We start from the raw sequence: 72089 nt of genomic DNA, 5'->3' as shown, positions 1-72089 counted from the left end.
GCACGGTGGAGAAGGAGTGTCTCGCCATCCGGTGGGCGGTCGGCGCCCTTCGCTACTACCTGTTGGGGCGCGCATTCACCCTCTACTCCGCCCACGCCCCCCTCCAGTGGAATGAAGGCCGCATGAAGGACGGCAACGCGAGGATCACCCGGTGGTACCTCGCGTTGCAGCCCTTTAACTTTCGGGTCGTGCACAGGCCTGGGGCACAAATGGCCGTGGCAGACTTCCTCTCCCGCTCCGGGGGGGGGGAGTGAGTCGGCGGTCGGATGTGACCCCGGCCTGTGTCGGGCGGTGGGGGCGTGTGGGGGGACGTGCGACGTCTGGCCTGCAGGGGGAGTATGGACAGGTTGGGAGCGCACGGGATTGGCCGGGGGGATTGAACCTGGTGGTGAGCAGGTGTCTGCACTCAGGTCAATCAGGGAGGGTGTACTTATGTGCCTGCTTTCTGTTATAGTGAAGGGAGACCAAACCGAGCGAACGGACCACGGAGGTCCGGAGAGAGTGACAATTACCGAGATCCACCGCGAGACGGCTCTAAATGGACCCTTTTTGTTGCATCTTAAATATTTTTGTTCCGTTTTGATAACAAATAAACCGATCTCCTGCGGAGAGAACGACAACTCTGCCTGCGCTCATTGCCCGAACCTGCTACACTCACCTTCCATCCATACCAACCGCTATCACTCCCAAGCTCTCTGAGACAAGGGTGTAGAGTAACCAGGGCTTCAGCTGCCTTGCCAACTTCCCTGTCATTGTGGCATGGCTTGAATCTGTGCATGGTTTCAGCCATATTTTCCAAGATGTTTGGCTTCTGTGATCTAGTCAATTTCAATGTCCTTCCAGAAGTGTCAAACAAAGAATTGCCTTCTTCAAGAACATGCTCTACCTCATAGGAAAAAGTTGGCACAGGGAAAGAATCGGGCCAGTTCTTTTGACATTGAGTCAAAGGAACATGTGGGAGTATGTCTGTATCAGAACTTGCAGTTGAGGAATTATCACTTTCTGATCTCATTACTTTCAGCGTGCCCTTCTCTGGCAATTCCTCTATGTCCACGAGTACACTAAGCTGGCCTTCGAAATCTGGGTCCACATACTGTAGGCTGAAGTCACTGTCCAGTCTTGGCTTAAACTTCTCTTGCATTATGATCTTCAGCTCTTCTACTGAATTTGGTTGTGCATTTCGAGTGAGTTTCATGGCCACATCTGTGTCCACATAAACTTGAAGCAGAAATTTCTGGGGGGCAGCCATCTCCTTTGCTGTTTTAAACAACTTTGAAAAGGTCAATGAAATATGAGTACAGACCTACACAAAGAATATGCGCCATAGTAGTTGGTATCCTAATAATATATGCTAACAATGGGAATTGTAAGAAACAATTGTAATGTTGTGAGAAACTTTCAGTGTGGCAATATACAATGGAGCAAAAAAGTATTTAGTCAGCCACCAATTGTGCAAGTTCTCCCACTTAAAAAGATGAGAGGCCTGTAATTTTCATCATAGGTATACCTCAGCTATGAGAGACAAAATGAAAAAAAAAAAATCTAGAAAATCACATTGTCTGATTTTTAAAGAATTTATTTGCAAATTATGGTGGAAAATACGTATTTGGTCAATAACAAAAGGTCATCTCAATACTTTGTTACATGCCCTTTGTTGGCAATGACAGAGTTCAAACGTTTTCTGTAAGTCTTTACAAGGTTTTCACACACTGCTGCTGGTATTTTGGCCCATTCCTCCATGCAGATCTCCTCTAGAGCAGTGATGTTTTTGGGCCTTCGCTGGGCAACAGACTTTCAACTCCCTCCAAAGATTTTCTATGGGGTTGAGATCTGGAGACTGGCTAGGCCACTCCAGGACCTTGAAATGCTTCTTACGAAGCCACTCCTTTGTTGCCCGGACGGTGTGTTTGGGGTCATTGTCATGCTGAAAGACCCAGCCACATTTCATCTTCAGTGCCCTTGCTGATGGAAGGAGGTTTTCACTCAAAATCTCACGATACATGGCCCCATTCATTCTTTCCGTCACACGGATCAGACGTCCTGGTCCCTTGGCAGAAAAACAGCCCCAAAGCATGATGTTTACAGCCCCATGCTTCACTGTAGGTATGGTGTTCTTTGGATGCAACTCAGCATTCTTTCTCCTCGAAACACGACGAGTTGAGTTTTTACCAAAAAGTTATATTTTGGTTTCATCTGACCATATGACATTCTCCCAATCCTGTTCTGGATCATCCAAATGCTCTCTAGCAAACTTCAAACGGGCCCGGACATGCACTGGCTTTAGCAGGGGGACACGTCTGGCACTGCAGGATTTGAGTCCCTGGCGGCGTAGTGTGTTAGTGATGGTAGCCTTTGTTACTTTGGTCCCAGCTCTCTGGAGGTCATTCACTAGGTCCCCCCGTGTGGTTCTGGGATTTTTGTTCACCGTTCTTGTGATCATTTTGACCCCACAGGGTGAGATCTTGCGTGGAGCCCCGGATCGAGGGAGATTATCAGTGGTCTTGTATGTATTCCATTTCCTAATAATTGCTCCCACAGTTGATTTCTTCACACCAAGCTGCTTACCTATTACAGATTCAGACTTCCCAGCCTGGTGCAGGTCTACAATTGTGTTTCTGGTGTCCTTTGACAGCTCTTTGGTCTTGGCCATAGTGGAGTTTGGAGTGTGACTGTTTGAGGTTGTGGACAGGTGTCTTTTATACTGATAAGGAGTTCAAACAGGTGCCATTAATACAGGTAACGAGTGGAGGACAGAGGAGCCGCTTAATGAAGAAGTTACAGGTCTGTGACAGCCAGAAATCTTGCTGGTTTGTAGGTGACCAAATACTTATTTTCCACCATACTTTGCAAATAAATTCTTAAAAAATCAGACAATGTGATTTTCTGGATTTTTTTTTTGATTTTGTCTCTCATAGCTGAGGTTTACCTATGATGAAAATTACAGGCCTCTCTCATCTTTTTAAGTGGGAGAACTTGCACAATTGGTGGCTGACTAAATACTTTTTTGCCCCACTGTATCTATCATCTTCGCAGGATATGTATATATATATTGTGGCATCCCGCCGCTGAACCTCGGACCGGGCGGGTCCGAGGAAACGCAGTAGACGGGGTATACCGTCGCAACCCTCCAGCCGGCGACAGAGAGCACCACGTCTCTCCCCACAATCAGCGTGATAGGGGACACCTGGCCGGAGGGAGGGAAAGGACCAGGAGCCGGCATAAGAGGAGCACGAGACCGGGCAAACAGGGCAAGTGACACGGAGGGAGCACGCACCAGGGCGAAGCGACACGGAGGGATTCAGCACCGCGCCAGGCAAGTGACACGGAGGGAGTACGCGCTAGACCGGGAGAAGGGCGAAGTGACACGGAGGGATTCCGCACCACGCGGGCGATCTACAGGCTCACGGAGACCCTAGCACGAGGATGCAGACTATTATTCTTGTGAAATAAACGCAGACTGCGGCTTAACCCTTGCTTTCTGTGTGATTCCTGCCGGGTACCTGACACTCGGGGAAACGGGTTGCCACATATGGTGGAGAATGCAGGCAACTCGACCGCGCTACGGGCCAGTGTTGTGAGGGAACCCCCTTTTGCCAGCATGCAGAACCCGGATGGGACCGCGGCAACTTCCGCCCAGCAGCAGCAGCGGGAGACTACGGAGAGCCTGGCCCTGCTCTGCGAGGCCGTACTACGGCTCGTTCAGACCGTCGTCCACGCCGCCCCGACCAGCCGGCTCACCAAGCTGGGACCCTACGACGACGTGGAGGCGTACCTCGAGGCATTCGAGTGGACCGCCCAGAGGGAACGCTGGCCAGAGGAGCAGTGGGGCCATATTGTGGCCCCGTTCCTCACCGGGCCCACCCAGCAGGTGTGCCGGGACCTACCGGCGGAGACCGCCCGGCAGTACCCGGCCCTCAAACAGGCGATCCTGGCCTACTACGGCCACTTTTTTGTGAGTGAACGCCAACCAGCAGCGGCGACGCGAGGCAACGCGATCCCTTGGGGAACCCCAGACCAGACCCTGATGCAGCCGGAGACGACGCAGCCGGAGACGACGCAGCCGGAGACGACACAGCCAGAGACGACGCCGCCAGAGACGACACCGCCAGAGACGACGTGGCCCGAGACGAGGCCGCGGGAGACGAGGCCGCGGGAGACGGGGCCGCCAAACGGGCCACGCCGGCAGCAGACGCAGCCATGCATGCTAGCGACCTGCTGGGCACAGGGGAAATCAGGAAGCCCGACCATACCGGCGCGGGTAATGAACCGGGACACGCAGGCCCTCGTGGATACCGGCAGCGTGGTCACTCTCCTCCGCCCCGACTTGGCGGGCGGGAAGGAGGGGGCACCCATAGAGGTGGCCTGCGTACACGGGGACACCCGGACGTTCGAGACCTGCCACGTCGTCGTCCGGACCCCGCACGGGGTATTCACGACGCGGGCAGGGATCGGACCCCACCTCCCGGTGCCGCTGCTAATCGGGAGGGACTGCCCGATCTTCCACCGGCTACGGGACCCGGCGCGTGAACTCCGGAGCCGGAGAGAACCACCCCGCAGAAGGGTGAGGGGAGCTCGACAGGCCTACGGGGCCACCACGAGTGTGCCTATCAAGCCCAGAGCCGGTGGAGGGGGGAGAGGGGTCATCCTGGTCACCGACCACGCCCCCCTGAAGTGTATGGCCGGAGCCAAGGACACCAACGCACGAGTGACGCGGTGGTCCCTGGCCCTCCGAAACTTCAGGTATTATCTCCTAGGGAGGGAGGTCATCCTGGTCACCGACCACACCCCCCGAAGTGGATGGCCGGAGCCAAGAACGCCAACGCCGACGCCCTGTCACGCCGGGATGCCTGCCTGAGCGGGTTCACCGACGACCAGAGGCCTGAGTAAGCGGTGGAGGAGTGTGGCATCCCGCCGCTGAACCTCGGACCGGGCGGGTCCGAGGATACGCAGTAGACGGGGTATACCGTCGCAACCCTCCAGCCGGCGACAGAGAGCACCACGTCTCTCCCCACAATCAGCGTGATAGGGGACACCTGGCTGGAGGGAGGGAAAGGACCAGGAGCCGGCATAAGAGGAGCACGAGACCAGGCGAACAGGGCAAGTGACGCGGAGGGAGAACGCACCAGGGCGAAGCGACACGGAGGGATTCAGCACCGCGCCGGGCAAGTGACACGGAGGGAGTACGCATCAGGGCGAAGCGACACGGAGGGATTCCGCACCGCGCCGGGCAAGTGACACGGAGGGAGTACGCGCTAGACCGGGAGAAGGGCGAAGCGACACGGAGGGATTCCGCACCACGCCGGCGATCTAGAGGCTCACGGAGACCCTAGCACGAGGATACAGACTATTATTCTTGTGAAATAAACGCCGACTGCGGCTTAACCCTTGCTTTCTGTGTGATTCCTGCCGGGTACCTGACACTCTGGGAAACGGGTTGCCACAATATATATATATATATATATATATATATATATATATATATCTCATCCTCAGAAGATGAGTAGCCTACCACTATCACCACAAAACCTTTTAATTAACTTCTATTAAACTATATTGCATGTTTATATCATCTCTACCATATAGCAACAGTAATACCAGTACACTTGTAATGGAAAACGAGTAATCTCACCATGCTCACCTGTTTGCTGTAGTACCAGCCAACTGTACCATGTTTGTTATGTGAAGTCATTAGTGATGCCATTTTTTGTAAATAACAATCCCACTCGAATAGATATTGCTTCAGCAATACCAGTTATGAGAAATCTCACCTGTTCACTGTTGTCTCAGCCATGTATTTACTGTATAACAATCATTGTTATGTAGAACTAATCAGTGATCTAAAAAAATGTTCAATAAAAGGATGACTGGAAAACAGATGTTGCTTCCTGAATTTGTGTTGTCCTATGCAGTCATGTTGTACTCTGTGATGTCAAGGTCACTTTACACAGTAGTTATTTTGTCTTATTGTATTAATTAGGTACTAAGACGAATGAGCCAAGTGCCAGAATTAATAACCTGGATGACACAACATGCAGGCCTAGAGCCTGTGTGTCTAAACCAGGGGTTCTCAAAGTTTTGACAGCTGAGGGCCAATTTAGGAACCCAGAATTTGACTGAGGGCCGCCAAAGGAAAAAAAATAGGCGGGAAATGCCAGTTTTGAAAAAAGACACTGCACCATGGACCTCTGGGAGTGAGGTCAAGTGAGGTCTAAATCACGAAACTGAGTTTCATCTTCAAAGTAATGTACAGTCGGATTAAAAGTAACAAATGTAACAGGATTTAATTGAAAGCTAGAGTGAGTCGACTTTTCTCTTTATATTTATTTATTTTTGTTGAAATTGATATCGATATAATAAAAAAAATCGTTTTTTAACTTTTTTTTTTTACTTACGTATGTCATTGCGGACCGCCAGGAATGTTTCTGCGGGCCGCCATTGGCCTGCGGGCCGCACTTTGAGAACCAATGGTCTAAACACATACAGTCTACAAAATATCCACAATATTTACAAATATGATTATGGACCTGTGAGGCAGACAACAGATGAAGAGTAAGTAATTTTAATTTTTCCTACTAAATAAAACCAAAGCAATATTATACTATTAATATTATGTGATTTGAATCAATTTACCATTAAAAGAAAAACAGAAGAAAACTATTAGGCCGCGAGCTACAGGGCCTTACCGTGTACCCCCACCTCCCAATGAGGCCAACTATTTTTTTATGTTGAGCATGGTCAGACCATTCAAAAATAGTTGGTTTCGTTGCGAGGTGGGGGGTGCATAGTAAGGCCCAGTATAGGCCCAGCCTATAAGAGGTTATTGTTGAAAACAGTTTAACAGAAAGTTCTGCTCTTTGTCCCTTCAGTTTCAGGCATCTTGCCTATCACAGCTTTGTAAGCTGGTGTTGGGGATATTTAGGACATAGTTGTCGGGTCGTCATCCCGTCATGTGTGGTGCAGCGGATACGGCAGCAGTTCCCATCTGGTGACTACGTAGGCTTCAGACCACCTCTTGAATGAAGCGGGAGATGTGACGGGCAACCAGCTCAGCCTTTGGAGTGTGTGTGTACTCTGCTGAAAGGTCTGGAGCAGGGGTGCCCAACCTTTTTTGACCCAAAATCTACTTTTCAAGTAGCCAACCTCCCGAGATCTACCAGTCTAGTGTCAACATTGCAAACCCACACACATCGTTCCCAGCCTGCAGTAACTAACCTCACAACACTTTTTCTTGTTGTCACACAACCACTAGACATCACATCACAAACCATCCCTCTCTCAAACACACACACAGACAAATTCCTCTCACAGTTGCCAGTTTGGATAGTGTGCTGTAGCTCTCTCTCTCTCTCTCTCTCTATCTCTCTCTCGACACACACATGTCAATCTGCATGATGAGCAATAGCCATAACTGACCTTAATATGAACAGTATATGACAAAACAGAAAAATAACCAGATACAAAACAGGTAGATCTCTTGAGTTAGAAAAAAGGAAATCACTTCCTACCTTAATGGGAGACCTGGCATTGGGAGGAGGAGGCTAACTTCTCGTAGTCAGGAGTGTAGGAGCTGGTTGCAAGGCGTAGGCAGGCTGCAAGATGGTCATCTGTCATTGTTGATCTGTTCTTGGACATGATGATTTTCATGTGCGAGAAAGCAGACTCGCAAAAATAAGTTGATCCAAAAAGAGCTGTCAGGTTCAAGGCACATCTTCTGAGATTGGGATACTTCTCCTCCACCAGTAGTTTCCAGAACACTGCATGCTGTCCTGGTTGAGCGGATGTTGATCTGGCTTTGATCTCAATGTCATTTTGCAATTTCAGAATCTCATCCTCAAGAGCGGAGCTTTCAAAGTCGAAAAGTGATTTGACTTTGGCGGCAATGTCACCAACATCAATACTTGCAGAGAATGGATAACACAAATAGCTGGCTACAGGCTCCATGGATGCAAAGTCAGTAAAACGCCTCTCAAACTCTGACGAGATACTCTGAACACGCTCCTCATAACGTGCACGGTCAAGCTGTGTCACACCTTTACCCTGACGTTGTAGTTCTGCTTGCATGTGAGGGAAGTTGCGCAGGTTACCACGCTGCAGCCTGCTTGACATCAGCTGTAGCTTGCTTTTAAACGTGTTTACTGAACTCATCATGTTGATTACATCTTTACCCTTACCCTGCAGCTCTAAATTCAATTCATTGAGCTCGCAAGTGAGATCAGTGAGGAAAGATAAATCTAAAAGCCACTGGTGGTCCTCTAGCTTTGTATGGTAATCCACATGTGTTGAAAGCTTCAGGAAGTCCTTGATTTCAGGCAACAGCTCTGTGAATCTGGCCAAAAATGTTCCTCTACTTAACCACCTAACATCCATGTGGAGCAGCAGGTCTGTGTGCTCAGCACCATTCTCCTCCAAGTGAGCACGGAAAAGCCTTCTCTGCAGACTCCTGGCCCGAACTGAACACACAATTTTCATTGCAATATCCATCACTTCTTTCATATTTGAAATCTTTCCACACAACGCTTGCTGGTGAATTATACAGTGATAATTCAGGATATCTGGGAAAGATTCACTTTCTTTGCCGAGTGCAATGAGCCCACTGGTGCGGCCCATCATAGCAGGCGCCCCATCAGTTGTGATGGAGATCAGCTTGAAGAGCGTCAGTTTTTTCTCGTTAACGAATCCCATGAAAGCATTAAAGATATCCTCACCTCTGGTGTGTCCTTTTAATGGCAAAATGGTGAGTAGCTCTTCCTTGGTGCTCATGTCTTCAAAAACCATCCTGATGAAAACACACAATTGTTCCACATCCACCATATCAGTCGACTCGTCAAATTGGAGGGAAAAGCACTCACACAAGTCAATGTCCTTCCTTAGCTGCTCCGCTACATCCACCGCCATTCCCTCACATCGCCTTGTGGTAGTATTGCGGGAGAGTTGCACTTCTTTAATGGCCTTCACGATCTCTGCTTTATTTTTAAAGTCTTCAAAAAGGCTATCCGCTGCTTTGAGAAAGGCTTCCTTCACAATATCGCCGTCTTTGAATGGCTTCTTGTGTTTAGCAAGGACGTGACTGACGCGATAGGAAGCAACAGTTGCGGCCTTATTAGCCTGGGTCTTTGGTTTGGTGAAGATTGACTGCCGTGCTGCAAGCTATGCTTTCAAATCCGGCACTTTTGTGGCACGTAAAGGCGTTTCTGCAGGGAAATCCCTCTCGTACCTCCCGTGTACTGTTTTAAAATGCCGCTCCAGATTCCCTTTCTTTGCCAACGCCACCGTTGCATTGCAGATCAAACAAACAGGCTTTGAATGAGAATAAACAAAAAAATAATCTTCCTCCCACTCAGGGTGAAAATGGTAGGTTTTAGCTCGTTTCCCCTCGGCCATGTCAACGTTTGGGAGTGCGTAACTACTGCTGACAGCTTTCAACTGCTGTTGACAGCGCATGTCATGCGGGAACATAGGACCCTTTTTTTTCTTTTTTAAGTCCTATGTTCCCCGTTTTTCCCAAAAAGGGTCCTATGTTCCCCTGTATTGATACATACCTGGGAGCATAATACCCTTTTTCTGAAAAAGGGTCCTATGTTCCCGCAATCTATCAATCTTTAAAAAATATTTAAACTTTGACGCAACATTCGCGTGATGACAGCCAATCAGCGTTCAACAGCATGGCCACTGAGTGACATGTGTAACGTAACAGCCAATCAGCGTTCAACCGGCCAACTCAGTGCAGTGCAGTCCGAGGTGAACTGCAGCATGGAGGAGGAAGTGGTTGTTGCCGTTTGCGACTCCCGGAGCTCTATACATAACATAATATAATATAATTGTATATCACGGCCAAAAGCTCGGTGCGCCTCCGGATGGCCGTAGAGCGGGGAGCTCTCGTTTTTTTTTCTGCACCCCTCGCGGTCGACTTGGGATCTGTCGGCGGTCTACTGGTAGACCGCGATCGACTGGTTGGGCACTCCTGGTGTAGAAAGTCAATTGCGCTGGATGCAAGATAGAGCCCTGTATATCTTGCAACAAGCGAGAGGGATTTTTAAAACTACCAATGATTAAAGCAGAAGTAAGCAATATATTTGTCTCGGTTCACATAAGCACTTTCATTGGGTTTTATAAAATCAATTTGTCGTCAAGTTGAATGAAAGTAAATTTATTTTGAGAAATTAAAGAGTTGTTAAAAAGTGTTGCTGTTTTTATCTTTGGTACTTAATTAACACCACATAGGATATTAATTTAGTGGAAGAAATTTACATTTAAAAAAAAGAGTACGAACACCATTGAAACACTTTTTACAGTGTGTGTGTGTGTGTGTTCATTAAAGGCAACTCTCGTAGTTGTGCGGTGTAAGGGGCGCGAGAGTTGCATAACCGCTTAACCTTGGTTCCCATCTCGTCCTTCCCGCGCTGCTCGCCACATTATTTTCTGGTCCTAGTCTTTATATGCCCTGGATTACACATATGTTGTTATTTAAATGATCATTTTTCATGTCAAGAGTTTGACCGTTTATTGTGCAATTGTTCAGTTAAAGGCTGTAGAGAAAACACAATGAGAAAGACTACACGTCTCGTATGTGACGTCAAGCTCCCTGCAAGTGGCGTGGACAAGACCAACAATCTCCTCATCGGCATAAGTGAAACTCTCAACATGCCCAGACTTATAATGTTTTTCACCTCGTTCGATGCTGTTATCCTCCCCTTGGAAAAAAACTCGTCGAATTGGAGCAGAGAGATCGCCATGTGTGTACCAGATTGGCGGTGACGTATATCATTCACGTCGAGAGCAGCAAGGGGATGTAGTTCACAAAGCGACCTCACACAAAACCAACATTATCAAACTTCTTCATGAAAATGTTTCGTTTTCTTTGCGTGAAAAATTATCACTTAAATCCACAAACAACATATGTGTAGGGGGACCAGAAACTAATAACTCTCTCCATTGAAACCCATTCATATTTCTCGATCTCATAGGTCCCATGGGCTCTACCGGAAGGGGTGTGACTTCGCCACTCAATTGACAAAGGTTAACTCACTTGAAGGCGAGTGTCTGATGAAGTTTAAAACTATTGGATCCGCCCAGTGCCACTCTGGATCTGCCATAACCAATCGCTAACGTTTGGCCGGGAATCACGTTGCGCGCAGGCTGTACACAAACCAAACACCGTGCGTGAAGATGTCCATCAACGAGAGCTGACTTTAACGTCATTGTTCTCAGCCACTCCCTCTGTTCGCTGATTGGACGCAGAAAATCTAGACAGAGAAAACCCACTAACATACTGCAGACCCAGACGTAGTACTGAAGGGAGTACTGATTCAAATTGAGCGGAAGTACTTAGGCGGGGGGAGCCAGGCTAGCCGAATACCAAAGAGTAACTAAGAGTATTTAGTATCCCTCACACTACCAAATATGCCCGTCTTATTTGAAGCTTTTTCCCGGCATGGTCCGCGCATTTACACTGACCGAAGTATTATACCGTCTTGATTTCGTATCTCAATGTCGGTGAAAGACGATGCGAACTACGAGAAAGTAGCAGAGGAACTTTCCTTACGAGGCCTTCGTTGGGATAAAACTGGTCAGCAAAATAAAGTATATGTTGGCGTTTGTTCACTTGTAAATAATGAATCGTGTCTGTAGCCTACACTCAGATGTAGTCTACTCATTCTTGCATGGGAGTAGCTTGAATAATAATAGAAAAAAAACATTCAGTGTAGGCAAAGTATTCTAAAGAGGTCTTCGTGCGTAGTCCCACCTGCTCCAATAAACCAAGGAAGCCATCTCACCTTGACGAATATACCCCTCGGTTTCACACAGGCAAGAAAGTGAAATTGTAACATCTGCTATGCAGCAACTGTACCTGCTTGGTGGTGGAAAAATGACTACAGACTCAGAAATAAAATAAACAAACATAATTTAGTCTTTTTAGTTTAACCCTTACTTCTTCTCCAAACTTCTCGAATGCAAGCCCGCCCATTTCAAATAACTATTTGCTGTTTTACATTTATCCGTTTCATTATGTGACATGTCATTACCTTCCTGTCCTGCGAGGGCGCTGTGACCCGGCCCGTCGTCGGTATCCAGTGACGTACGGCCATGACGTCATCCGCAGCTCAGTAAACAGGACATAGTTGATCCGGTCTCAGGGTAAGAAGCAGAGAGATAACCAAAGGTACGAATAAACGCATAATATTCCTTTCTTTACTCAACACGTAACATTTGATTAACTTGTGTACTGTTTGTTTTGCATTTCTCTTTCACGCTGATTAATAATCAATCACTCGTATTCATTTGACTGTTGCCTTTGCCTGGAGAATACATTGGTTTTATTTTCTTTCACATTCAGATTACTTTATAGATCATGGGGAGAAATCGTTTCTGTTGTAACTTAACTGTTCAAGATAAAACTAAATATATGCAAGTAAATATATATAAATATAAAACAAACCTGAACGACAAGGCCATACAATTTTGAAAGATTTGAATTTATTTTTTGAAATTATGTAAAATGCACAATATATGTGCATATCTATACGTGTACATTTACATCAACGATGTGCATATATATTAAATAAACATAACTATAAAGTTCCTCATCAAAGTGTTGCTGTGAGAATTCCTTAAAAAGCAGGCTTAGGACTTTAAGGAATTCTGATATAGTATTTCTGAAAAACCAGACAGATTTTATGTCCTGTGGCTTTCTGCATTGGAAAATCTAGATGAATTCCTAGCAGAATGTGCAGAATCTTGTACTGTGCTTGCTTTTGCAATACTAGTACTGAGCCGGTTCGTAACGGTCAAATGGTTGCAGCTTAGAGCTGCTCATCCAAACCACCCAGGAACACACGCTAGTGCACAGTGTATTGAATCAACGGTTGTCGAGATAACATACATATGTTGAGAGACTCCTCTTATTATATTTAGAGTAATATAACAGTTGTATATCCAGCATCCAAGTACAGTTACTAAGTGAACTACAGACAGTATGTGTGGGCCCTTGGCTCCTGTAGTTGAAAACATTCTGGAGTCTGTCCCAGAGCCCGGACTGCTGCTGCACAGTACGCCGCTGCTTGTTTGTTTTGTTCAAAGTTTGTTAATATTGAACATGCCATGTGTCGAAATAGGTTGACCCTGCCCTTACTTGGGTCTCCAGTAATACACTTGCCAAGTATAAAGTTAAACGGTTCTTGAAATATTCATAGTACACTTGTTTATAAGTTGATATCTGTAAAAACAATACAATGACAATGCTTTTATTAATATGAAAATTCTTTGTTACATGTTCTAAAAAGTAAACACTGATTCAAATAAAAAGAGGAAATAACAATAACATTTAATTCACTGCGTGAATGTGTGCATGCACAAATTATTAACTGAAACCCTGGACACTGTTAATGGCATTGAAGCAAGATAAAATCCCCTGTGTCTAACTAAATAAAGTCTTTATCCAACATGTATCTCCACTATTGTTAATATACTTTCAGGAAAGCTTTGTCCTCTCGGACCCAGACAAGTGAAGGCCCCTGACATACTGCCTCCATCCTCTTCCCTTGACCCTCTCTCTGGCTCTGTGATGCCTTCTGTCTGCTGTACCTGTCAATCACAGTACACCTACCACCACCTGCTCGCATTTTTGCTCACCTTCTTCAGGTACGACCATTTGCTCCCATACCAGGTCTGTAAACAGTAAGTACTCAGTCGAGGAAGGAGGGCTTGTCTGTTATGTCAAGTGACAAAATATAGGCTATAACTGTTGCTGCAACTCCACTAGAGCAGTGTTATTCATAGAAACTCTAAGAGGTCTAGTTAGAGAACGGTTTGGATCATCTTAATGTCTACCATTTGTTATGATTCAGTGCCAATATATACTGAAGTAGCCTAGTAGTTCAATCAATTTCTCTATGCAGTCAACAGCTGAATGAAATCAAATGAGGAAAGTACAATTCAAATTATATTTCAACAATAATAATCGTGATGCTTTCACATTGAACAGGAGGCATTATAAATAATAATTAATCTAATAATGAATAAAGGTTATAAAAAACAAATGAATGCATAACAGCGTTTTTGAAAAGTGCATCTTAAAATTAAGAGCTTAATTTTAGATTTTTTATTTTTTTTCTAGTTTTACTTTTTCATATTTTTCTCACTACATCTTCAACAATAGGGTCTTATTTGTATCCGCAATCTTTCTATTCACATTTTTTACTACTTTCTTTCTCCCTTATATCCCAATTCCCCATTTTCTCTGGTTCAGTTAGAGAAGGTTGCTTTAGCTTGTCCTGCCAGGATCTAAAATCTGGTATCGGGGCCGATCTCAGACATATGTATAGGTGGCCATTGGTGATGCTGGAACACTATTGGGTTGTTCATAGTGTTGAACGCTGCCTCACAGCTGTATGTGGGGCAGACTATGTGGAGTCAACATGTACAATGTCCACGGTCTTGGTACATATGACATATACTGGTTTTGAACTACCCGTGTGAAGAATGAACTTACCATTGTGGATTAAAAGCTATTTTCGAATTCAACTTTTCTCAATTTTGAGGGAGCCATGTTAAATCACTGTCCTCTGACAGATCATGCATCGGAATGCACAGTTTTGATTGGCTGAGTAAGAGCACGTGAGATGACTTACAACGCATGCAATTGGTCTGGGATAATCCTGTTATACCAGTGCCGTAATGGCTAGAAAAGCTGCTCCAGTTAAACTATAATTATCCATTAAAGGTCTGGATCCAGATAAAACGGCATCTGAACCTGGGCATCTATTAGTGATCTCTGCACTATAGGGCAGGTTTAATAAGGCCTGTGACTGTTCAGGAGAGACAGAGTGTGGATCTCAGCAGCTTACTGATTAGTTTAAACAGCCACCGTCAGTTAATATTTAACCGGTGCAGGAAACTTTGATCCCTGCAGACACATTTATCTGCAAGTCATTTTGTTCAAACAATTTGGCTTTAACAAAAGCCAATGTCCCCATTTAACCCAGGATATTCCCTCCCTATCCCCTTCCTTTTTTCAGGTGTTGACATGAACAACTATATCAGGTTATTGTATGAGTTGTTGTATGCTGTTTGGTTACTGAGCCAATGTGTGTCATACCTGATGGACAACAATTTTGGATTCTGGTGACTGGAGGGCGTTCAGATCAATTTCTTACAAAATAGTTTCATACTAGCCTGCCACCTGTTAATCTTACGGTTTCATCTTAACATTCCAAAACGTTTGCCTAACTTTGAAACTACACTCCCACCCCACACCCCTCCCCCATTCCTCCCGTTATCTTTTGAGAACATAACGTTAACTTGCGAACCTACCGTTAAATCAGTCAACTACACAAACATCTGTTTATAATGTTACATGGCAGGCCTCGACATTAACGGTTGCCCGCTTGCCCGGGGCAACAAAAAGTAATATTTGGGCAAGTTGAGATTGATTTCTGGTTGCCCAAATGGGCAAGTGGATTTTGGGTGGATGTTAATATAAAGGCTATTTATTCAAGTGTTTTTAGAAACTGCAGAACAACCTTTTTTTCCGCAAAATCACACAAAATAGAAGTATTTGCAATTGATCAGCGCGCTGTCTTCTCTTCTCTCGGACAGCGAGTTAACAGACACGCATCGCTTCAGCGCGAATATAGCCCCGCCTTCTGTCACTCACTCGCAGTGCGGTCTCTGGCAGTGATTCGACGGTGTTAGCTAAAGGTTAACCAACAAAGCTAGCATCTCAAGTGCAGCACCTCCGCGGGTAAGTGCTTTTGAAACCTATTTTTTATGTGGGCCAAGCCTAAAGCAGACCCATAGGACCCTGATAGACCATTAAGAACCTGACCGGCCATTAAGACACTGACGCAGACCATGAAGAACCGGATAGACCATTAAGACCGTGATAAAGACCCTAAAGGCCCTGGCAAAGACCATTAAGACCAATTGAATATGGTTGACAACGCTGGAATAGCCTCAGCATTGATTTGGTAATGGGTGAACAATCTTTCATGACCGTGCATCAAAAGGCTGAGGAGTTATGAATCTTTAAAGTTTCCAATTGATCGCTTTAGTGCCCCCTATCGTCCTATTTTGATGAACTTTAGCCTGGTTAACCTTGACTTATGATGCTTTAAGTACACCAAGTTTGGTGATGATTGACTCAGGTTAACTCCGCCTTTAGTCACCTAACATTGATTGGGCTAATTTGGACATCCAGGCGCCATTTTGTTACAGGTTCTGGGTTTCCTAGGAATATTTGCTCAACATGAGGAGAGACAAATCTCTACAGGATTTCATGACTGTAGAAGAAAAAGGTCAGAAAACATGTCCGTCCAAAGTCTGCTTTTTCAGTTTATTGATATAGCTCCCCCTATCGCCCGATCTGGGTACAATTTGGAGAGGTTGCATTTTCGGTTAATTGTTTTACCGCTCCCTATTTCCCGATACGGATACAATTTGGAGGGGTTCATCTTGACCCATGTGCCTTTGACTACACCATGTTTGATGGTGATTGGTTTAAGTTAACCTTGCCTTTTGGCATTCAGTTGATTTTGGACGATTTTGAGCCTCTGGTGGCCATGTTGTTTTGTCAATCAACTTTGAGCAGTTGGAACTTTGCACTAAGTTGGTCCTGCTCAAATCAAATATTCCGTCTATGAACTGTGGTGATTTTAGTCACAGGCCATGCCCATTTCGATGCCACACTCTAATTGAAAATATGTGGAATTTATCTTGTTCAGAATTTGATTCTGAACAACTTTTGTATTGGACTCAAGATCAAAGGAATCCATTTTGATGTTGATATAAGCACGTTTTAAACCACACCCTTTTTAGAAGTCAATGGCTCCTGAGTGGTCCATAGATAATATGTGCTAAAGGATTTTGGTCTAAGTGAAATAACCTAGTATCCTTTGGGAATTTAGTGTTTTTAACAAAGTTCAAGATAGTCAGAAATCTATCCAAATAAAGTCATAGGTTCTTGTTCCAAGTTTGCCATTTTTGGACTATTGCTATAGCGCAACCTTTGGGCCAATCAGTGTAATATTTGTTCTCTGTTACTCTTGAGTCAGCCTCTACACCTGTGGAAAGTTAATCAAGAGTGTCCGAGTGGTTTAGGCTGTGTAAGTCAAACGTGGCAGAATAATAATAATAATAATAATAATAATAATAATAACAATTACAATAGGTAGCCTCACACTTCATGCTTTGCCCCTCATAACTTTGAGCATGTTTGATGTAACTTTAAAGTTTTACCGTACACATAACAGTGTTTCCCAATTCCCACATAACTAGATTATACTTCTTCTGGTAGCTGATGTGGGGGTGGAAAGTTTTTTTTTGTTAGAAATATATTGTATATTCACCCTCTGAGTAACAGAACTGTTCACCCGATTACCGGCATCATCTCTCAGCTCTACAATGAAATAAGATTTTACCCATTTTAAATAGTAAAAAATATGGTCAATGTAAGGGAAGTAGTACATTATGATAAAATAGATAGATGTTGAAATAACACATCAATAAATTATGTTTCCACTGGAAAGGGCTTGAGGTTTTTTGAAAATGACAATAAAACCAAAGACTTGGCATAGGTTAACCCCTTTCAGTCATTGGTTTAAGGCACAGACTCCGTGCCATATCCTCCCATAAGCACTCACTCACTCACTCACTCACTCACTCACTTCGTACCTTTGTGCTTCTTTAAAGCGCGATTTAAAAAAAATATTTTAGAAACTTTTTTTTTCATATTTTTGGTAATTCTCTTTACATCCCAAGAAGTATTCAATAGCTCTGACAAAAAAAAAGAAGTGGTATCTTTGGCTGTAATAAACAACTCCAATCATTTCAATCGGCCTGAATGAAATGTTCAAATGGTCTGCCTGTTTGTTAACCTACCGTTACCTGAAAAACTGCCTGTACTTAATCCGTGCACTTGATTTGCGCCTGACCGGAGTCTACCAAGATGGCAGACCTATTGCTAGCAAGCTGTTCATGTGTTTTGGGGGATTGGAGGATAGGTAGGAGGATAGGAGGGTAGTCTGAAAGGACGGGTGGGATTTTTTCAGTTGGATACTTTCAAAATCTAGCTTAGTCTGGCTGGTTTATGAATTTTGTGAATGTTGTTGTGAATGAAATAAAGCACATTTTCCCAACGATTAAGATAAAACATATACACCTGTTGGTTGCTACTGCAAAAGTTGAAATAATCGTATTTCCTTCATCAAATGAATCGATATTGTTGTGCTGTAATTAGTGATACACAGTGTTGCGCCTGAACGCGTTCATTGAACGACAGTGGTGGGTAGAGTACTGAAAATCAATTACTTCCTTCGAAATCTACTTGAGTAAAAGTAAATATTCCAATTTGAAAACCTACTTGAGTAAGAGTAATAAAGTACTTTGTTATAAAGTTACTCAAATTACAAATTACTTTACATTTTTGTATTGGAGTGCTTGGTGGATCAGTGAAAAAGACATAATGTGTGAGAGTGAGTGAGAGAAAGAGATGCACTCTTAAAACATTTCTTCACAAGTTGCTTCATTGTGTGTATTGTTCATTAAACATACATACAACAATACATACAACAAAAAATGTAATTTAATTTCAAACAAATGTACACTAAAAACGTGAATTAATTTCAGCTCTGTGCATATGACAAAAGGCACGAGTTTTGTAGGAGCACAACCAATGAAACAATAACCAGGCTGGCATGGTAAGCTGATTAGCCAATCAGATTTGTCTTCACGCGATTGCGATCCAGCCCACGCATAGCAAGCACGCACACTCACAGCCAGACACAACACCGACAAACAAATTCTAGAGTGGTCTGCAGAATACAGAGCCTGTGTAACATAGTATATTTAGAATTATATAAACTCTACGTGGACCGTAACCCGCACCCCCTGCTGAGAATATCTTCCTGCGCGTCTGCATCCATGGCGTTTCTAGTCCTCAGTCCCAAGTAAATTCCTCGGCTATGGAATCGCAACAATGTTGCAACCTAGGGAGGGCGCGTCGCTTACGTGTACGCTTGTATTACAGTCAACGAAGATAATGTGTTTATCAAAATACTCATTTTAACGAAGGCACAATGGAAAATATAATTGAGTAAAGATTAGAATTCTAAATCAAATATTTACTCGAGTAAGAGTAAAATTACAGACTTAAAAAAGGAACGTGAAAAGTACTCGTTGCCCGAAAAAAGTATCTTTTTACTAATTTGCGTTACTTGTAACAAGTTACTACCCACCACTGTTGAACTATAGGTCATGAGCTCGTTCATATTTTGGGCGAACGTGAACTGAATGTACTGTATTACTGCCTGATGAATGTTACTGTGAACTCATTCATTCTGGTGTCTGTGAACGACACAGGGACCGCCTTCCATTCCGACATACCCCTACTCCGACATTGACGTCTAATTGTCGGAGTGGTGGCACATCCATTGTTTTCAAACGTCCCACCACTCCGATCATTTCTGTTTCCATTGTCGGAGTGGCGTTATTTTATTTTTTTCAAACGTCATTCCAACCGCCATTCCAACATGTCATTAATATAAATTTCATTTCTATAATCGTTGTTCTTTCAATAATTAATGTGATTATTTCTTAGTTTCATGCACTTTAGTGTCCTACACTGACATTCGTCATTGGGGATAGTCGCCGACCCTCATTTGCTGTGGATCTGTGGCCCATGACATGAGGCCCTTCTCCAGTCTCTCCCAAAATCCCCACTGACCCAATTCACTCTGGCCTTTACGATTCTGTTCCTAAATGTTGGGACTGATGGACACTGAAGTCTGGGGGTTATTTGAACGAACAAAGTGGTTTATCAGTTTCACCTGACCGGCTGTTTTGATCATCTCTGAGGTTGGGGGTTATGTTTAACAGTCTATGTTTAACAGATTTGCCTTCTATGGGCAAAAGCTGTTGGTTTATTTTTTTAGCCTTTTAGTGAGATCAGAGAGTGTTGAGAAGGACAGTAATAAAATATATTTGGTAAGATGGATATAAGAAGAGAGACCCGCAGTGAATTCAACCCGGTCCACTTGACATCGGGTAGGTGCATGACAGTGATAGGCCTACGGTAAAACTTCAATAGCCAAGGCTTTTATTTGTTTCAATTACTGAACTTTCGAACAAAACTCTTGCTCAGCAAAGATGGGAAATACTATAACATTTATTATTTAAACCAGTATAAATATTCCTACCGTACGTAGGCCTATACACATTACCAGTCTATCGAATAACGCCTACACACACACACACACACACACACTCACACACACACACACACACACACACGGTAGCGGTAATCGGAAGAGTCTGAAGAATTCCCGGTGGGCCGTTAACGTTTCGGGGCTGTCAGGCTGATTACTGCGAGATAATAATATTGCGTTTATAATAGTTACTTGCAGCGCCGTCCAGCAGCCTGAGCTATGCGCATGCAACCTCTCACTCACTCAACAGACGCGACACTCACAAACTGTCAACGTCGCAACCAAGTCGATTTTGTCTAGAGGGGAGTAACTGACCGGCCCCTCCTGAAGTGTTACAGCCCAGGTGGGCCTTAAACTGTGATTGGTCAGAAACACGTAACAGCTAATGACAACATTGAACTCTTGTGCAGGCTCGAACAGAGTGACACACAAACACACCCACACTTTTAAGGAGTTTTTCACCCGCACCGTATCCTTGCTTGCCCCAACAAGTTTGTGCGGCGTGCTTGTTGTTTTGTTTCCGGTGTAGCTAGATCCGGTATGGTGTTGTAGTTTTTCTAACCTGACTAGTTGTTGCTAGACAGCAGGTGAAAAAACTATGTTTGCCAAGCCAAAAGAGCGTTAATCACGCGATAAAAAATCTGTTAATAACGCGTTAAACTGACAGCACTAGTTTATTTTTATTGCTCCCCTTCGAGAATTTGTGTGGAAAGGAGTGGCTATATTCTCACCTTTCTCCTTTGTAAAGCGCATTGTATTGCCTTTTGGCCGATATAAAGTTAACCCAGGTTAGCCCATTCCTTGATTCGTTCTGCCGCGTCACTCCAAACAATTCATTTTGTTCCACTGTTCTTCCAATCCACTCCAATAGTGGTCCTGCATTGAGTTTAAATCCAACTCTAACAAATAAATTGTCCAGTTTTAAGTTTCATAGAATATTTAAACATTCCCAGTCTTTGAAACCTTTCATACCGGGCATGTTAAATAAGTGCACCCCTCGCCACTTGTAAAATGCAGTCGTTAATTGATGGAAAATTATTATTGCACCTTAAGGATTACTGTCCTGTTTTTCTTATAATAATTCCTCATTAAAAAAGGCCATTCAAGCAGCAAGTTTTTCCTCATGTTTTTGAGAATATACTGTAAGGGTGAAAGATGCCTGCAGCTGCTACAAGTGTGGACTGAATGGACGGCAATAAAGCGTTAAAGCAACAATGGGGAAAGGCTGTCCCCTCAATGCTAATGTAAACCCTGTTTGGATAAGAATTCAAAATTGGATATGAAGATGAAATCTGATGCATAGTTTCAGTGTTAAAACTGATAAAACAATTGCTGTCTGTGGTTCTATATGGGCTGTGTCAATAATTTTGAAAAATAATAGTTTGCAGCAAAATTTTGAAAAAGACAACTATGAACTAGTTCATTTTTGGAACTGTGATCTTAGTTAAAAATGTGGAATTATTAACTATGAACTGAACTAGTTTAATCAAATCAATCAAATTTGTGAACTGAACTTTGAACTGGTTCATGTAGAAAGTGAACTTTCCCAACACTGGTGATACATCATTTTCATTGGGGATTATGATAAAAGAGGAAATCAGAGTGGAACTTTAGTTTCCAGGTTTAAAGGAATCGTAAATGACTGACCAAATGACCCACCAGGTTAAACAGCAAACTAACTGCTATTGCCTTGTTCCACAGCTATGTTCTCCTGCATGCATCCAGGAAGACCTTTAGCAACGTTAAGGTTAGCATCTCGGCTCAGTGGACTCCCTCCGTCCAGAACGACAGCCTCCCAGCCTTCTCACCCAGCCAGGTACCCCACACCTCTTCACCCTGAGAACTCTCACAGGAACACCTAGTTAATTTACTATTGAGTTATTTAGCGATGGTTGATTATGACGATAAATCGTTAGAGTAGATCCCTGCGATGACTTCATGTTGTCGTTTCTTTTCTCATGGGAGGTGTGGGAGGAGCATCGGTTGTTTGCTGATGAAGAGGAAGCCACGCTCTTTCTGGGAGCTCTGGACACCATCTTTCTCTTCTCCTATGCCATCGTGAGTAACCAGCTCCTAATATCTCTTTATTAATGTCAGAAGTATTTGGTATTGTTTACTTCATTGGTATCATCTTATTATCACACATTGATGTCAAAAATATTTCCTTGTGCCATCAGTATTATGTGGCTTTTATACTTTATGAAGCAACATTGTTCGAATAGCGGGGTCATTATACGCCCATTTGGGATCGGTGTGTCATCACTCTGGCATCCTTGGGCGGTCACTGTTTTACATGAGATAAATATGTAGGTTCTAAATCCGTTTTTTTCTTTTGATTGTAACTCAATTCAAAAACTCTTAGATTTGTCAGGAAAGTAAGCACAGCACAGTAATGTTTCAGATCCATTGTGCATATGACACCCTCTTTGCTTTTATATTGATTGCTGATTGAAGACGTATGAGCTTAGCTCGTGACTTGATGGCGCTTATGTGAGAGAGGGGTCTAGATGAAGACCTTTATCTCATGAGTCTAAAGTTAATGTAGCTTACGAAACCTCTGGAGGTTGTTCTAAACATGGTTGTCAACACCTCTCATACATTCCTGTCTGTTAAGGCCAAGAAGACGTGTCTTTGCTTTGTGATTTCACAAGATTTGATTGAATTTGAAGCAAGACTCTAAATGCTAAGACAACTAGTCATAATGGGCTCCGTATGACATCATGTGCATTTGTCATTCCTATTTGTTAGAGGGTCTGGACACTAGTGCTGCACGATTAATCGAATCGCAATCGCAATATCAGCCTTTGCGATTGTATAACTGCAGAAGGCTGCGATTTAATAAATAAAAAAAGAAAAAAAAAAATAATAATAATAATAATAATAATAATTTGTATTTTCTTACAGAACCCGTAAAGTGACATGGGGAAAAAAATGTAAACGTTTCTCGTGAGCACAAGAAAGTATCTGGTGCGCACAAGAAAGTATCTCGTTACTTTTAAAATGTAGTGTTTGCTAGTTACTCATTACTTCTCAAAAAAAAGTAATCCCTTACTTAACTTAGTTACCCTCTATGGAAAGTAACTTTTTACGTTACTCGTTACTTTTACGTTACTTTTATGGTGCTCGACTTTGGGCAGAATCCCATCTCATTTCCTAAATGTGTATTGGCCTACATAAAGTTCTACTATGGAGGACGTAACAGGTATTTCTTTTGTGCCCTTTATCATAAAAAATACCATAAAGAAGAAAACAACAATACAAACAATAATACCAAATAGCATAGCCTCGATGCATCTTATGGGCATGTAGGTGAACACAAAACACATTAATGCATAACTCTTACAACTCTTACATAACTCTGAAATTGATGCAAAGCTATAGTGCACATTGTATCAAATCAAGGCTAGGACAACATGATGAAAACCTCAAAATGGCTCATATGTCTCAAAACAAAACATGCCTCATCTAAATCGAACAGAAAAAGAGTAACTTCAAAATGGCTCAATGTTGATGGCTTTTGTAAATAAAATAAAATGTCTAAACAGCTTGGAGGCAAAGACATTTTAGCCAAAATAAAATCAAGCACAACTGAAAGCTCGACTAGCCTCAGAATTAACAGGCTATGTTCACTGAATATGCTGGCCCTTCTTCACAGTTTGATGGCAGATAGAAAAGAGGATATTAGGCATAGGCTAGAGCTATGTGTATAGCATAGTTGGCAGGTAACCTATTCCACATCAGCACAGAATGTGTGATTATACCTCATCAGGAGCAGTCTTTCAAAACGTTTATCTGAAAGTCTGTTTCTTCTGGGGGTTAGCACAAGACCTCCCAGGCTGAACAGCCTTTCCACAAGTGCACTGGATGGTGAGGCAGTGTTGTATTACATGAACACAGCTTTCACTCGGGCGAAACTGTGACTTCTAACTCTGAGCCTGATCTCATGTATTCAAGTACCTCTGAGTCTGCACTGAAGGGCATTGCGTCTTCCTCCTCCTCATCAAAAGAAAAAAAGTATTTCTCATTGACGTTGCTGTGCTCTCGGGTTTTCTTCTCAGCCTGCTCTGCAGCGTGGGGTATAGTGTGAGTGCGACACTCAGCAATGAGCAGCACACGCGCTGCTTCTTTCCTCGCCGCTCCCCCTAGCCATCAAGCTTTAAATTGCCTTGACGGCAACGTCAAGGCAACCAATAAAGCTTCCCTGCTCTCCAACACTGGTGCAAAACAAGTTACCGTTGGTTGCTCCGCCGCGCTTGCCATGATTACTGACAGCTCTCTGCAGGCTATTGCTAATACCAGCCTCAGTGTGGAATGAGCTCCCGCGACTATTGCGCAAGCGCGTAGCTGAGGCAGTGTCGCTGTCAAATCTGTCCCTGTGAAAAGTAAAGTTGTGCCCAACTGAAAAAGGAACTACGTTTCATTACCATATTTTCAGTAGTAACGCGTTACACTACTTTATACCCGAAAAAAGTAGTTATGTTACTGTAACGCGTTACACACAACACTGCTCGTAACGCGTTACACACAACACTGCTCGCGAGCATGATACTTTCTCGTGCGCACAAGATACTTTCTCGTGCGCATGAGAAATGTCATGTGTCTCATGTGTGCATGAGAAAGTATCTCGTGAACACGAGAAAGTATTGCACGTACATCACTGGCAGTGTGTGTGTGTGACGCCAGCGAGTGAGTGGACGAGCGAGGACAGTGAGCGATAGCGTGCGTGTCAGTTTAGTGAAGTAATGAACGAGTCCGGTTGTGTGTAAGAATACATTACCCAGCCTGTCAAGAATCGGTGGCCGCTTCATTCCAACCATATTCCGACCTATAAGCAGACCCACTGCCGGTCAAAGTAAAGGGTGTTGCCCCCGAGAGAGCATCGGCCCTGGAGGGAACGTCTCCCCTGTGCTCCTCTGTCTGGGAGCCGACAGCAGGAAAGGTGTTACACCATAACTAACCATATCTTCGTTGAAGGCAAGAGAAGTATACGTGCTCCAATAGTGCGAGATAAAATAAAGCACATTCATTTGAATGATTTTAGCTTGTGTGTGCCCGTGCCCGCGATAAATCACACCCAAGCTAAAATCATTCAAATTAATGTGCTTTATTTTTATCTCGCACTATTGGAGCACGTATACTCTCTTGCGCTCCGCCTCCAACTACGAGATGGTTAGTTACACATTTCCTGCTGTCGGCTCCCAGACCGAGGAGCACAGGGCCGACGCTCTCTCGGGGGCAACACCCTTCACTTTCACCGGCAGTGGGTCTGCTTATAGGTCGGAATATGGTCGGAATGAAGCTGCCACCGATTCTTGAAAGGCTGGGTTCTTTATTCCAAGTGCGTAAGTTTGGCCTCAGCTTTGGTAGGGACACTTCACAGACGTACCCAAAATCCCTAGACTGCATCATGCTGAATAATAAATACTTTATTAAAATAAAATCTAGATTCACATTTAAAGTAGCCTACTGCAAAAAAATCAGGTGAGTAGAAGTTAGGAACTTCTGAAGTGAATAACGTGGAGGCAGGTCAGAAGTGGGTGTGTGCTCCAGAGGTTCACGTAAATATTTAATCGGTGCTCGTCACGCGAGGTATACGAACCGAGGGGCTGCTCGCCGCGCGCTCCCCCCCCAAATCGGTGTGTCTTCACGGCAGTGGCCGCCAAGTTTGGCAAGAGTTTGCCAAAAAATATTATGTTAAATGCATTATGTAAAATATATTTCCGTTATATTAAATAATACATCTAAATATTGTTAGGGACAATCCTTTCTTTCCCAAAGTTGTTCGGGACATGTAGGCTACCTCCGTTCCTATGCAAAATAACGCCCTTGCTTTATTCTTACACACAACCGGACTCGTTTATTACTTCACTAAACTGACACACACGCTCGCTCGTCCACTCACTTGCTGACGTCACACACACACACACACACACACACACACACACACACACACACACACACACACACACACACACACATACTGCCAGTGATATGCGTACGATACTTTCTCGTGCTCACAAGATACTTTCTCCTGCGCACAACATATTTTCTCCTGTGCACAAGATACTTTCTCGTGCGCACCAGATACTTTCTCATGTGCACCAGATACTTTCTCGTGCGCACCAGATACTTTCTCGTGAGCACCAGATACTTTCTCGTGCTCACGAGAAACGTACATTTTTTGTGTCCCGTATTTTCTTATTCATTCTATTTATTTTATTTTATTGTACTATTGAGAAAACCTAACAAGTTTGCACTGCAAAAATGCCTTTATTTTGAAAAATATATATATTTTTATTTATTTAACTTTGTAAAATATTGTTATTTTGAAAACAGTACTGTACACATTTTTTAGTTTTTGTATTTGTAATGCTAGTTTAGGTTTGTATGTTTGAGTTGAGAAATAAACATTTTAAAATTATCAGTAATCTGTGTGCATTTTCCTTGATAACCAAGCAAGTAGACTCATGACACCATTTGTTTATTATATCGCAATCGCAATATTGTCCACAATAATCGCAATATGACTTTTTCACCAAATCGTGCCGCACTACTGGACACTCCAGACAGGCTCATACTGTAAACCTCGAATCAACACAGCCTTTCACTTTCTAATTGTAATAATGAGAAGTCTCACTCATTTCATGATGTGAGTGGAAAAACTGCAAAAAGGCCATTTCACTTATCTAACAGCGGGCGACCGTACAACACTGCAGTCTTTCATACCTAGCCCTTGTGTGGCTAGCTCTGTGATAACTGTTCACCTATAGCATACAGCAGTGATGTGCGGTGGGTTCAGTGGCTGGGTAGGCACTGAATAAACAAACATTTGTGGCATGAAACTAATTTAATAGCTTTTTCTCCACCTGAACCAATCAACCTTTCTAAACTACAATTACAATTAGGGCATTTAGCAGACGCCTTTATCCAAAGCGACTTACATCGGTTAATACACACATTGTCACACCGACGGCAGAGTCAACCATGCAAGGCGACAGCCAGCTTGTCAGGAGCAGTTAGGGTTAAGTGTCTTGCTCAGGGACACATCAACACTCAGCTAGGAGGAGCTGGGGATCGAACTAGCAATCTTTCGGTTACAAGACAACTGCTCTGACTCCTGAGCTAAGCCGACCCCAAACTAGAGGAATTGGCAGACTGGAAACAAAGATTTATACTTAATTGTACTGCTACAAAGCTAGAAGAGATGCAACAAATCCCATTGAGTGAATTATTCAAAGGGACCTGATGACAATGACAAGTCTATGGAGGCATTTTCTAGTAAAGGATTTTCAGTCACCAGTTAATTTTGATTTTGGTTAACAACAAACAAGAACACACAAGGTTAAAGTAGACGGGTACTCGTCAAGCTAACCACAATCTCTGAATTCATCAGCTATTGATTTACCTCAAAGATAAAGGATATCTGGGAAAAGATGTTCCCATGTGCCGGTCATTGTTTTTTTTGTTGGCGTGTGTTTAAGGCCCAGATAACATTTTGGCTAATTTCTATAAATATATTTCTAAATTGCTAAAAAGTCTTATGTCATCAGACGATAACATATGGATTTTTAGATTGTAGACCTGCATGCAGCCAATGTTAAACGTGATTGGTTGATATTAATCTGACAACAAAAAACAGAAACCATAGGGACTCCGATATCTTCTCTTGTTAACAGATTAATTCATATGCAGATATAAGAGAGATTGCACAAACCATGAACTATTACAAAAAACATGGAAACAAAAATATTTTTGTAAATACACATCGTATGATGCATCACATTGAAGCTGGTTATATAATGAACTAGGGCAAAAGTAAAGCTTTCGCCCCTGAAAAGCCATGCATTGTTGTTGAGCGACTTAAGTAGGTTTGTTTGCTGTCGATTAGTGGCTGGCGTATGGCTGGTATGTGAATTCGTCCTACGTTCGACAAGTCTTACAATAATGCCCGCCAGGAATGTACCAAAGACTTGAAAACTGATGGCAGCATGGCTCTGATGTGGTGCTGTAAATATATCAGAGTCCGAGAGGTTTCAGCATCTCGGTATAATACCACATTTCCATTGCAACATCGCTAATTATAACGCTCATACACACGGTACTCTTTAAGTATATTTTTATGTTATAATTCACAATTCTCCAAGCACCTTGTGTTGCCAGATATGAAAATAATTGGCACATAAACACAGTGTTCACTACCTTAAACCCTTGTCCTTTCCAAAAAAATGTATGGGTTCCAAACAATTAATTTATATATACGTATAAATAAGTGTAGCACTGGTCGCAATAAATAAGGTGCACTCTTTGCTTGTGTTCCTTCAGTGCCCTGAACCTGGCAACCCGGTCTGCTTCTAGTCTTGGGAGGAGAGGAGATAACTATCTCCAATGTTTTGAATTTGGACTGCAGTTCCTATTTGAAAATATCTGTGCCGATGTTGCAAATTGTTTCTTTAACCCATTTGTACCTGCTGCTGTGCGGCGCAACATTGTATCTAGTAGATACAATGATGCTCCGCGCAGCCGGTACAAATGGGTCAAGACCGGATTGCGCATCAATGCGTGTTTACCATTAAAGGTAAACACGCACAGATGCGTGATCCGGTCTGAATGGGTTAAACATTCTGTGTCAAACGCTTGATAATGTGACATAGTTGTGTTGTTGTTCTTCACTGCCTCCTGTACTCTCATTTCCCAGTGCTCTCATTTTCCACTTGTCCCCACATCACCTGGTCAGGTTCCTTTGTTACAGGCATTATTTATGTCCTGGTGATCTCTTTGTGATATCTAGAAACCCCTATTTTACCACCACTGTGAAATCAAGCTTTTTGAAAGAGTTTCCACCTGGATGAATGATGGAGCCACTCCAACCTCCTAGTTGCTACAGTCAACTGGGTATGCTGGTCAGCCTCTCTATCCACTGTGCAACTGGGTGATCACTGCCACTGAAGAAAATGCATGTGGTTGCATGAGCCAACTCAGAACTCGTGTGCGCAATATTCCGCATGCTAATATGCTAATCGTAGCAATTTGAAATTATCCCGGACGTAATGCTTTTAAATATCCAAACAAAACTTTCTACATTATCTAATGTCCTTCATGGGTCCACCGACCTCCATTATAGGTCGCTGGGGTTCTGTGAATCAGCCATGTGATTGTTTGACCAATGGTGGCTCGTTTGAATAATCATATTTGCGCATAAATTGGCCATAACAATTTTTTTACAGAATCTAAATAAAAATAATATCATTGGGTCGGCATTATTAGGGAGTATGTGGACCAACTGTTTTCCAAAACTTCAAGGTTACAGCGAAAATCTCTATTGACAGACCTTATTTGAGGCAAAAGGATTCGGCAGGTCAAAAGAGGCCCAAATTTACTTTTGGAGTCAGTGGAGTCGACCCCTCAAGGCAACACTCAGCCCGTCAGGAGCAGTTCGGTGTCTTGCTCAGGGACTCCTCGACACTCAGCTAGGAAGAACCGGAGATCAAACTAGCAACCTTCCGGTTACCAGTCAACCCACTCTACCTCCTAAGCTACCTGCTGTCCTAGATACCAAGTTTCTGAATTCTTTATAAAGGGGGGCCAGGGTGCTGGGCGTTTAGGTTTGTTATAGCTCCTCTTGTGGTCCCAGCGATTCCCGACTTTTTATTTTCAGATATAGTCTTCAAATTTAGCATGGGTATACTATTGAATCTCCTCTTAATAACCATATTCAAAAGCTGAGCCTACGTGTTTTGGATGCAATGTTAGAGCTGTTTAAACGTGTTGTAGAGCTGTTAAAGTATGGATGTATTTCACTTTAAAATGTATATCTCTGTCGTCTTTCGCCTTATTGCTATGATTTTACACCATATAGTCCCACAGTCACCTGGTACATGTGTGCCGAGTTTGCAGCTTTTACCATCTCCTGCAGCAAATATGAATGAATGAATGAATGAATTATCTTTACTTGTCAAAGTACAGGTACAGGTATGGGTACAGCGAAATTTGGGAGAGCTCCCCCCGGTGCTTAAAAAAGAGAGGACAAGGAACATACATTAACAATATATACAGTTTGTTAAAAAAAAATATATATATACACATCTTGTATAAATATAACTAAAACTGAGTTAAAAATATGTTCGAGTGTGGGTGTTTGGTCAAGTTATTCACTGCGCTATATCCGAATGGTCTGACTGTATGGGTTGAGGTTTGGAAGTTGTTCATCATAAGGAATTATTAGGGTTCGTAGGACCCCTAATAATAATAATAATAATAATAATAATAATACTAACGAAAACAATAGGGTTCTTACGGATTTCGTAGGACCCCTAAAAGTAATAACACACGATTAGTGTGATTGCTTTGCAACAGCACTAATAATAAGAAACATTGATGACAATATTGTGGCTTTCTTTGCAACCACACTAAACACTTAAATTCACTATAGCACCTGGTAGGAAAAAAGAGGCCCTTTAAATGACAACCAGTTGATGGTCTAGTGTTAGCCTAACCCTCCTGTTCTCCCCCGCTGGGTGCAGGGTCTGTACGTCAGTGGCGTGATCGGCGACCGCATGAACTTACGCTACGTCCTTTGCTTTGGCCTCTGCGGCTCGGCCACTGTGGTGAGTTACCTTGTAAACCCAAGTGTCGAATCTCAATCCTGATAAATCGACGATGTATGGCGGTGCCAGTGTGAGGGCTCTGATTGAAGATAATGGTTTAGAATGGGAAGAACATTGTGTGTGGGTGGATGGTGTGCCAAGTGTCCGACCTCCTCTGGTCTCTCACACGTTTTTAAATTGCTTAAATCATTAAGGAGTTGAAAAAATAAACCATTTTGTGTTGATGCATGTTTGTGTGTATGTAGCTCTGATCAGTTGTTTGTATCAATGGTTTTATGTATCTGTGTGTGTGCATGTATCTCTCATCGTGTGTATTTGTTAATGGACAGGAGTTTGTGTTTGGGACGTTAACTGAGTGGCTCCACCTGTACAACGTGTACCTGTACTGCGGGCTGTGGGTCCTGAACGGCCTGCTGCAGTCCGCCGTGTGGCCATGCGTGGTCGCTATCATGGGCAACTGGTTCGGGAAGTCCGGGTAAGTAACACACAAACCCACACAAAGTACAAATGTACAAGGAATTGATCGTGCTTGTTGGCCGAAACAAATATTATATACAACAAAAGTTGTATATATGTTCTGTACAAATAAAGCTGTGTGTATTAATGTGGTATATTAATGTATTTAAATCCCCTTTCTGCGTGTTTTCCAGGCGAGGTTTTGTGTTCGGCCTGTGGAGTGCGTGTGCTTCGGTAGGGAACATCTTGGGAGCCTTCCTTGCCTCCAGTGTCCTCAAGTATGGGTACGAGGTCAGTCACAACATTTACTTAGTATTTTTCCTAGCATACAGTAACAGATGTTAGTCTGCCTGAGCACCATGAAAAATAAAACCATGGACCAACAAATGGATGAATATTCCTTGATTGTAGATCTTTGAATGTAGTAATATACAAATATTAGATGTCTTGTGGAAAGCATTGTAAACATGGTGTGATTGCATCAAGTTCTTCCTGTTGGGTCTTATTGACTTCCTTTATTCTCATTATGCATAATGAGCTCTTCTGTTTATAACCTTTTGTTAATTTTTTATTTGTTGTATTATTCGTGTTTATTCGTGTTTTTCATTAAAGGTCCCATGACATGCCACCAGGTGTGAGTGTGATTAGCCGTCATAACAGCCAGATTTTCAAAACGGCTTGTAAAGGCTAATCATACACACACCTGATGGCATGTCATGGTACCTTTAATATAACTGTAACTATTACCTTCACCTATGATCCCAAAACATGTATTTAATGACATTTAAGTCAATATTAAATATATAAATAATTAGATAAATAATCAATTAAATCAAGATAGTTTGATAAATAAATGTGTTTCTTTTAAAGGGTGTTTTCCAAAAGGACTACTGATTGTATAATTACACATTTATTTATTTATTTGAGGGGAATTTGTGTTTCTTAATGCCACATTTATTTCATAATGCCGCGTTTATTTCCAATGTCTTTTTCATTTCAATTTGCTTTGGATTACAGCCTTTTTATTTATTTATTTAACAATATTGTGATTTATATATTTAACTTAACTTAAATGGCATTCCTTAAATTTCCAATTTGGAATTAATAAAGTACATCTTCTATTATCTTTAGTACGCCTTCTTGGTGACGTCTGTGGTGCAGTTTGCCGGTGGGGTTGTGGTGTTCTTCGGTCTTCTGACCTCCCCAAAAGAAGTTGGTAAGCACATGCTAAATGCTACCTATAGCTAATTACACTTGGCTTCTATAGTTCATAGGTACTGTAGCTTAATGAATATATACCTACTGTAGCTAAAAGCTACTGTAGATAATTACAGATATAGCTACTGTAGCAATACCAAGTTAAACATAACTACTGTAACTCGTAGCTCATAGCACTTATAGGTACTAAGCTACTGCAGCGCAAAGCTAATTAAACTTACAGCACCTAGCTATCACATACAACTAATATAGTTAATAGATGTGTGTGTGTGTGTGTGTGTGTGTGTGTGTGTGTGTTCAGGGCTATGTCAGGAGTCAGAGACAGGTCTGGGGCCTGCAGTGGAAAGTGATTCTGAGAGCCAGCGGCCCCTGATGAGTGATGAGGAAGAGGATGAAGGGTGTGATGGAGGCTACTACTCTGTGGAACAGTCGGAGGGGCCGCAGGAAGAGCTGCCCCAGCCAATCAGCTTCCTCCAGGCCTTCCTGCTTCCTGGCGTGCTGCCCGTAAGCTAGCACTCTATCCTACTGTTAGCATTAGCTAACTAGCTAGCTAGCGCTACCTTTTGGCCTGTGATGCAATACCCAGGCTTCTCTTAAGGTTAGCATTAGCTCAATTGTTGGTTGACTAGCTAGTTAGCTACAGATAGCTAATTGGTTAACTAGTTGTTGCTGTAGCTGTGTTGTTAGTATCTTGTTATATGTTGCAGTACTCTCTGGCCATGCCTCCTATCGGAATTAAGGTAATAGCTAACTTACTTGTTTATGTTTACCACTTGGCTAACTAGCTGTTGTTGACTTTGTGTCTCAGTACTCCTTGGCCTATGCCTGCCTGAAGCTGGTGAACTACTCCTTCTTCTTCTGGCTCCCTTTCTACCTCAGTAGTAACTACGGCTGGAAGGAGGCACAAGCCGACCGCCTGTCCATCTGGTACGACGTGGGAGGCATCGTCGGTGAGTCAGCGCTAGGAAGCACCTCCACTAGCATCTCTGTCAGCTCGCATCTATGTTGCATTCTACAGAGAAAGTTTAACTAAACTTGTGGGTTTAAATATGGACTGACAAACTGAGTTAATAAACGGGTATAACAGCTGATAGTGGACTGTTTCTGTCAGTCTTGCCTGTCTCTCAATCTCTCTCTCTCTGTCGTTCTATCAGGAGGCACAGTGCAGGGTCTTGTCTCAGACTTCCTAGGGAAGAGAGCTCCGGTGTTGGCTGTCAGTCTTCTGTTGGCCATGGGAGCCCTGGTCGGCTACAGCCGTGAGTACCTCTACCTCTGTACTAACCCTTGACCTACTAACCCTAACTCTGGACCTACTAACCCTGGACCTACTAAACCTCTACCTCTATAGCAGGGCTATTCAATTAATTTGGAATTGGGGCCAGTTCATGAAACTGAGGCAAAATAAGGGGCCGGAGAATATGAGTAATTATGGTAACAAAGAAATTACAACAACATACTGAAGGAGTCAATATAATCTATTTTGTAAATGCAGAACAACATATGAACATTGTGATGCAGTAAGACACATAGGCCCAAGGCAATGTTACATTCAAATGGCAATACAATGTTGAAAAATCCGAGACACAGACAATTAGAGAAATGCAATTAACTAACAGAAAACATCCACTTAATAGCACATAACTGTACCAACTTTACAGCTCGTTATCCTCAATTGACAATGAGGAGATAATTTTCAGTGTTACAAGTAAAGAGGGAAATAATTCTCAGAAAAATCAAACTGTCCCCCTTCTCCACTGGCTAAAAACAGAAATGCAGCTAAATGGTAACTGAATCCAACTCACACTTTTTTCCTTCTAAAAAAATAAAATAGACTGCCCCATAAATCCACGCATGGACTACTACTGTACTCACTTCTTTCCATTTTGAACATAAATCAGACACCTTAACAATCAGTCTAGTTCAGCCATATCACAGGTATTTAAGATTGCACTCATTTGAGTTACAGGCAACATCAAATGTATATCCACCAACAACAATAAAACCAAAGTGCATAGTATGGTACAGAATAGAACTATAACAACATAACAGTGCATGGCACTTTATCAAGGCAAAACATTTCAAACTGCATTCAACAATAATACCACATCAAGAAAAATATTAAGAGCATAATATGGGGTGAATAACATGTTAATTGCATCATACTGTTCAAAAATCAATCCTCATTTCTTGCTTGACTAACATGCCTGTTATCTTGCATGTAGTTTGCCAACATTTGCCATCTAATGAGAAAAATGGCATTTTTTTGACTTGGCAAGAGCAGTGAAGTCAGGTGTACATGTTGTCAGGGCAATGCGCAAGCACTGTTGCAGATGCTGGTCAGTGAGGGATATGCGATTGTGAGTTTTAATGGCATTCATGTGTGAGTGATGACTCACAAGTGTATGTTGAGCCAAACATTGTCAGAAGAAAAAGTGCAAGACCCCTTGAATGTGGAAATTTCTCTCGGCTGACCTCATGGGTCCAGAATTTTTCAAAACCTGCCTGCTGCAATGACTGTCGCAAGTCATCTGACGACTGAATGTCAATGAGTTCCAGTTGTAAAGACCCCTCATCCAATGACGATACCAGCTCCTTTCCTTTCAATGCGAAGTCTGCCTCAACATTCACACAGAAAGGGTCCTTCACAAATCTAATCACTTCACTGGAGATGCTGAAATCCTCAAACCTAGTGGCAAAATTGTTTTTCAATGAGTCAATAAACCCTGACATCACCTCGGTAATTTGCAGGCCAGATTTTTTCAATGTGGGGAAGTGGAGCATCTTGTCATGACAAAGATCAGCAGAGAAGAGTGAGAGCTTTCTTTGAAAAGCATGAAGTTTCTCCACAAGTTCTGCGACTGTTTTATCTCTGCCCTGCAACTCCATGTTGAGTTGGTTCAAATGATGGAAAACGTCGCTCAAAAAGCAAACAGCGGCATTAAACTCATCATTTTCCATCAGAGACAGAAACTTGCCAGCTTTTTTAAATTTTGAAGATCGGAGAAACACCAGAATCTCCTCTCTTAGTTCACAAAAACGTTTCAAAGCGTTTCCTTTGCTAAGCCATCTAATGTCATTGTGAATGAGCAAATCATTATATTCAGCAGACATGTCAGTCAACAGCTTGCGGAAAAGGCGGTGCTGTAAACTGGAGGTACAACGGATGAAGTTTATAATTCCCATGACGGAGTCCATATTCTCTTTTAACTGACCACTGAGCCTGGCACACAGGACGCTTTGGTGGATGAGGCAATGTAGCGATCTCACCTGCGGAGCCGCTGCTGCCATCCTCCCGGTGAGCCCCTGATCCCTGCCCACCATCGAGGGCGCACCATCCGTCACCAACATGTTGACGCAAGCCATATCCAAGTTATTCTCCTCAAAGAATGAAGCAATTTTGGTGAACAGAATCTCACCAGTAGTGTGCCCCTCCATGGGAATTAGTCCAAGCAGATCCTCACGAAAACATTCCCCATCAAAAAACCGCACATAGAGGCACAGCTGTGCAACATCACTGTTATCAGTCGACTCATCCACGGCCAAAGACATCACCTCTGCCCTCCTCAGCTTGTCCAAAAGCGTCTCGAAAACGTCCGATGCAAGGGACTCAACTCTCCTCATATTTGACGTGTCAGAAATTGGAATTTGTTTGATCGAATCGATAATGTTTTTTCGTGTGTTCTCATTAGTTACCACCTCCTCAATGGATGCCAGCATACACTCCTTGACCGTCTCTGAGTCTGTAAACAGCTTTTTCTTTTTGGCCAATATCCATGCCACTCGTAATGATGCCGCAGTTGCTCTCTCTTGATCCGTACAGGCCCGAAACAAAATGCGACGTCTTTGCTCATAACAAGATGTAAGGCCCGTTATCTTCTGCCTCCGAGCAGCAGAGCCCGGTGGGAAAATAGCATCAAAATTAGCATGGGTTGTCTTGAGATGCCTTCTCAAATTATATTCTTTGCACACGGCGAGGCACTCGTTACAGATTAAGCACACAGGATTCGCATCAATGGCAATAAACGCGTATTTCTCTGTCCATTCATTGTTGAACTGCCTGTTCTCTGAGTCAACTTTCTTTTTTTTTTAAGGTAGAGAGAGACATTTTTAAATCAAACTTCGTGCTTGGCTTGAAAGAAAGTCAGAGTGGTCAGAGCGCAGCAAAAGAGCGCAGCACTAGAGCGCGAATGGGCCTCTTTGATTGGTCATGTGTGGTCCCCCAAAATATATGTCCGGCCGAAACAGATATTCTACGTGTTTTGCCACCGGCTTAATTGGGTGCATACTGCCTCCTACTGCACGAAAGAATGCAAAATTAACCATAGTATATATTTTTTTTTTTCTGATATTTTTTTTCATTACCCATATGTAATAACTACCCTTCACTCCAAGGGCCGGTACAAAATCCCTCAGGGGCCGGACCCGGCCCTGGGGCCGCCAATTGAATAGCCCTGCTCTATAGCATCGACCTACTTAACCTCCACCTCTATACCAACCCTGGACCTACTAACCCTAACCCTGGACCTACTAACTCTGGACCTACTAACCCTAACCCTGGACCTATTAATCCTCTACCTCTTCTAACCCTGGACCTACTAACCCTAACCCTGGACCTACTAAACCTCTATCCATACCTGCAAACTTGTCGCTTTTCGGCGACAATTGACGTTTTCTTCGTCAATTGGGCCATTCACGTGAATCACGTAAAACCGGAGAGTTTTTTTAGGAGGGGGGGGGGAAGGCTGCCCTTCATATGCATGCCATGCAGGCTAGAATTGCCAAACATTATTGGATGATTCTTATAATTGACATTTCTCTGGGCCAATCGGAATCTCAGCGCTTGCTTTAGAATCTTGAAGCACACAGCACCAACCGAGCTCACCTTTGAATGAGACGCCTGGCTACCTCGCGAGTCTGATGGAAACTCTTAACGTCAATTTGAAGTAGGGGTGTATGGTATTAACTGTATAGAAAGTACACCAGTGTGAATTTGCGCTACGGTATGGATTTTGACGTTAACGTGAGACCGGTGTGACCGGTAGACAGTGTTGTGTGTAACGCGTAACAAAGTAAGTCACGCGTTAATATAGTAACCTAACTACTTTTTCATGTAAAAAGTAAAGTTACGCGCAACTACTGAAAATATGGTAACGCAAACTAGTTCCTTTTTCAATTCGGCGCAACGCTACTTTTCTCAGGGACAGATTTGACAGCGATACTGCCTTCTCAAGGTGCGTTCACACCAAACATGAAGGGGCAACACGACTCCATACAAAGTCAACGTAGAGATGCAAATCTTTCGCTAGAGAAAACCTGCGAAAAGTTTTGATTTGTCGCGCGACACTTTCGCCCTGCACGGGCGAGCGAGTTCACGAGGATTTGTAGCGTGACGAATTTGCTCGAGTTGGAATATTTCAACTTTGCTGCGACATTCGCGTGATGACAGACAATCAGCGTTCAACAGCGTGGCCACTGAGTGACATGTGTAACGTAACAGCCAATCAGCGTTCAACTGGCCAACCGTTCCCTGCAGTGCAGTCTGGGGTGAACCGCAGCAAATTCGCCTGCCAAAACTTGCACAGCAACAGTTTATGATTTGTCGCGTGACAAAACTTGGGCAACAACGCGAACGGGTGACAAGAGTGTCTTTTGGTGTGAACGCACCTTAAGGCAGTATGCTATTGCGCAAGCACGCAGGCGCGCAGCAAGGGCGCCTGCGTGCTTGCACAATAGTCCCTTCACAAGCTCTCATTCCACACCATACGAGACAGACGCTGGTAGCGTGAAGCTGTCTCTGCATATCAGACATTGCTTCCGCAGGCATTTTCCAAAGCCAGTCCTTACGACAAAATGCCAGCGGTGGAACGAGATAACAAACGCTGTCACTGTTTACCTGTGTAAGGACATGGTTCCCTTTCAAAATGTAAATAGAAAGGGCTTTAAAGAGATGGTCAAAACACTCGATCCCAGGTACGCGTTGCCTGCACGCGCACACTTCTGCCAAATTGAGATGACAAAACTATATGGCAAGGTCCACAAGCAAGTGGAGAAACAAATCCATACTATTAAACATTAGTGTTTTTCAGAGATGGAAGTAACTTGAGAAAAGGTTTTTAATTTTTTTATGCAGTTTTGCTGCCTAACCAGTATTTTACCCCTTCAGAAGTATTTATATTGAAATTAGAAGATAAAATTAACATACCGTGATATAATACCGTTACCGTCTATGCCAGCCCTAATTTGAAGGAACTATTTTATGTTAAATTCAAGGTAAGTCAAGCTTTTTGGAGCAAAAACAACAGCTATTTGTTTGCTTGATTAAATTAATGTTAGCTACCGCTTTTTTGATGTGAAATAATTTACAATAATATTGTATTTTTAGGACAGAGTCAACGTCGAGTACTGTACGAACATAGACCTTGCATAAAGTTAGTCATTTCTAACAACATAGGGCTATTTAGATAGATAATCTGGCAAGCATGTTGTCCTAGGCTAATACATCAACGGCAAATTTCTGTATAAATCTGTCATTTGAAAATTTTCCATTGTATTGTGTGCTACAACCTGTACCGTAATGAATATTCATATATTCACACTAAATCCTGCCCAGGGTAGCTCGGAATTCGAGTAGCCGTATATCTCGAAACAACGATCAGTCCTTGGACCGATGACCTGCTCACTGAGCACAATGTGGATCCTCCTGGGGATCACATGCTTTCTACCACCAAGATGTTGGCTACGGATGTCCTTTTCATGCACTGCGGCTAAATTATAACAGGTAGTCGCAAACTGTGCTAAATGATTGTATTAGGCTTAATACGTCAACTTGATTGCTAAATCCTGTGTGCAAATAATTCAGCTCATATCTCACAGTGTGTTGGAAAGGGGAGCAGGCCAGTGGAAGAAGTGCAGCAGTGTCACGAAATTATCTGCCGTATTAGTTATAATTATAATTGCAAGCAACCATGACGGGTTCCTACTGTATGACAGCTTTATGAATTCCTGATGGTGAACATTATTTGATGTAATGACACGTTTCACAGAATGGTTGGTTGAGCCCGCGACTCCATGGTCATGAGTCTGAGGCAATACCACTACACTACATGGATGTGTAGGCTTCCAAGGGCAGATCAGAATATATTCTTCCGTACGTGGAGGTATGGTCAGCTTGGGCCAGTATGGCAATATGACATTGGTATGCGTATGCCTTAAAAACTGGTTTACCGGAAGTTAACATATCGAAATAATCACCAACCATGTTTCTGAAGCATACTGTGTCAAAACCCACTGTCAAACAGACGTTTACAAAATGACGTTTGTACCACTTTAAGGCCTAGCCGGAATTGGAGCGAGGCCGTGATTCAGAAAGGCAACTTCAATCAAATGCTTTCAATTTTATTTTCAGATATAGACTTGAAATTTGGCATGGTTATACTATGGAGTCTCCTCTTAGTAGCCATATTTGATGGAACAAGTAAGATGCTAATATTTTGAGTGGCAACAAACGGAATTTGATTAAGAATAAAATAATAATAACAATTTGATAAATTCAGGTCCTCCCTCCATTGGGATTATCATTTTTAAAACAAAAGTTAATTCACAGCCTTTCAGTCCAGTGCCTGCGTCACACTGCTCTCGGATGGGGGTCAGTCCCATGCACCTTTCTCCTCTCACTTGTGAACATACCAAGATACTTGAACTACTCCACTATGGAAAGTCCCTTCCCCCTAACCTGACGAGTTCATCCTTTTATGAGAGAACTCGGCCTCAGACTTTAAGGTGCCAATCCGCATACCGACTGCTTCCCGCTCTGCGTAATTCCACTTCAGAGAGGGCTGAAGGCCTCATGCCACAAAACCAAAATGACAAAACCCTTTCAGCAATTCTGGGCAAATCTTCTCCAACTTTGTGCCATTACCCTACATGGATTGCAGCTACACATTGATTAGCCTAACACCTAACCTCGGCAAACTAGACAATGGGAACTCAATTGTGTGTATTTGTATGAAAATCAAAGCATATCTTATGCTGTAGGTATTCCATTAATGTCTGAAATTGAAGAGACAGATTTAGTCACTTTTCTATTTAATGGGTTCTGGTGACGAAGTGATCATCATCGCTATCTGTACATTGCTAGCATTATATATATCAAGCCATAACAATCACTCATAATAATAATAATCAATAGTCTGTACACACTTTCATTCATTCAGCGTTCCCCTGCCCTGGGGAAGGCTCTGTCCCCAAAACTGAGAGGGGGTGGAGAGAAGGCGGGCTGAAGTGGATGTGAGGGTCCAGGGGGTTGGAGGGGGAAGGAGGTCAGTGAGACATTGGGGAGCCAGCTGGGGAAGGGCTGTGTAGGTGAGGACCAGGATCTTGAAGTTGATTCTGTGAGGAACAGGAGCCAGTTGAGGTCCTTTAGGACAGGGGTGGATGGGCGGAGGCATTCTGGACCAGTTGGGAGTGATTAAATTGGCACTGATGCCATAGAGGAGTGAGTTTATACGCTTCTACGCATTCACTTCCTCTATTTATGTCAGAGGATTGTGCCAGGGTCGACCATCTCATTTAATGGAGGTTTTTTTTTAACTTGTTCTTAAAATACCTATTATATGTGCCTAAAATACTTTAATGGTAATTATGTTCTAGGATTATAATACACCCAATTTATGTATTTTGGCTGGTTAAACTCAGGATGTGGCGGAATTGACTGAATTATGCTTATTATGATTATGCTGCTTATTTCCCGATAATGCCCACGTTCTATACATTATCCCACTAATTACACGGCTACTTCCAAAACAAAAAAAATAACTTCAAACAGTGTCGATCTCTTTCAATTTGTCAACGTCTCCATCATCCAAAACCTTCTGTTAATCGGAAACTCATCCATAGTGGTCTGGTAGTACATTTTTTTCCAGTAGGCTTCAGCTGACGACGCTCAGAAACCAAATATGCTGGGGTTGAAATTTACCTGACTACTTGTGGAGTGCTACAAAAGATGTGAATCAGAGGCAAGAAATTCACTTTCCTTGACAGCTGTCAATTATGCTTAGCAATGGTCAATTATGCAAAAATAATTGACCGCCGAACGTTGGGAAGGCCCATTCAAGTGGATGGAGCTTTCTACAGCATTAAGAAGAGCCGTGTAATAATTGATGTATAATTACTTGGTTTAGCTTCAAGGTGGAGCTAGCCAAATCGGTATCTCTATTTAAACCTTCATTGGGTTGGGTTAGGGAACTGATTGTTGGTGATGGTTAAATCACATTTGACTCGAGTCAAGGGTCAGGGCAGTTATGCCAATGTTGGCATATGAGCTTATTAGCTAGGTCATCCTTGACATCTATTCTTAATATGTTAGTTTTTGTCATCGTTCTTGATGCCAGAGCTGCTGCTTTTGTAAACAAATCTCTAAATACAACTTCAATGCCTGGCTTGAACCACACTTGGATCAAAAGACCCTTATAAGTACCCTTTTTTGTTATTTATTGTTGGGTGAAAAGTTGCAAATATTCAGAACTAATTTTTTCCGTGTGTCACTTCGGTCACTCATGTTTTATTGATAAAATGTAGGACTGAAATTAGTCAATATGTGAATAAAAAATACATTGCCATCCTATTTTTCAGCCTAAACACCCAAGGCTCTAGCCTATGTGCTCACACACACGTTCCAAGAATATCTGATACAGTTGAAAACAGTTCAAGCTTTCCACCTGTGTGTTACGCACATAGAGATGCATGTAGTAAGAGTGCACTGTGGTATCCTTACCCCAATAATGCAGCTTTTCAAGGTAAAATCTGATAATACTTCACATTTACCCTTCTTCTGTCCTCCTCCTCCTCCTACCGCCATCCTCCTCCCAGACTCCCCGGCTGACCAAGTGGTGAATGCTGCGCTGCTCGCTCTGACCGGCTTCTTCATCGGCGGTCCGTCCAACATGATCAGCTCGGCCATCTCTGCTGACCTCGGCCGTCAGGATGCCCTACGGGGGAGCCAGGAGGCACTGGCCACTGTGACCGGGATTGTGGACGGTACCGGGAGCATCGGCGCCGCCGGGGGGCAGGTGACTAACAAGCAAAGGGCTAGTAACCACTGTTTAGAGAGAGGAAGGGAGTCACCTCTAGGAGCAAGGAGAATGTTAACAAAGGCCTTCTTAATGGATTAATGTTAATGTACACAAGGTTTATATCATTTATATATACTTTTATATTATCATTATGATGATTATTTCCACGACAAGGCTTGTAACCACTTGTAACCGCCAGAAACTAACTGGTAACACCACTAGCAACAGGCTAGTAACCACTAGCAATGGTCCCACCGTTATTCCCTTTCTTTCAGTACCTCGTTTCCATGATCGAGAGCAGACTGGGCTGGATGTATGTCTTCTACTTTTTCATCGTCATGGTAACTAATATAAAGTCAACCTTTTTTTGAATGTAAAATAAATAATTTATACATATGCATGCTAGATATATACAATGACAATTTTAATAGCTTGGTTATGTATGGTACTCCGTTTCCAACCCTTAATAATAGCCTTTGTGTGTGGTGTGTTCCCCACAGACAGGAGGCAGCATCCTGTTCATTGCGCCGCTGATCTACAGGGAGACGCGGTCTATGTGGACAGATAGGCAGGGTCTCAACCAGCAGCTCTGAGCAGTGCACTGCTGACTAATGGCCTTACACCTTTAAGTCTGTTGAGTTTTTTTAGGGACTGTAGATCCAGAATGTGCTATGTGAATATTTTAAGTAAGTAGGGAATGTAAATATTCAATTATTTTCAAATTCTATTGTTACTATTTTTGAAATTCGATTTTTCTTGAGTGATGTTGAATGGCCTTTTGGTGTAACTCCTCGGTGTGGAGGTGACGGCGACCTGAATATTGTACATTGTATTTATTAATTGGATTTAATCACAATAGCATCCACATGGCATTATTCACATGAGATGTGTATGTATTTCAACTTTATATATTTGCATAGTAAATTAAGAGCACGTATCGTCAGGTTCCTCACTGAAAAAATATAAATCACAGAACACGCACATATCTTTGCCTTACCTGCAGAGATCTTGGCACACACAGACAGAGAACTGGTGATCTGCTGGATCAGCTGTAAAGGATCTCTCAGATGGACACATTGCTGTAACTCCGTCAGGAGGGAAAAGGATTACAGGGGAACTGTTTTTATGTTCTGTGTAAATGATGTAGAAAGGAAAGGTGTGGCTTGTTATACATGAATTGCATCAGCAAATCAAGAGCACTTCTTCCCAGTCGGAGTAATATAGAATGTTCTAGAGTTTCTATCCACGGTGAAATGATATTCCATTACAAACTGATGACACCCGTCTCTTGTGATGTGATTGACCATTTTATACTTCATGGGTTTTTTTTGGATATATGTCCAAGTTGAATTGTGTAAATATTTTGATTTTGCATTTACATTTGTTTACATTTTTTTTGATATATACAATTGCAGTTTAAATAAATGCGATTCCTGTGCAGAATTTAAGCAAAATAATGTCCTTTACATTATTGGCATAAATGTAGACACAGATTATATTGGTCTGTTAACACACGTAAAATGGCCGTAGTACTGGGTACTTAACCCCATAAAAACATTCCAGGGTGCAGTACTTGGAAAGCTGAGTTTTGCTGTATTACACCACTAGGGCGTGGACTAGAGAAAACAATGCCTTCAAAGGCTTTATGAGAACCCCTGGTTAATTTACTAATAAAGAGATTTAAAGAACTTCGGGAAGGAGAATGAACATTGGCATAGCAGTATATACAGGGTGCGATTTGCCGGTGGGGATGGTGGGGATTATCCCCCCCTCTGGTTTACACGTCCTACCCTCTGCTGAATTATTTTTATCCTCGGTGGGGATAAAAATTATCCCCCCCACCCAAAGTATTTTCACCATTAGATCGTAATAATTAACAACCAAAATACACAGGGTCCGTCTTCATTTTGAAACATTTTAAAATGTTTCTCAAAATTATCCCCCCCTCTGGTTTTTTCACAAATCGCACCCTGAATATATATATATATATATATATATATATATATATATATATATATATAAAAAGACTCCCAAATCATATTTGTCCCATATTTATGAAGGAAGCTATTGAAACGTGGAGATTGTATTTATTTGCCTACTTTGTTGACAGTTTATGGCAATGGGGGTTAGGTCATAGCTCACAGGAAGCAGCACAGTTTTGGGGAAAAATGAACCAATGCTGAAGAACAGTTATTGTTAGACAGAGTCAGACAGCTCGGTCTAGTTATTGTAGTTTTAGTTGTAAAGCAAACCAGACTTTTGTAATGTTTCATATTAGTGTGGTTGCAAAGCAAGCCAAATTATTGTTATGTTTATCTTCATTAGTGTGGTTGCAAAGCAAGCCATACTAATGTTATTATGTTTCTTAATTTGTACTATTCTTCTGCATAATTGTGTGTATTTTTCTCCTCTAGTTTTTGAGGGATCACCACCTAACCCCTACCAAAAAAGTCGGGCATATATCAGTGCATTGCGTGTCCAATTTATTATACCAAACATATACTTTTTTTTAATTTAATCTATTATAAAGTGTGTATACTATTATTAAATTTTGAAAGTGATAAAAACGCTAGAATCAACCACTTCAGACGTAAATTCCTGAGATTTGCCATATTGAATGCACAAATGTTAACAGGAAGAAAAGAGGTTGTTAAGAGTTCCACTCTGACCACAGGGGGCGCTAGAACTCTGACCACAGTGGGTGCTATAACCCGTGGCCAAACCTAAGCGGCCACGCCCCCCGTACTGAAACATTATTCTGAAACTTGTATCTGGGCCTTGATTGACATGCTGAACCTCTTTGCCTCATGGACACATGAGATTCATCAGGATGGATATAGCTGTACCTGGAAAGTGTTCAATAAAATAATAAATTTATAATAAAAAAAAAAAAAATGCTTATCTAACAGGCAATAGCTATAAATATAGCTATGTAAGGGATAATGTATAGAACGCCGGTCATTATCAGGAAAATAAGCCCCGACCTGTTGCTTCGTTATTTTCAATAATGACCGGCAACGTTCTATACATTATCCCGCTTATTACACGGCTACTTGCCAAAACAAAAAAATAAGCATTCGTAGTGTTGAATAGCAGAGAAATAGTTCACCAAAGACGTTGACGTAGCTTAGCAACCGAGTACGCTGGGGTTGATAAGTTACTGGACTACTTGCGGAGTGTTACGAAAGACGGCAGAAATTCCACTTTCCTTGACAGCGGTCAATTATACTTAGCAACGGTGAATTATCAAATATAATTCACCGCCGGAAGTTGTGAAGGGCCCATGCAAGTGAGCAGAGCATTCCACGTCATTGAGAAGAGCCGTGTAATAAATATATATATTTTAGATAGCTATAGCTATATATATCCGTGAGGCCCCTAACCCTCCGTTAGACCTCTCCCCAGGCCCCTTACCCTCCGTTAGATCTCTCCCCTGGCACCTAACCCTCCGTGATGCACCACCCCTAAACCTGACCCTAATGTTCCTAGACAGCCTAACCGGCATTAGTCCTCGAAAAGCCATCCTTTACCAGAACCTTTCCAGCATCTGAAGAGAGAATAAGAATGTCAGTCCCGCTACTCGCCTTGTCCTCTGCCACTGTCAGTCAGACAAGAGGACATTAATAGCTTTTCTTTATAATAGATGAATGTGAATACAACATATTTCTTTGATCTCTACCAAGACACACAACTCAAGAATAAAACAAGACCTGGATGTGAATCCCTCTTACCTCTCCTTTCCCTCTCAATTGTTTAAACTTAACAGTGTTCCAAACTATAAATATATTGTTTATTTATACAAATAGAGATACTCCTTTCCTAGAAGATAAATAATACTAACCTTTACTGAAGGTTTCCTGAATTCCTAAAGAAATTGTACTACTCCATTACATGCTTTTTTGTGTGTATATTCGTATGCTTGTTTATATATGGTTACGTGTTTTTACATGTGCACCTATGTTTGTATGAATACGTACGCATGAATGAGTATGCATACGTATGTTTAGCTATGGGTACGTGTGTATACGTACTGTACATATGGGTATGTATGTTTGCTATGTATGTGTACGTATTTAAATGTATGCGTATGTTTATGTATACAAGTATTTATAATTATGTACGAGTATGTATGCATATCTATGTCTTTGTATTTATATGCATGTGTACATATGTTTATGTATGTTTGAGTATGTATATATATTGAACATCTCCCCCGGATGATACACCAACCTACCCTCCCCCTCCATCCTTGAGAGGCCTTTGATGCTGCCTTGACTGCTGAAGGGCCCGCCAAGTCCGTCGGCTGACATGGTGGTGGCAGGGCTATCTGGATGGGCTGGGTGGAAGGCCAATCATTTGGCCACAGTGCTTTTCGATAAAGCTGTATAGTTTAAGCCGTACATAAATGTGGAATGGCTTAAATCAAGTGAAAAGATGTGAACAGAGTTTAAATGGAGTAAACAATTAAACATGCACATCGTTAAATTATGTGAAATGGTTGGAAACAAATAAAGTGAAGAGTTAAACAAATAGCTAAAGAATACATTTAAGTGGCAAATGTATAATATATGTATGTATGTTTTAAATGTATGTATGTTTTATGTAGAACCAGCTATTCTACATAAAATGTAGAATAGCTCAGCTGTTCTGATAATGTTTGAATGTGTGTGTGTATGGTAGTTACTTGGAAAAGTGTGTATTTGACGTTATTCGTTGACATCTAGTTAATCGAGATAAGCTCAAAATTATGAAGCTTATACTTTTGTGCTTTGTGGAGTCACAGTTTTCATATGACATTATTTGTGCACAAATAATGACTTAAAAAATATCCTTTTTAAGAATTGTTCTTAGCATTTAGCTTCTACCGGAAGTATATCAGATATGTAAGAAGCAGCTAGCCTTTAGCCATAAAAACGGGGTCCACACACACGGCCGATATATATCCATCATATTTCCAATCGATAAATAATTTTGGCGCCAGTGAAACAAGAATTACCGTAACTGTTTAAGCTTAACATTGTTTCTAGTTTAAATATTGAAGTTGTTAGGCTCTGCAACGTCTGAAACCTAGTAATTTGCATAAAGTTCAGCCATCTTCCACTTTATTTGGTCACTCTGGTCGCTCACCTTTTGCCGCTGGTGGTGTTTGGCGCTTGTGACGCTTTGGTCACTCTTGCCCATAGAAAGTGAATGACTTCCGGTGATTTGGCAGCTCAATTCGCTTTTGGTGTGAACGCACAGTAACGCTCATGGCACAGTCCTCTGTCGCTTCGGCCTGCCCTGCAGCGGTATACTCTGCCTGCAGATGAGTAATTCCATCACTCCGCTCCTCTCGTTGGGAGCGGACATTAGAGGGGCAGTGTTGCTCGCCGCAGTTGGCGGCTTGGGTTTTTCCTAGACCTAGGAGAAGCTTTGTTGCTCTGCATCACCCTTTTTTCATAGATTCTATGAAATGGGGTTGAGTCAGAAGTTACAGAGTCGCTCATTCTCCTGATCATCGCTTTGCGTGTTCTTCTGAGAATTTAGGGTTATTTACAGAGCCGTTGTGTTTTGCACATCCTCGGCCTATTGAGCTAGGTTGGCGGACCCCGCTGCAGAGCCGGCTTGTCTCTTGAGACAAGCCCATTCTGGATCTTGCAACTTCAACAAATCAGTTGTTACCAGGAGTGTCGCTAGCAATTGAAAACATCCGGGTCTGTAGCCCAGAAGTTAGAATCCTTTTTAAACGGGGGTTTGGTGGTTTCTCTCCCGAGAAAAAAATTGAAAATCGGGCTGATGAACATGCAATTGTCACGTAGTTTGAGAAGTAAAGAAAAGACGAATCGTCATGTCTGACTCACGTCGGGGCAGGCCTACTGAGTAGGTTAATGTTTATGTTAAGGATAGGAATGTGCACCACATACACCAGCTGCCAAAATGAGACATTAGAAAAGCCTGTAGCCAAATAAACACTGTAATGCGCCTACCCGATGTCAAGTGGACCGGGTTGAATTCACTGCGGGTCTCCTGAATCTGTGAAAACTAGAGCAGCACTAAACAGCAATATCGACGTGATGGGCTTTGCATAGAGAATCAAATTTGCATACATTTTGCAACAAATGATTCTAAATTTGCCCATAAATGTACAAGTCAGAATTTTACGGTTTTCACTGGCTACAATATTGCATCTGTCAGTTGTCAAATTTGCTGAACAAAATGTTAAACTTCAATAATTGTTCATAGTCAACTTATATAGTTCATTTATTTAAGCTCTCAACCATACAGCTTTGCCACATCGGTGGGAAAACACGGCACACGAAAAGTACATCCATGGAATCAGCCGTTCAAAACCAGTCTGCATGAATCGCATAACAACTGGATGGCAGGGGATGCGGACAAGCAATACACCGCAGGGGGGAAACCGAGAGCCCCAGCTCGCCACATACGCCTGGGTGCTTTAAGCGTGGAACAAGCTGGATACGGAGCAGGTGAAAAACTCCTTAAATGTTTGTGTGTCACTGTTCGAGCCTGTATGAGAGTTCAATGATGTCATTAGCTGTTACGTCTTTCTTACCAATCGTAGTTCAAGGCCGAACTGGGCTGTTCCACTTCGGGAGGGGGCGCTCAGTTACTCCCCTCTAGACAAAATCGAATTGGTTGCGACGTTGACCCGGCGTCCCCCGAGACGTGAACGGCCCCCGGGGAATTCTCCCAACTCTCCCGATTACCACTCTGCGCGTGCGTGCTTGTGTGCAGGCGTTATTCGATTTCCTGGTAAACATGTACGGTAATATTCATACTTGTTTAAATAATGCATTTGATAGTATCTCCCATCGTTACTGAGCAAGAGTTTTGTTCGAAAGTTCAGTGATAGAAACAAATAAAATCCCGGGCTATTGACGTTTTACGGTACCACTGTCATGCACCTACCCAATGTCAAGTGGACCGGGTTGAATTCACTGCGGGTCTCTCTTATATCCATCTTACCAAAGATATTTTATTACTGTCCTTCTCAACACTCTCTGATCTCACTAAAAGGCTAGCAGCACGAAACAGCAATATCGACGAGATGCTCTATGCATAGAGAAGAAAGAATACCGACGTTGAATTTGCAACATTTTGCAACAAATTATTCTAAAGCTGCCCATATATGGATAGTCAGAATTTTGCGGTTTTCCCTCGCTACAATGTTGCATCTGTGGCTGCTGGTAATGCAACCACAAAGAAGTAAACTCTACGGGGCTATTTTCATCATTATGTTTTTTTTTTTTTTTTTTGACGGCATAACGATCCGGGGCTATTCCCAAAAGATCCGGGGCTATAGCCTCGAATGCCCAGGTCAAACAACTCGCCTGGTTGTTATGCAGAAAAATGCTCATCACCAGAGCGTTGCTCCGAAAGAGTGAGAGCTGTGTGAGAGGGGGCGCTTCGTTCACATCCCTGGATCTCAAGGATGTTTTTCTTCCCCGTTCCTATTCACAAGGCTCACTGAGATTTCAGTGATTTCCCTGTGTCGCCTTCATGAGCACAGCGTATGTCTGACAGCAACTGCAATCATCTGCTTACTCTCTGACCCCGCGCACCTCCTCATAGTGTGTGGAGGTTGTGCTGGTGCCACTCAGGTGTCAAGAGAAAAAATATTATTTTGTATCTCGACGACCTGCTTGTCCTGAGCCACTCAGAAGAAGCTGCCAGACGTGACACCATGGCTGTGATAACCATCGCTCTTCCTTGGGTTTAGCCTTCAACTGGGAACTGCTCATCGCGCCCCAGCGAGATGCAGTCCTTTGGCACTCTCACGCTTTCGCAGGAGCCGGACTGCACTGTCTATCATGCCTGTTGGGGCTGATGGCATATGCCCGCCCTGTGGTTCCCCTGTGTCTGCCACTTTTTGTGTAAACTACTAGAGTGGCTACCCAGAGGTTGGATCCCCAGGCGACATAAGCTCATGGTGCTCTCCGTACCGGCTGTGTTGCCAGACCAGGAATATTGGGGAAGCCCCCTTGCACGTCTCAAGGGGATTCCCTTTGAGTAACGTCTTACGGGGTGGTCTTAAGGGACACCTCTTCGTGCATTGGGGAGGGACGTACCTCCCCCACTTGGTCAGAGGCGAGTGGCTGACACTCCCCATGGTGAATAAATGTGTTATTTTCCTTTTCCTCACCTGAGGGGTATTCTACGAATCTCTATCAGAGGGTTAGCGAGGTGTGTTTCACTCAAAGCCTGGGTTAGCTGTGACACAATATTCGCTGTCTTTTAGCGTCACTGTATCACCATGGTGACTTATGCTGTCAACCAAACCTGGTCGGTTATCAGCTAAATCTATCGGGTTAGATCGGCGTGCGCAGCTTCCTAGCCCCTCCTTTTATTATGTCGTCACCATTTGTGGGTGTTCCCGTGGACAGGGACGTCCCTAGGAATTCTGGGCCCCCTGACATAATTCAGTTATGGAGCCCCCCCCCCGCCCAACATATATACATTTTAAATGTTATATAGTCATTCACATTTATAATTCATTAAATATTGGGTAATACTGGGTCAAAATTGGTTAGTCATTATCATCATCAAGGATGCAGGTATGCAGAAAAGTGCATTGAAACTCTTGCTATGGACTAACCAGTCCCTCTTTACCTTTACCCTGCCATTTGGTGTCTTGGAATATTTAAGGTAATCAGGGAAAGGCTTTCCCTCTCCATCGTTGGGCATCTCCTCATCTTCCCTAACAGCAATCTTTCTGAAAATACTTGCCCTGTCATTGTCAGTCAATCTTGCTGGCCACAAACCTAGGTCAACAGAAAGCAGCTGATCTGGGTCTGAGAGCAGTACATGTAGCTCATCTGCCTGTGGCTCACATCTGTCTGACATGTCCCTCATTTCAGCCTCACTTGGTTCCTCATCAGTGCTGCTTCTACTTAGACTGTCCTTCTCCCATTCTTCTATTTCAACCTCACTGGTTTCTTCTGTGGGTTCATCATGGCTTGAAGAGGGCCCTGACTCTAAGATACATCATATAATTCAGAATATGTCTCAACTAGAATTTCTGCGTGCAGGGTTCGTCGCCCAAATAATGCGCATTATGTGTAGCTTACAAAGTCCCAATTCTTATGTCATATGGCATACTTATTCACTAAATGTTATGGAATTATATTTTTGTGCTTATTTCAAGCTTAAACCCTGTTCTCAAGTCCGGGCTGGCACTGTCACACCAAAATTGTACCGGGGGCGAAAATTGTACCGCCTACGTAATCTGCCTTCGAAAATTCCAAACCTGCCTGGCAACAGACGATCGCGTCAAACGTTGCCTGACAACGGACGATAGCGTCGAACATGGCCTGGCAACGGATGATCGCGTCGAACAATGACGTAGGAAGGTTCATGAACATTCGCACTCATTCATTGAGCGTCACAAGACGAAATAACATTAAACAGATAACACATATTTTACAAATTACATTTATTAGCGTTGCTAACTTTATATTTGTATTGTATTTAATTGTTTAATCGTATTTAGCTAGTAAACTGAGTGTATTAACACAAGCTAGCTAGACTATGATACACTTTAAACACTCAGTTTACTAGCTAAATTCAATAAAATAGAGATATAAAGTTTAAAAAAAAAAGTGTTATCTGTATTATGTTATTTCATCTTTGGCAACATGAGCGCGAATGTTTTTTTAAACTGACAATCGCGTCGAACGATGACTGTAGCAGCCCTTGCAACTTTTTATTGCTGCATTCTTTTGTCGATATAGCACCGTGAAACTAGAAAAAGTAACACAAAATGGTTGCACTATTACACAAATATATTAACATCAGTGCAGTACAATTTCCAAGTTCACAAATTAAAGAAAGTTACACTAGTCTCTTAATATTAAGATAACATTCATGTGTGTGCAAACTGCATAAACATCTGTAAGACCTTTACAATATTGACTTGAATTCAAATATTATTCCAATACAGAAAATAAAAGAATGACAGAAAACATATTTCCGCACAACAAAGACAACTTAAACGTGTGCATTATTTGCTTCACGTACATAAAGACACCAAACTTATACATAATCACACTAAAAGCTTACAATAAACCATACCTCGCTCCGCTTGCCAAGAGTGAAAGACGAGGGAAAATCAATACAGTTTGCGTTCATGGGAAATTCATGGGTTAGCTTGCTTTACACACTATTCACGGAAATAAAACGGCATAGAAATACGACCGTGTAAGACACAACTATATAACTTACATACAAAATGTTTCAATATGAACCCAACATTTATATAACCAAAGTATAGGCTTTAAGACATATTAAACTTACGCTTTCGACGCGACCACGTGCGAGACACGCACCGCCGTGATTCCTGCTGTGCGCTTCTAAAAGGGTACCAGGCGAAACGTAAACAAAAGGTTCCGGGGCGCAATACAGGTAAACACACAATAGGTCCGTTACAATAACTTTATGTTTCGAACACGGTACAATTTTCGCCCCCGGTACAATTTTGGTGTGACAGCACCACATCTATGGGGGTAAAAGGAATGATGATGTACAGGCGAGATTTGAACTCTGGTTGCTGGCGTTCGGGACTTAAAGTAATCCACTACGCCGCTTTTCAGGTTGAAAACATATGCTATACATTTCTTACATAGGGTGTATTTAAAGTGAATTCCCTAAATTATAGAATAAAGCAGGTTGGACGTTGCTTTTGCATTTTGAAATCCTCATCACTCTATTGGGATTAATGGCGAACAATTCGGCATTTGGCATTATTTTTATTATTTTTTATTATTATTATTATTATTATTTTTTTTTATTTTTATTATGCATATTTGACAATATGCAGAATCTTCTCACTTACGAATTTACAGTATCGGCAGTTTTTTGCCAGCATGTGCAATACAATGTAAAGTTGTGTTGTTTGTTTTCAAGCTAGTTTGCTAAAGAGGCTTATGAAGCTAACAATAAGCAACAACCAGCCATTTTCATGACACAATCACAAAGACCAACGTGCAACTAGGAAGGCTGGTGTCCGAGGCATCTGGATCACACCATAAAAGTGACCGATTATTCTGGCTTTGGTCACAGTTCGTAACCAGCGTCTTTAATATACTGTCCTCTAACAATTTATAATTGATCCGCTACCCCTATCACTTATACACTTTGTGTTTATTTAGAAGGTTTTGTGTGCTTGTGTAGATTTTTATTCCACCGTCGCACACGGTCATGTTGCACACTTCGTGTGTTCTCAGGCAAGTAGAGCTTCTTCGCTTTGTTAATAGACCGAATTAGCTGCTCTTTGTTGCTGTTTATTTCATGTAGGCTACGTCGTCTTGTCTTCGCCTCATGGTGGGGTCCCTGCGTTACGCTGGTATCAAGAATTACCGGATATTCTTTCTTTGGAAACAGTTCGTAACCGGCATCTTTAATATCCTGTCCTCTTACCATTTTTAATGAATCTTATGCTTGTCTCTTTTACACTTTGGGTTTAATGAGAAAGTTATGATTGCTTGCGTGGACCTTTATTCCATTGTCGCATACATTTGTTCGAGTTTTACACATTCTGTGTGTTCACCGGCACCCAGAGCTTCTTCGTTGCTTAGTGAATCCAATTAGATACTCTGTTCATTGACACGCCTGCCAGCTGTTTCTCTTACCTACTCTCGTTGGGAGAGGACTTAAGAGGGGCCTTGCTGCTCGCTGCAGTTGGTGGCTTGTTTTTCTTTTTTTTTCTAGCTCCGCCCCAGTGGCAGCGGACGTTGGAGAAGCCTTGTTGCTCTGCATTGCCCGGTTTTCATAGATTATATGAAATACAGGTTGAGTCAGAAGTTACAGACTCACTTTATTCTCTTGATCATCGCTTTGCGTGCTCTTAGGAGAATTTCGGGTTCTTTTCGAGCCGTTGGGTTTTGCACATCCTCGGGCACATCAGGGTCTGATGTGCCCTGTGACTGCGGTCCAGCAGGAGTACATTGATGGGGCTCCGCCGGCAGCTTCACCTTAGCCCATAAGGTGAAGCCTAGACGGCGTAGCCTACACAGTGGCGTTTCTACATTAGGGGCAGGTGGGGCAGTGCCCCACCAGACCCACGAGATGACGCTGTTGAGCAGAAGGCTCAATCCATTCCTACTTCGTGGCAAACTATATATATATTTATATGCAAAGTAGCGTACATATTTGTGTGAATAAACTTGACTCACAAGCATTATTGCCTTGTTTTGGAGTAATTTGATTCGTGTGTTCTACTGCCTGTGTGCTTGCTTGAATGAACGTTATGTCTATATTTCCGTTTCCTGTTTCCGGAGGGGCAAAGACCCACGCTGCCCCACCGTTACCATAGAAACACCAATGAGCGCGAACCACACCGGCCAAAGTTAACATTGAGGCTAGGGGCAATTTCAAATTTGCCTCTAGACATTAACTGCGTAATCTACGTATTCTACGTAATGTAGACTGGGATAATGCGAAACCCGCGAGAACTCTACCCCGAGACTAAGCAAAAAAAACATACAGTGAGAGTGAGATCAGGAGTTACAGGAGACTTACAGAAGAGTTCGCTATCGGTAGATTTTACACAACTTTGAAAGAGTTTTTTAATTAATGAATAACAATGAATAACGTAGATTATTTGCTGAGGGTGCAATTCAGCACATTGCCACAGGAAGAAAAATTAGAAACAAAACGTTTGGGACCGCACAGACCAGACGACTTCATTCTGAACCAGCCTGGTGAGAAAACAAACCAAAATTTCAAGATGGAGTGGTTTGAAAGAAAGACATGGCTAACTGCGAGCACAACAAAAAGAGCACTGTTTTGCTTTCCATGCCTTCTTTTTGGAAATACCACTAACGCAGACTCAGTTTGGACCACTGATGGCTTTAAAGACCTGAAGCATCTGGCGGAAAGAACGGTAAAGCATGAAAGTAGCAAAGCTCATATCAATTGCGCCATGAAATTGGGACTATTGGGACGGGTCAACATCATGGCACAGCTGGACAGTGCTTATCAGCGGAGCATTTTAGAGCACAACAAGCAGGCGGAGGAAAACCGATATGTACTGGGGAGACTGATATCGTGCCTAAAGCTGTGTGGGAAGTGTGAACTGGGTCTGCGTGGTCACGATGAGTCAGCCGACTCTGTAAACCCAGGCATTTTTAGGTGCATTTTTGAAACGATGTGCGAGGGCGACACCAGGCTGAGACGTCACTACGATTCGGAGCCTACGTTCAAGGGGACATGAAGCACCATTCAGAACGAACTCCTGGATTGCATGTTTGAGGTCTACAGGTGTGAGGTGGCCAAGCAATTGCGGGACACCCAGTTTGTAGCTGTCCAGGCGGATGAGACCACTGATGCCTCATGCAAATCGCAAATGGTCATAGTCCTGAGATACATGGTGGACAGCAGCGTCACAGAGCGGTTTCTTGAGTTCATTGAAGTGAAGGACAAAACTGCCATTGGCCTTTCTACCTCTATGAAACATGTCCTCGACCCACTGGGACTGACTGACAAGCTCATAGCCCAAAGCTATGACGGGGCAGCGGTTATGCGTGGCAGTGTAGGCGGCGTGCAAGTACTTATTAAGGAAAGCTACAAAAACGCAATATTTGTACATTGCTACGCACACCAGCTGAACCTAACTCTGCAGCAAGTATGTGCATCCAGGATCAGTGAGCTGAAGGTGTTCTTTGCTGATCTGTCTGGATTTGCCACGTTCTTCTCCACCTCACCGAAAAGAACGGCTGCTCTGGCAGACATCGGACAGGCGGATCCCGCGGCCACCCGGCACCCGATGGAATTTTAAAAGCAGGACCGTGAATGTGGTATGGGAAACTCGCGAAGATATACTGGAGTGTCTGGATAACATTCGCACTAAACCAGGATGGGACAAGGTGTCCATCAGCGAGGCATTCGGCCTCTCCATTCACCTGCGGGACCGTACGTTTCTCCAGCTGCTGGAGTTCTTTGCCAGAGTTATGCCAGAAGAGGATGTTTTGTATGGCATACTACAGAAAAGAGAGATTGACGCATCTGGGGTGAATCGTGCAGTGGAGAATTTCAAAGTGCACGTGAAAGAAATCAGAGAGAAAGCAGATGAGATTGGTAACCAAGCCAGTGAGGAGCCGGGCACATCAAAGCGCAGGAAAACAAATACGCCTGCCATGATGAAGGAGGCCTGTGATACGATGATTGCGCAAGTGGAGGACCGGTTCTCACAGAGTGACCATCTTATTGCCGCACAACTGGTGGACTGCACACTGTTCCCAAAGTTTGTTAAGTCATTCCCGGAGGCCCATTGAACGAGGGGAAGCTGCAAACTGAGCTGACTCTTTTTTACGGACACACTGAGCTGCACACAGGGAAATCTGCACTGTTGCTGTTCAAGGCCATTCACGACGACAACAACCTGCAAGAGGCCTTGTCTGAAACCTGCACTCTACTCAGCATCATCATCACAACCCCCATGACGTCTGCGGAGTCTGAGAGGAACTTTTCAACGTTGAAAAGGATAAAGACTTTCACTAGGAACACGATGGGACAGAAGAGACTGAACGCCCTCTCCATGCTTTCTATTGCAAACACCTTCATTAATGGACTGCTGGATTTTAACGACAAAGTAATCGAGAGGTTTGCTCAAGCAAAGAACTGTCGAGCCAACTTCCTTTTTAAGTGATCGGCATTGGTGAGTCAAAACCTTGTTGGCGCTCTGAGATTCTTTGGAACGAATAGTGCGTTTAAAATATAATGCAATATTATTATTATTATTATAGGCAACATCTTTGTGTCGTACTGAGCGCTAAAGCATGTGAAATGTATTTGAAATAGGATGTCTGCTCCCTGCTTGCACTCAAAATGCAGCCCATAGTATACCTGACTGGTCTATATACAGTGGGGCAAAAAAGTATTTAGTCAGCCACCAATTGTGAAAGTTCTCCCACTTAAAAAGACGAGAGAGGCCTGTAATTTTCATCATAGGTAAACCTCAGCTATGAGAGACAAAATGAAAAAAAATAATCCAGAAAATCACTGTCTGATTTTTTAAGAATTTATTTGCAAATTATGGTGGAAAATAAGTATTTGGTCACCTACAAACCAGCAAGATTTCTGGCTGTCACAGACCTGTAACTTCTTCTTTAAGAGGCTCCTCTGTCCTCCACTTGTTACCTGTATTAATGGCACCTGTTTGAACTCCTTATCAGTATAAAAGACACCTGTCCACAACCTCAAACAGTCACACTCCAAACTCCACTATGGCCAAGACCAAAGAGCTGTCAAAGGACACCAGAAGCACAATTGTAGACCTGCACCAGGCTGGGAAGTCTGAATCTGCAATAGGTAAGCAGCTTGGTGTGAAGAAATCAACTGTGGGAGCAATTATTAGGAAATGGAATACATACAAGTCCACTGATAATCTCCCTCGATCTGGGGCTCCACGCAAGATCTCACCCTGTGGGGTCAAAATGATCACAAGAACGGTGAACAAAAATCCCAGAATCACACGGGGGGACCTAGTGAATGACCTCCAGAGAGCTGGGACCAAAGTAACAAAGGCTACCATCGCTAACACACTACGCCGCCAGGGACTCAAATCCTGCAGTGCCAGACGTGTCCCCCTGCTAAAGCCAGTGCATGTCCGGGCCCGTTTGAAGTTTGCTAGAGAGCATTTGGATGATCCAGAACAGGATTGGGAGAATGTCATATGGTCAGATGAAACCAAAATAGAACTTTTTGGTAAAAACTCAACTCGTTGTGTTTGGAGGAGAAAGAATGCTGAGTTGCATCCAAAGAACACCATACCTACAGTGAAGCATGGGGGTGGAAACATCATGCTTTGGGGCTGTTTTTCTGCCAAGGGACCAGGACGTCTGATCCATGTGACGGAAAGAATGAATGGGGCCATGTATCGTGAGATTTTGAGTGAAAACCTCCTTCCATCAGCAAGGGCACTGAAGATGAAACGTGGCTGGGTCTTTCAGCATGACAATGACCCCAAACACACCGCCCGGGCAACGAAGGAGTGGCTTCGTAAGAAGCATTTCAAGGTCCTGGAGTGGCCTAGCCAGTCTCCAGATCTCAACCCCATAGAAAATCTTTGGAGGGAGTTGAAAGTCTGTGTTGCCCAGCGAAGGCCCAAAAACATCACTGCTCTAGAGGAGATCTGCATGGAGGAATGGGCCAAAATACCATCAGCAGTGTGTGAAAACCTTGTAAAGACTTACAGAAAACGTTTGACCTCTGTCATTGCCAACAAAGGGCATGTAACAAAGTATTGAGATGACCTTTTGTTATTGACCAAATACTTATTTTCCACCATAATTTGCAAATATATTCTTTAAAAATCAGACAATGTGATTTTCTAGATTTTTTTTTTTCATTTTGTCTCACATAGCTGAGGTATACCTATGATGAAAATTACAGGCCTCTCTCATCTTTTTAAGTGGGAAAACTTGCACAATTGGTGGCTGACTAAATACTTTTTTGCCCCACTGTACGTAGGCCTACTGTTATAATAATCAGCTACCTCTATTTTTGTGACGTAATATGACGTCATATAAATTTGCCCCACCAGAAATTTCAGGCTAAAATCGCCACTGAGCCTACATGAAATAAAATGATAGTTATGTTATTATAACACTAGTTATATGATTATAGGCGTAGCCGTCTAGTTTACGTCTACCAAGCCCATAAGGCGAAGCCTAGACAGCTACGCCTACAATCATAGAACTAGAGTAAAAATAACTTAACTATCGTTTTCTCGAGTGTCATGTAAACGCAATACTGCGTTTTCTGATAGTCACTAATTGATATTGACTGTATGATTGGATTTTTAAGATGCATGTATACACTTTAGTCTGACTAAAATTGGACCGAATCGGGTTTCTCATAGTCCGATTTTTCCCGGGCCCGTGAGCTGGAAGTAGGAGACGATATTCGTGTTGTTGTTGAATGCTACCCTCCTGTAGGCAGCCTGTCAGTCAGACTCGCACGAGGACTCCTAACCCTAGCCCTAACCCTAACCTTAACCCAATCAGAGAAATGCCTTTGACTAACGTTAGTTAAATATACATTACAATTTAAGTTACCTTACCTTTTGGAGTGGATCAGGAATTTAAACCAACGTGATTGAATAATCTCCGGCTATCACCTCGTTATTATTCATGATTTTCCTGGATTCCGCCTACGAAAAACACATTTGCCTCCTGTAGCATTCGGCGGCGGCGTCTTTCTTCCGAAATCACCAAAGGCAAGAGCGCCATTATGCGTCTATTTTGTGTAATTATTATGGTAGAAAATAATGAAGGTTTAAAGGATATTTGCCAAATGTTGGAATATATTAGTGGAGAGAAATGTACCAGCAGGGGGGGGAGGGGCAGGCTCCAGACCTTGTTCCATTGTTATTCAACACAGAGGGTCACACACTCAGACAGACATACCTCTGTAGTCAATGACATCAGTCTATCTCTCAGTTCACTTAGATACAAGTATAAGTAAGGTTAACTTTAAGTATAAATTATACAAGAATATAAGGTAAATATATTTACAATGGCGCCAAATGTTTAACACCATTGATATTGCCTGGCCTTCCTGTGTCAAACAAATGCCTGCATTCCGATGAACCCCTGACCCCTTTTGTATTATGACTGTTTATGCCCCAGACAAATAAAGTGGCATTGCTAACTATTAAAAATACATATTTTACTGTTTAAATTAATATTGCTTTCACAGGGCTCATCTCTTAAACACATGAGTCATGGTGATTTAAGATCAGGTTAATAAACAAGGTGATGAATGGGTTTTAATCAAAGACCTCACTTCATATAACTGTAATGCATAATATGTAAACTTCATGTAACTATGTTTAATATCCAACCCTTTTGTACGTAATGCTTGAATTACTGTATGGAATGTATTTTGGACATCGTGGGCGTGAACGTCAAGGGCCCGTAGTTTAGAGCATTGTAATTGGCCAAGGACATAGGGGAGGCCACACAATTAGGATATAACGCGGAGCTCAGAGACTGTTCGCGAGTTCTTTGCAAAGCAACTCAGGTGATGTTGTAACTCTCTTCGGTGACAATAAAGCCTTGATCATTCAACACTAGTCCTTCTTGACCTTTCGTAATTGGTTGAGTATGAGACTCCACGTATTTATCCACGTATTTATATCACATACAAAATGTAGAAGGAAGTAGCTTCGTCTTGCTCTTCTTACGGCATCTTTCTCGAATGCCGCCTGAGTTTGTTGTTGCTGGTGAGGCAAAGAGGTCAGCCGGTGGCTCTATTACTACTAGTTGAAATGGGTGCAGCGCCACCTATTGTACCGGGCTATGACATGCTTCAGCCAATGAATAGATTTTCTCACCACAATGTATACTCGGACAATTGCAGTTGTCCAATTGAGGAGCAGTCGAACTATGGCTGTAATCGGATTAAGCGAATAAACAATTAAAACCACAGTACTTTGAGAATAACCCTTTGCTGTTTTAAAAAACTATTCAGACATTAGCTGGTCCGTTCTGTTTATAATGATGGCCTTTACATTGTTGCTATGACGCATTTTGGGTGTCAAACATATTTGATCAAGAGCTTCCCTATTCTATTACCAGGGCCCAGTTTTTCTAAAGTAATCCAGTGGGATTTCAAGTATTGGATCAAATCTTGGAATTGGGATTTTCAAAGCAAAAGAGGGATTGCGAACTAAGATCAGATCATGTATCTTACTTTTGATCTGGATCAAACCTGCCCTTTGGGTTTTTCCAAACTTTGAACTCGGTTTGGGGTCTATTTGATCCAAAAAAACCAGGATACCCCTCATCCAATCGGAAGGGTGGATTCAGTAGATTATCCTGAAATTTGGTATTTGGATCAGAGTGATCCAATCCAGTTTTTTTTATAAAAACCTGGGCCCTGGTGTGATGTTCATAAGCCATTATAAGCCATTTGAAAATCTACTTTAATGTGACATCACCAATGGGAGTGTGGTCCAAACAAATTATGGATAGATAGGCTGGTAGATAGTTAGTTAGTTATCTAGTTAGATAGATAGTAGGTCTTTCTTCTGCTTGGATTGTTAAAAAAGGGCCCTTTTACTGTTCCTAAATTCCGTTCCAGAAATTAGGAACGGAATTCCTAAATTCCGTTCTCAAAGCTTTTATGGTTAAGGCAGCCTTCTTCTGATAGTTGACATGCCATTGTGTTGCATTCCCAGGTAACACTGCCGTAGCCTGTGAACAGCAATGTCATCAATGTCCATGACGAGCTGGCTGCTGTGCGAATGTTTGTATGAATGACTAAGTCACTTTGGCCCAAAGCATCTGCTAAATGCCCTGAATATAATATAATATAATATATCAAACCTGTGCAGATGATTGCCACTGCTTTTTACATGATCAGCACAGAGCACATAACGATAGTATAGTGATTTTTGTGTGAACCTTCCATAAGAGTAGATTAGAGTAGACTTGTATAATTCTTTATATTGCCATGCCAAATAATGCATGATAGTAACTGCATTTCCAAAAGTAAATCATTATTTCCTCTTTAAACAAACTAAAGCCTGAGTTATCAACTCACATTGATAGAATGAATTGTATAAATGAACACCATTAAACAGAAATTACGAAAGGTTCAGTCCAATTTTGTTTATTTCTTTAGTTACAAATAAAATAACAATCAAAAAGCAGCATTGCAGGTACATAGATTTGCTAAAGCCCAAGTTAAATTTAACTTGGCAATTCATGAATATACATGTGCCGTGTTCCAATATCCATACTATCCGTACTTACTAGCCTTAGTTTGAGTACGTAGGGCGTTCCAATTCAGATCGGGCGAAAATAAGTGTACTGAAAGGACCCGGATGGTGTACTCAAAACTGTCAAAGTGTCAACTGAAAAGTGTGGATCGATGTACACTTTTCGTACTCAACGGCAGCCATCTTAGCTACGTACCGGAAGAGGGCGGAGCCAGGCTGAGCCAAAGTCAGCGCATTTTCCACATAGCCTGCATTAATAGTCATTTTGTAGTTTTTATAGCTTTTCTAGCTTTTCATAGCTGCTAGGCGTAAAGAGTTCACCGTACAAAGCGGGATGTTTATTGCGGGGGAGGAGCCGCGGCGGCAGTCGTGATCGTAATTTCCGGTTAGTGCACCACGGAGTATTCGATTTGGAACAATACTGACATCTGAAAATTTGCGCACTAAGTGAGTACGTATAGTGTACTACGTTTAAGTGTACTCATGGAAGTATGGATGTTGGACCACGGCAATGGCCATTTTTATATACAAAAAACATTTTCAATGCTATTCCATCACATCTCCATACAAAGTCTTTTTCGGGGCAGCTGGTTCCTCCAAGTTAACTAAAATTAAAACAAGTTTGAGAATGACTTCAATGATAGGCATTCATTAACACGGACGGATGGACGGGAATTCACAAAGGACATATTTCAGCACTGACAACATCCTTTTATACTAACTGAAGACAGATCTAAGGCAAACTTTAACTTTAAATTTCAAAAAATATTAAAGAAGCTGTTCAAAAAACAGGTTTGTAACCATGTACTCACCTTTTGGTGGAGTTGGATCTGGAATTTCTCCTTTTTCCAACAGCAACCACAGCTCAGTGCATTTCCTGGTCTCCCAGCGCGTCACTGCGTAGCTCCCGACAGACGAGGCCACTTGGGGCAGAAGGTGATGGTCGGTGTGTTTTCATTACAGTGATTTAAAGATACCATATAATGCCTTTTTAGGGTTAATAATTGGATCTTGGGATATTTCTAGATCAGGGTTTCATGCCTGTATGTTAAAAATACCCCTTATTATTCTTACACTGTACATTTACGTTTCAAAAACGGTCTGTTTTGTATCATGTCGCTTAAAGGCCCCCCTCCCGAGTAGCCCAGTGCTGTGATTGGTCAGCATGACCACTCTGTTGCGACCGGTCCAACGCTTTGCGCGTGTCAGCAAAAGACCTCTGAAAAACAAGTCCCGCTTCCGAGGTGCCGGTGTGGGTACCGGTGTGGGTACCAGATTGACTCGGCTGCCTGATCGACTAGGGGTCCTGCTCTTACAGATGACGTATCGACACTTGATGCATTCATCACATGATGAATGCATATGTAACCCAGTTCCTGTTAGGGACTCTTATTCTGAAGGAGGAGAACGGAAGTGTCTGCGTGTGGGTCGCTGTTTTGACTCTGTGTTGGAAGCGCTGGAAATAAAGTGGATCGCCCCATTCAGTGAATTGGGTTAACCAATTCTTCTTTTATTTATTACCCAAGTGTAGGCAACAATAATTTGTACATTAGATTATTATTCATAGATTAGAAAACAAAAGGAGATTGTTAATACTTGGGAATAACATCAGAATGAATGAAACGCGCATGCGCATTTAAAAGACAGCGTTTACAGGAAGTGCGTTATTTTTGCGCATCTAGGACCCCGAGTCGATCTGGCAGCCGAGTCAATCCGGTACCCACACCGGATTGATGTACTAATGTACAAAGATTGAACAGATAATATTTGTGGCTTTAGATTGATGGCTAACGTGAGCTAAGGGGGGGGGGGGGGGGGGGGGGTAATTACTTTAACATAGGTGAAAACAAAAATATATGTGTAACCAAGCGTTTTATTGTTGCCTTTACTTGAGTAATATATAAAAGAAGAATCGGTTAACTCCAGAGTCAAAACAGCGACCCAACTGGGTTACATATGCATTCGTCAGTGCTTTCAGACGTGTTTCCAATGGCTTTGTTTGTGCGAAAGAACGGGCTGCGTTCAATGAAATCAAAACCAAAATGGATTGAGCCTTCTTTTTATGTCCATGAGCCCCGTTTCTAAACAACCATTCCGGGTTTTGTCCATTGGCTTGAGTCGATACGTCAAGTGCCAATACGTCATCTGTAAGAGCAGGACCCCGAGTCGATCTAGCAGCCAAGTCAATCTGGTACCCACACCGGTTCCCTCGGTCACAAATGTCTATGGGAAATAACATGGGTTTTTTGAATGATCGTACATAACAAATACTGTAGGTGGCGAAATAGTAAAAGCTGTGTCACATTTTGAACTACACACTTTTACCATCTAGTTTCGACTGGGTTTTTGGATTGTCTGCCAAAAACCCAGTCGAAACTAGATGGAAAAAGCGTGTAGTTCACCTACAGAAGCTGGGTTTGAAATCGTTCCCTATTCACTCACTCACTATTCCCTATATAGTGTTTATGATATATGCACTATAGGCTATAGGGAACGAACAAACAAGAATTCTGACACTACGCTGAACATTTCTAAACGTCATTTGCGTCAATAAATGCGCCGGGTATTTGTGTGACGAAGACTGATGCGCCCACATCATGTAAACAAACCGGGCACTCACGAGGAAAGCTGGAGTTTGTATTGATGTTGAATGTTACATTTCCTTGATCAAGGTTTTCTTTTATTAATTTTGAATGTTACATTTTCTTTGTTAAATCCCAAATAAATTGTTGACATTTCGATGGTGTGAAAGTGTGGTTTTGTTAACTATGGTTATGTGTTCAGATTGTAAGCTGTAATAGCCCACAATGTATTTTGTTTAGTTAACGAGCCAAACGAGCGAGCTAAGTATGTATTCGTTTTCCTGGTTATTCGGCTTATTCTTCTCCTCCAGAAAAACACGACCGCATTGCATTGTGGTATACGGGAGTAACATGTAGGGAACATCGTATGTTCACTCAAATTTTGGGCATTTGAAGTCCACTATATAGTGCATGAAATTAACCACTGGGAATTCGAACACCACTACAAAATGGCGAGCACCCTATATAGTGTACTATATCCGTGACAGGGAACGATGTCGAGTTTGTTATTGACGATCATACAACAACCCTATGTTATTTCCCATAGAAATTTGATCGAGGGAACCGGCGGGGCTTAGTCTTAGTCTCCCCCCCCCCCCCCGAGAAGTTATAAACATTGCGGGTATCCGGGAGGCGCTAAAAAAATATATGAAATCAATCCCTGATCGGACGTTTTTCATGCATTTCTTACCAAATGAAACGAGCAGGTTCCACTGAAGTGCATAAGGAAGCCTCTTTTGCAAAGCTTTTTGAAGAACAAAAAATCCAGCAGTACCTAGAATTATACATGACAGGTCAGACGTCATAGTCCTCTAATTATTTTTTAAAAATGCAAAAATGCCAATGTGCAATGACGATAGCCATACGTCTGTGGTCAATAGTCACATTCGAGGCTACCATGGCTTATTATGGTGTCATCAGAGTGGTTACCTAAGAGAAACGTCCCAGTGCCCTTCATGAAGGCTGATGACTGACAAGCAGCATATTGTTGTAGACCCTGATAATTACAAAAAGCAACATGTCAACATCATCTCCTTACTGATGTAATTATTAAGGCTGTACAGTTGCTGAAAAGCATGATTGTGCAGTAATAACTGATCAGTTGTTCACTCATTTGTTGTCTAACATTACATCCCTGTCCTGGAGTAAAAGTAAACTAATCAGAACCAATATACCCACAGGGTGTTTAGCAGCCAGGGCATCGTCTACTCTCCTCAGTCCGATATTAACCATTTAGCCTGTCGTTGCAAAGTCTCTGAAAATATATGCGGCTCGAGCAAACCATAGGTTAAACAAAAGTGATGTTATGAAAGGTTCCCCTTCCGAATGACGCCAACAACGAACATAAACACAAGAAGACATAAAGAGGGTGAGACGGCAGCAGGGACATGGAGCGACGCTCAGTGGACTGGAGGCAGTCTGGGATTTTAGATAAAGTCACAAAAGATTGAGAAAATAGTCATATTGAAACACTGCAATTGCATTGGGAAGCTTAATGTTGGATTTATTAAAATGAACTGGGAAATGCATTATATGAAATCACAGAAATATTTAGGATTCAGATTTAGATATAACGATTTAGTTATACATACGATCTAGCTTCAGATTCATCATTTCGATTCAGGATTCGATTAGATATAAGATTTAGATTAAGATATAAAATGTAGATTTCGATTGAACATACAATTCTAATTTTCTGAAAAAGTGACCAGAGGATTTCAGTGCACTTTGGAAGGCCATATCCTTATATATATTTGCCATATCCGGGAAAAATGGTGCAGAGCTCGAGCTAAATCTGGAACAAGTGACACGTTTTTCAGCAGCAAAAGTTTACAAACGGCACCCATAATAAATTATAAATATTCCTCCATCTAAACCTTCAGACTCTTCACCAGGTAGATCCCTCGCTACTTGTTTCTCTCTGTGGATCACCAGGGCCGTAGCCTACCACTGGGCTCTGTATCAGGGTCCTGTTGCCCTATCTAAGTAACAATATTATAACGTGCCTTATATTTGATATAATGGAAGGTACGAATTCAACTAGGCTTAACTGGCAGTAGTTGGTAGATGCTGTGAAGGTAAAATCACATGCCATCTGTTGTTCATGCTACCAGGACCATTCAGTCACATTTAATTAATTGCGGAATTAACGAATTGTAATTGGATTAATAAATAAATAGCATTTTTTTCACAATTTATAAATCGCAGAGCCACACTTCCTTCCCTTTGCATGTACTTCAAATCCAACCCACCCTTTAACAAAGGTTTAATCCTGGGATGAACACAGGTGTCATCTAAATGCTTATGATGGTTCCTCTTTATATACCAGGGCCGGGGGCAGGAGACTAAACTAGAAAGGCTTTAAAGGGGAACTATGCAACTTTTTTGGCTTCATTTACATTAACATGAGTTATGTTTGTAATAACGCCATTTAAAAGAATGGCGTTAGGTAACGCCGTTATTTTTTCAGTAACGGGGTAAAAGTGAAAAGTTGGCATTTTCTGTAGTATTCGGCAGATGTTCCACAGCCTTTGCAACCAAGCAAATTGAAATTCAGGCCCCAACCACACTATCGTTTTCGGAATGTTTTGCATCCACGTTCCACACTGAAATTATTTTGATAAACAGTTGTTGTCATGGTTACGTAACTCCACCACGCCTCTCTGTTTAGATTACAGGCGCGCGATCAGCTGATATTTACAGTTGATCAGCTGGTTAATCATTTTCGACCCGTCACTGAAGAACATCAAGTACAGCGCTCGCCTCCGGCGTTGGAGCAACAAACATGTTTGAGGCAATATGTCGAGTTGTTTCTGGAGATAAATTAGTACATTGTACAGAGAGATCATCGTTTGCATTTCACCTGCCATTTTATTGATGAGCGTCTCGGTCTCGACCGCAAGCTTGTGGCAGTGTCATGGCAACCGAACGTCATAGTTTCTGAAGTTTCTTTTTTCCACTCTGGAGGGTGGTTTCAGATTTTTGCGTTTTTAAGCCCCAAAAACGCCCACTTTTTGGGGGCTTAAAACAAAAGGCACTTCCGATAAAATATTTTGTCGTTTTTACCCGCAAGCGTCCTCGTGTAAACGGGGTCTAAACGGATAAATATTTCTGCGTTTGTAGATTTACCCGGGTTTCACTGCCGAAGGTTAAAAAGAAATCGGCTGGACAGAGAGCGTTTGCCTATCGAGCCCCCTTCCTCTAGAATAGGCTGCCACAAGTGATCAGGGAAGCTGACTCTGTGGAGCTATTCAAAGGAAAGCTCAAAACTCACCTCTACGATCTTGCATTTGGAACATAGGAGTGTGAAAACGACAGATGCGATGTGAAGACCACTCTGTTTGTTTGTGCTTTGTTAACACAGTATACATTCCCACTATGTACTGTTCCGTTCTAATTCACTATTCTGTCTGTTCTAGCGTGTTGCGGTGACTGGACTGGATGCCTGGACTCTCCTCATGGTCAACCGGCCAGCACCACATCACCATTTTAACATGATGTGCATGTATTTACCTGTATGTCAATTATGGCACCCATTACACTCCTGACCATCCCTGGAAGAAGGGATCCCCCACTATGCGTTTCTTCTCAAGATTTCTTCCTTGCTAATTTCAAGGGAGTTTTTTCTTGCCCTTGTGGGGGCTTGGGTAAAGGGGGGTGTCATAGATATTTGACCTGTTAAGCCCTTTGAGACTGTAATGGTGATTAAGGGCTATACAAATAAAATTGAATTGAATTGAATTAGTGTGGACGGGGCCTCAGTTGGAAGCATATCAGGGCCTTGAATGGGCAGCTGAACCATTTAACACATTAAGGCCAAGTGAAAACTGCTCAGAAAAATACAAATTCTTTGACATATAGCAACTTTCTTCTTTTTTTCACAGTAACGCAAATAGTTACTTTCCCTGGTAACTAGTTACTTTTATTATAGAGTAATTCAGTTACTAACTCAGTTACTTTTTGGAACAAGTAGTGAGTAACTATAACTAATTACTTTTTTAAAGTGATGTTCCCAACACTGGTCATTGTGATAGTTCTATAACACTTTATGGGTCGATTGGTCACTGTTTCGACTCCCCCTAGCGCAATGACAGAAACCCAATGTCGGAGAGAAAAGGGAGACTGACCGACAGTAAGCCCAGACACGAGTAAACGTTGGGCGAGCTTCTCAGGAATAGCGTGAACTGAAAGAAAAATAAGATTGCAAATCGGATGCCGACTTGCCATGGCCGTGTTGCTCTTGAAATTGTAAGTACCCTTGGCTGAACTTTGCCCTCTTTGTATTGTGGTTCCTTGATGTTGATAGTCTCTGTAAAATGTGTTTGCTCGACTGTTTTGTTTTGAGCCCTGTATGTTTCTAGCTTGCTTGCTTGCTGGGGTGCTAGCGTACTCGCTACCAAACACGTTTGTTTTCATAGTTGTTTTCCTGTTCGTCTGTCTCGTCCCCCAGATACAGGCTAAATCCCCGAATCCAGGTTCTTGTTTATTTAGATCACTAGACCGCTATTCGAATGCCTCCGATTTTTCTAAGAGCCTATATCAGGGGTCAGCAACCTTTTCAACATGCAGTGCCAGTTTGACATTTTCTCGTTAATGAGTGTGCCTTAAGCAACAATATATTAAAAATTAAGCTGAATTATGACACAGCGACCAAAAACATTTCCAGAAGACCTGGAATTGTACTATTTCCATATAGTCCACAGTCATGCATCAACATTTTAAATGTTTTTTGGGCTGTTATATTTGCAACATGAGGTTACAAATTATAACTACATATCAGAAACATTCAGAAACTCATTCAAAAAACATATTTGCACTGTGAGAAATGTAAAAAATGAGAATATAGGAGAATGTTGGAACCATCCACATCAATATCTTTAAGACATGTACAGCTTTGCAAAACCATGTGAAGGCAATGCATACAGGCCACTTGCAACAATATTTTAAATATTTTCTTCTCTATTACTCACAACATAGGTTTAAAAACTATTAATTGATCTCATTTCAGAACACTGCTTTCTGTAACTAATTTAAACATATTTGCACTGAGAGGAAATGCCCAAAACAGAATAAAGTGCAAAAAAAAATGGTAGCAATGATTATGCTGCCGCATTGTGCTGTGAATTTTTAAAATAATAATAATATTAATAATAATAATAATAATAATAATAATAAACATTAAAAAAAAATGTTTTCCAAGTGTGCCAATGATTATGCTGCCCCGTGCCAGTGGTGGCACGCGTGCCTAGGGTTGCCGACCACTGGCCTATATCATGTGATGTCGGGCTGGTCATATAATGCAGTAGCATACCCTGCACGAGAGCTGCTAGTTAGCACATATTCGTCGGTAACAGAACTGTTACTCAATGGAACAGCGTGCGTTTATTTGTTTTGCTAGACATAGTTAGAAGTTTCAATTAGCCTGTTAGCGTTAGCACCGCGCGGCGAAGATGGCTTCAAACATTCCGCCACCGGAGCCCATGAAGATGACTGGGGATCTTCACTGCCACTGGGCTAGCTTTTCAGAGTTTGAGGATTATCTGCTTGCGACCGGGATCGACAAGGCAGAGAAGCCGGTGCAGGCAGCAACGCTCAGGAGGCTAATGGGGAAGGATTGCTACCATGTTTACAAGCACAACCTGGGACTCACAGAGGAAGAGCAGAAAGACGCGGGTGCGATACTCGACAAACTGGGGCAATACTTCAAACCCAGCAAGAATGTGATCTTTGAGAGGTATGTTTTTGGAAACCTTAAACAAGAGGATGGAGAGTCAGTGGATGCTTTTGTCACAAGAATGAGAGAGAAAGCTGCCACATGTGAATATGGAGCTTTAAGGGATGAGCTCATATGGGACAGGCTTGTTCTGGGAATAACTGATGAGGGCGCCAGACGACGCATGCTAAGAGAAAAGGACCTTAAGTTGGAGGGGGCTATTGACATTGGCCGTGCAGTGGAGGTGTTGGACAATAAGTTAAAATCCATGTCACTTAGCAGCTCTGTGCCTGGGGAGAGCATCAATGTAGCATATGGACAGCGACCAGGACGGAGGCCTACCGGCAGGCCATCCGAGTCCGCCAGCACATCTGCACAGCCACAGAGAGGCACAGGTGGATGCAAGTACTGTGGCACACCACACAGACGGGGGCGAGACCTGTGCCCCGCATTTGGAAAGACATGTTGCTTGTGCGGCACTGCTAAACACTTTGCCAAAGTATGCATGAAAGGAGGCCAGCAAGGACGTCAGTTGAACGCTGTGGATGACCCGCCGCTGGGGGACCCGGAAGACCGCGACCGCGATAAGAGAGATGTATACACAGCGGAGAGCTTGGGGGCTGTGAACACTCAAAGGAAAAAGTGGTTTGTTAACCTGCCACTCCATAGAGGGGTCCAGAGGTGCCAGCTTGACTCTGGAGCCACCTGCAATGTGATGAGCATGAAAGACAAGATGAGACTGGCACCTAGAGCTCCTCTTCAGAAAAGTCTCACCAGACTGAGGCTTTACAACAGTGAGTGGATGAGCTCAATGGGCGTGTACAGCACACGGTGTGTCATCAGGGGCAAGACACACAGACTGGATTTTGAGGTTGTGTGCACCAGCCAGAAGCCCTTGCTTTCAGGGGAGACATGCGAGAGACTTGGCCTGATGCGTTTCACCATTCCCGGAGAGCTGAACAAAGTGGAGCACTGCAAGGCAGGTGAGCTGACCAGAGACTGTCTTATTAAAGCTTACGTGTTCGTGTGCTTGACGTGTTCACCAGCCCAGTCGAGTCACTGCCGGGTGATATTCACTTCGTGTTGGACAGCACTGTTGTGCCCGTACAGTGCGCACCAAGGAATGTCCCAGTGGCCCTCAAGGCGGCTGTTAAGGCGCAGCTGGACCAGTATGAAAAGGATGGACACTTGACCACAGTCACTCAGCCCACCGACTGGATAAGCAATCTAGTCATAGTGAAGAAGCCAGACAAATTGAGGCTTTGCATCGACCCTAAGCCCCTTAACCAAGCCCTGAAGAGGTCCCATTACCTCATGCCCACTTTAGATGACGTGCTATACAAGCTGCCAAAGGCACGCGTCTTCACCCTGGTGGATGCGCGCGACGCATTCCTGCAGTGTTGCCTGGATGAGGAGAGCAGCCTGATGACAACGTTCTGGACGCCGTGGGGTAGAAAGCGATGGCTGAAGCTCCCTTTCGGTGTGTCAGTCGCACCGGAGCTATACCAGAGGAAACAACATGAGC

General features: G+C 42.7%; 2 protein-coding genes across 2 annotated transcripts; one reads left to right on the top strand and one right to left on the bottom strand.

The window, feature by feature from the left end:
- The first annotated feature begins 12124 nt into the window (after positions 1–12124).
- Positions 12125–44422, top strand: slc37a3 (solute carrier family 37 member 3). Its single transcript, XM_079734641.1, has 14 exons — positions 12125–12160; positions 13473–13638; positions 21900–22014; positions 22164–22256; positions 30719–30802; positions 31132–31277; positions 31453–31549; positions 32390–32474; positions 32778–32980; positions 33285–33426; positions 33631–33732; positions 42344–42543; positions 42822–42887; positions 43047–44422. Exons 2-14 carry the CDS (start codon positions 13562–13564, stop codon positions 43137–43139), a joined length of 1503 nt encoding a protein of 500 aa, XP_079590767.1. The 5' UTR covers positions 12125–12160; positions 13473–13561; the 3' UTR covers positions 43140–44422.
- A 17732-nt stretch (positions 44423–62154) lies between these two features.
- tmem141 (transmembrane protein 141) lies at positions 62155–66164 on the bottom strand. Its single transcript, XM_079734957.1, has 5 exons — positions 66031–66164; positions 65782–65848; positions 65543–65626; positions 63082–63192; positions 62155–62874 (listed from the first exon to the last, which is right to left on the bottom strand). Exons 1-5 carry the CDS (start codon positions 66082–66084, stop codon positions 62816–62818), a joined length of 375 nt encoding a protein of 124 aa, XP_079591083.1. The 5' UTR covers positions 66085–66164; the 3' UTR covers positions 62155–62815.
- Positions 66165–72089: the final 5925 nt, after the last annotated feature.

Source organism: Pollachius pollachius, assembly GCF_949987615.1.
Source record: "Pollachius pollachius genome assembly, chromosome: 4".
Classification (NCBI taxonomy): Eukaryota; Metazoa; Chordata; class Actinopteri; order Gadiformes; family Gadidae; genus Pollachius; species Pollachius pollachius.
This window is presented reverse-complemented; position numbering and strand designations above follow the sequence as displayed.

Coding starts and splice junctions, on each gene's coding strand:
- slc37a3 (XM_079734641.1), top strand. CDS start 13,562: ATGCCTTCTGTCTGCTGTACCTGTCAATCACAGTACACCTACCACCAC. Junction 13,639..21,899: donor TTTTTGCTCACCTTCTTCAG/GTACGACCATTT, acceptor CTTGTTCCACAG/CTATGTTCTCCTGCATGCAT. Junction 22,257..30,718: donor TTCTCTTCTCCTATGCCATC/GTGAGTAACCAG, acceptor CGCTGGGTGCAG/GGTCTGTACGTCAGTGGCGT.
- tmem141 (XM_079734957.1), bottom strand. CDS start 66,084: ATGGTTAATATCGGACTGAGGAGAGTAGACGATGCCCTGGCTGCTAAA. Junction 63,193..65,542: donor GAACCTGCTCGTTTCATTTG/GTAAGAAATGCA, acceptor TTCTGCCCCAAG/TGGCCTCGTCTGTCGGGAGC. Junction 62,875..63,081: donor AGATCCAACTCCACCAAAAG/GTGAGTACATGG, acceptor TTTTAATTTTAG/TTAACTTGGAGGAACCAGCT.